The sequence below is a fragment of the Spermophilus citellus genome (genome assembly GCF_964194105.1).
Source record: "Spermophilus citellus genome assembly, chromosome: 8".
Classification (NCBI taxonomy): Eukaryota; Metazoa; Chordata; class Mammalia; order Rodentia; family Sciuridae; genus Spermophilus; species Spermophilus citellus.
This window is the reverse complement of record NC_138189.1, coordinates 4,383,854-4,453,325: the sequence shown is the minus strand read 5'-3', so window position 1 is coordinate 4,453,325 and position 69,472 is coordinate 4,383,854. Positions and strand designations below refer to the sequence as shown.

The 69,472-nt window shown below is 56.9% G+C and overlaps 2 protein-coding genes across 3 annotated transcripts; both read left to right on the top strand.

Moving 5' to 3' along the window:
* Positions 1–29,384: 29,384 nt before the first annotated feature.
* On the top strand, positions 29,385–59,167 carry MAN2B2 (mannosidase alpha class 2B member 2). 2 transcript variants are annotated; one of them, XM_081303855.1, is made up of 19 exons: positions 29,385–29,624; positions 32,111–32,257; positions 33,985–34,090; positions 36,376–36,548; positions 37,943–38,058; positions 38,591–38,768; positions 39,649–39,847; positions 43,071–43,261; positions 44,200–44,359; positions 45,751–45,908; positions 48,431–48,690; positions 52,365–52,556; positions 52,906–53,158; positions 53,576–53,686; positions 53,776–53,989; positions 55,613–55,747; positions 57,085–57,197; positions 57,842–57,959; positions 58,900–59,167. In XM_081303855.1, the coding sequence occupies exons 1-19, from the start codon at positions 29,490–29,492 to the stop codon at positions 58,995–58,997; spliced, it is 3,057 nt and encodes a 1,018-aa protein (XP_081159981.1). In that variant the 5' UTR covers positions 29,385–29,489; the 3' UTR covers positions 58,998–59,167. The 2 variants fall into 2 exon arrangements, with proteins under 2 accessions (XP_081159981.1, XP_081159982.1); XM_081303856.1 differs by lacking the exon at positions 58,900–59,167 and having other exon boundaries at positions 55,613–55,733.
* A 6,409-nt stretch (positions 59,168–65,576) lies between these two features.
* MRFAP1 (Morf4 family associated protein 1) lies at positions 65,577–67,452 on the top strand. Its single transcript, XM_081302929.1, has 2 exons — positions 65,577–66,136; positions 66,453–67,452. Exon 1 carries the CDS (start codon positions 65,748–65,750, stop codon positions 66,129–66,131), a length of 384 nt encoding a protein of 127 aa, XP_081159055.1. The 5' UTR covers positions 65,577–65,747; the 3' UTR covers positions 66,132–66,136; positions 66,453–67,452.
* Positions 67,453–69,472: the final 2,020 nt, after the last annotated feature.

Genomic DNA, 69,472 nt, shown 5'->3' with positions numbered 1-69,472 from the left:
TTGGGTTCAAGGGACTCCAGTGGCTCCCCCTGCTTTCAGAGTAAGGTACAAACTCCCCACTTCCCCCAATTCCTAAGCTCCAGCCTGGGAGTCCTGGTGCCAGGGTGGGATCCCAGTGGCTCAGCACTTTTCCCTAGAAAGTGCTTCCCTCCTTCCCCTGCTCAGGGCAAGCAAGGAGGGTTTGACTGGGAAGAGCTGAAGGACGGTCCCCACTCATGCCCTCATGGCTGTGAAGCTGCATCTCAGTCCATTTGTGCTGCTGTAACAAAATACCTGAGACTCGGCAATTTATAAAGAACAGAAATATATATCTTGAAGTTCTGGGAAAGTCCAAGATCAATATGCTAGCAGGTTCCCTGACTGTTTCCAAGATGGCACCTTGTTGCTGTGTCCTCCAGAGGGAGGGACACTGTCCTCATGTGGGGGAAGGTAGAAGGGTAAAAAGGCCTCTCACGGTATGAGGCCTCACGGAACAGCCTCAATCCCATTCGCAGGCAAGAAGCCCTCAGAGCCCGGTCACCTCCTAAAGCCCACTCTTCCCTCCATCACTGGCACAGACTGGGCCCTGAACACCTGATTCTCCCCAGTCCAGCCCCCCTCTGGTGTTCCCGTCAGCATGGACGAAAGCAGAACCGGAAGTGGAGGAAGCCAGACCAAAAGGCCGTGGATGGTGTGATTTCCTTGACACCCATGTCCAGATCAGCAGATCACGGGGAGCAGATCCGTGGAAGCCAGGCCTCGGGGGAGGGCAGGAGGGTGACTGTAGGGTGCCCAGTTTCTTCTTGGGCGAGGGAAAGTTCGGGAACTAGGCACCCTGCTTACATAACACGCGAAGGCACTAAATGCGCTGAACTGTACCCTCCAATTGTTGATCTGCTGCCTTGTCTGTTTCGTGAATTTTGCTTCAGCCCTCCTCTGGGGCAGAGCAGGACGCCTGGCGCAGAGGGAGCAGGCAGCCCTCCGCAGCAAGGAAGGCAGGAAGCGAACCTAGGGCTGGGCTCCGGGTCCCTATGCCAGAGAGAAGAGGCGGGGGAGCCCAGGCTCTTCCCTGGCTTTGCATAAATGAATATGCATCAGGCCTCCCACTGAGCAGGAAGTGCAGAGTGGCACCCCACTCAGCCTCATCACGCCATCAGGCCCCATGCCCTGGTGACACTCCAGCCCTGCCACCCCACCACCTGCCACCTCTCTCCCTCTCCCATTCCCACACTGCTCACTCACCTCCTGCAGGATGCAAAGCCCCAGGCCCTGGGGGCTTCACCAAAGGGGAGCCCCACTGAGGTCAGAAAACGCAGCTCCCTCACTAACTGCCTGACCCCAGATGGCCTCAGCCATTCCCTCCTTCTGTGCAATTGGAATATTTGTGTTTCTGCCTGGAATTCCATAAAAACTGGGTTAGTACCAGCTGTGGCTACCACAGCCGTGCTTCATCTCACCTGCACACCACCTCTATGAGCCATCCGGACCTGAGTCCCAGATCTACCATGATCCCCATTCATAGATGAGCAAACTGAGTCAGAGAGGGAAGGAACTTGCCCAAGATGGCACAGCTCTGAGCACCACCCCCCAGGCCCCACTCTTAGGAAAGGAAATTGCCCAAATGTGTGCAGTGGGGAGGGATGAGCCAGGGGCCCTGGCCCCAGCCACACGTGACCCACAGGGTCCCCACCACCCCCAGGCACTCGGTGCCACTGAGAAGCAGGCGCTGCCGGAGTGTCCAAGGACTGTCCACTCCAGCGGCAGCAGCTGCAGAGCTGGGCCTGGGATGCAGAGGTGGAGGATGAACGTGGGACTCCGGCCACGGCGTCTACAGCTCCTTATCCCTGTTGGTCCCTCACGTTGTGTTGCTGGGACAGGACAGAGATTCAGAGGTCCAGCTGGGTGCCTGGGTAAGCACCCATGGCAGTGTCCACATGCCAAGTCCTGCACTGCGTGGCCCCCAAGGACCCCAACCAGTGCGCAGCCAGCAGGGTCTGCCCACGCACGGGAGACCAGGAGAGGGGTCAGGTCATCACACAGCTGCCAGAGGTGTGGTTTCCTCTTGGGTCCTCGAGGTCCTTGCAGCCTGAAAGTCCTTGAGAGCCATGTGAGGATGGTCATCCACTCAACAGGACTCCCCGGAGCCCCCGCCACCATGGTCCTGGCTCCGGCCCTGAGAGTGGATAAGCTCTGGGCCAGGGAGGTGGGGGGGAGTCAGCCACTGGGCCCCGCCCCCTCCTCAGTGCACTTCCTGCTGTCAGCAGGATGCAGGGCAGAGCAGAGTTGGCAGGTCCTGACTGCGTGTGCAGATGGCTTGGCCCGGGCCACAGGGACAAAGGAGGGGGCGGCATGAGGGCCAGGACTGCGGGCCCTGAGGCCAGAGTTCCCACCTGCCTAGGCTGGTGTCTGCTGCAAGAACCACACCTAAATGGGCTGGCGAAGGACCCCCGCTGACACAGGAGCCATCCGGACCTGAGTCCCAAGCAGATCCGGGCCAGGTGGGATGCACGTGGGGTCATCAGATGCTGAGGAACCTCAGACAAAGCGCCCCCTGGCATCCCTGCCTCCTCCAGCCCCCAGGCTGCTTCCCACCTGAGCAGCCACTGGAGCAGTTGGCCATGAACCTGAGTCTCCAACCCAAGCAGCCTGGCAGGCTGGGTGTGTGCCCCCTGAGCACCTGCTAGGAGCCAGGCTCTGTGCTGGACGCTACATCCAAGGACCCCGAGAGCTGGGGACTCACACTCCCCGTCCCCAGATGAGAACACTAAGGGGTCTGAAGTTCAGGCCCCAGTGACAGAGCTCCAGGCAACAGGGTGGGGTCCCCTCCAGCTCCCCAGCTAGGAAGCCCTTGCCCTTGCCCCTACCCAGCTCCTCGTCCCTCGCCCTGGCAAATCCTCCCCTGGGGGAAAGTCAGCAGGGGGCTGAGAAGGTCCTTGTCCCTGGCATTGCCTCGCTCCCTGCTGGGTCCTCAGGGCCTGCACAGATACGGTGCTCAAAAAGTACCTGTGGGATGAACAACAGCGTGAGGACAGCTGGTGCCCATGTCCAGGCCCTGCTTGGGAACAGGTCTGTATTGGCAAGGAGTACCCCATGGTGAAACCGCCAGGAGGGCAGGAGGGGACAGCAGGAGGACAGAGGGGTGGGCATGGAGGACCCATGGCTGAGCCCAGTGAAAACCCTGCGTCCCAGGGCTTGGGTGAGCTCCCCTGGCCAGCAGCACCCCTGAGGCAGGAATTTGGGGATAAAAAAATACTGAGTCAAAGGAAGTGCCTGGAGATCACTGAAGCACAGAGCACCCTGGACAGTCTCACCTCCTGGGCCAAGGGCCCTTGGCCCACGCCCTGGACCCTTCCCTGGGTCTGCAAAAGTAGGGGGGGTGCTGGCGGGAGATGGGGCGGCCCCGCCCTGCCTCCACCTGCGCCCGACCCCTGCGCCTGCGAAAAGCAACCCCACGCCAGCAGCAGCTGGGTGTCCACCTGCAGATCCCCGTTCTCCCTCGAATGTGTCTGCGTCTGGAATAAACCTCTGTCTGTGCCTTTGGCACATGCTGAGGTTCTTTTCGGTCATGTGTGCCAAGAACCCCTCTGGTCCTGGGTCCAGTCCCCCTCCCTCTGGGAACTTCTTCAGAGACGTCTCTTCTCCTGAGACACTCCCATGATGTCACATCCGTGTGTCTTGGGCACACACACTGGGAGAAGTAAGTGCTGTCCACACGACTCATGGGAGAGGGGCCAAAGGGTCACTGGCTCCGCGCACTCTGCTCCATGTGCCTTTCGCGGGGCTGACGGGATCACAGCCTTTTGTGTGCCAAACCGTGAGCCAATGTTGAAGCTCAGGCAGGTCGGAGTCCTCCTAGAAGGCACGAAACCACAGCCGCGTCTCGGGGACACCAAGACACAATAAGCCACAACAACGAGGTGCCTGCGTCCCAGAAACCCCAGGAAACCAGGATGCGTCGAGGGTGGCTGCAGCAGACTCGTCCTCAGTAGCTTCTGTGACATCTGACGTGATGGCGGGAGCCAGACTGTGGCTGGAGGCCGATTACCCCCCTCGGCGAGTGTCCTGAGGGACGGGGCTGCTCCAGCCTAGGATTCCTCCTCCACTAAGCGGAGGTGGCACAGGCCCCGTCCTCCAGCCTGTGAGCACTACCTCCACCGAGCACCCAGCGGGAACAGGACCTGCGACCCGCCAGAGCGGACGCCACCGCAGGCCCTCCTTACTGACCAACCAGTGCCATGGTCCTCAAGCTGGGTGAGGGGACTTTACCAGTAGTGCCCCCAAATGGTGACAAGGGGGTCGTGTGGCTGCGGTGTCCCTGGGGTCACCAGACAGGAAAAGCAAGCTGCTCTGGGTGAGAGGAAGCTGTCCCTGAGGAGAGGAGGGGGCCACCAAGCAGGGCTGCCGTCCCACGGCGGAGCAGCACAGGTGCTTCTGCCCAGAGTCAGCGGGCGCAGGGCACCAGGGCTCCAAGTACTGCCCACCAGTTATTGGAGTGAGCATCTCTGGGGTCTCCTGGTCTCTTCAAGGAAGCTGCCACCAAGTCTCATGTGTTAGGATGGGAAAGGGGCCACTGGTGGATGGCAGAGGGAGAGGCTGGGGCAGGCTGTGGGGACCAGCAGGGCCTGTGTAGCCTCACAGAGGAAAAGACATCAGGGCCGAGCACAGGACAGCAAGGCATCTGCCCGAGTGGAGGTTAAATTGCTAGGCTGGCCTCAAGCTGGCCGTCCTCCTGCCCCAGCCTCCTGGTAGCCGGGATAACAGGCATCGCTGTTAAGTGTGACACAGTTACTGCCAGAGTCACAGCTGGTAAAGGCCTCCCGGGGAACTTAAGTCTGTGGTTGACATTACTATCCAAAGGCAGAACTGGAGATTTTTAAGACTCTCTAAAGATGCCATTTGTGCCTTAAGTGAAAGCATAAAAATAAAATTGCTGCATAGTATGAGAAAAAGTGGACAGACTAAATGTCTAACAGTCAGGGGTCAGCTCAACAAGGACCTGTCCACAGCGTGGCATAACCAGGGGGCTGTCAGGAGTTGTGCCACTCAGAGAAGAGCCTGGGACCCCCAATATATTCATGATCACACACCCCAACACTCACACCACAATACACACCAACACACACACAACACGCCACCATCACACACACCCACACACACACCCCGACACACACCATAATCACACACCCCAAAAGACATCTACCAACACACGCACCCCAATATACACTGCAATCACACGCATAAACATGCCAGAACACACCAATCACACACATGTACACACACCCCAGTCACCTACACCAGTACACACGCCTGAAAACATACATGACACCCCCGTCATGAGTGAGCTGTGACTGACATGCCCAAACACGTCTGCGTCTTTCAGGTCACAGTTTATGAACAGCAGCGACTTCGCCAGCTGCCCACCCTCCTCCGTGGCAGCTCGCTGAATACCCGCGGGTCACCTGGTCATCATAGCCCTGCGGCACGGGCTCTGCTTTCCCATCTTAACTTCAATATCTGTAACACTCAAGTCACACGTGACACGTGACATGATTACACATAGAGGTCACAGAAAGGCTAAGAAAGGGTCAAGGCAGCCACAGGTCCTGGAGGCTGAACTGAGAGCCCAGGCAGAGAGCAGATATGGAGGCCCAGAGTTGCCGTCGGTGGTCAGACACCATGAGGAGCCCAGAAGGACTCGCTCAGGGCGGAGCTGTCAGAGTGCAGGACCTGCTCTAGGCCAGGGTCGGGTGGACCTTGACGTGTCCACTTGGAGTGGCACTTCTGTGGTCATCAGGGGCAGGGGAACCACACTCTGCTAAAACCCATTCATTGCTGTGGCAATTTCCTCTACAAGGCTCTTAGCGAGGGACCCGGTGACAGAGTCAGGGTGCTGCATGTCCAGTCTCAGGGTGTCCCTCTTTTTATAAGTCTCAGGTAAGAAGGTCGCATGATCTGGAGGTCTGGTGTGCTCGATAAGCTCGTGGGCCTGGTTTTTTCCATATGAATTGGAATACACCCACGCTCCCTGTGCTTCTCGTTCATTTGAAATCTCATGAGCAGTCGTTCTTATTAGCAGAATTAATTCATTTATCAGTTTGTGCCTTACAGTGGTGCTGGGCAGATGGTGCCTGTTGACTGGAAAAACAAGGTGTAGAGCCATGCCTCAGCACTTCAACTGAAAATGGAGCAGCAAAGGTTTAGGCACAGCCTGAGGACTGCTGTTCCACACACCATGTAGTCACCAGGGCAGGCACAGCCTGAGGACTGCTGTCCTGCACACCATGGAGTCACCAGGGCAGGCACAGCCTGAGGACTGCTGTCCTGCACACCATGGCATCACCAGGGCAGGCACAGCCTGAGGACTGCTGTCCTGCACACCATGGCGTCACCAGGGCAGGCACAGCCTGAGGACTGCTGTCCTGCACACCATGGCGTCACCAGGGCAGGCACAGCCTGAGGACTGCTGTCCTGCACACCATGGAGTCACCAGGGCAGGCACAGCCTGAGGACTGCTGTTCTGCACACCATGGCGTCACCAGGGCAGGCACAGCCTGAGGACTGCTGTCCTGCACACCATGGCGTCACCAGGGCAGGCACAGCCTGAGGACTGCTGTCCTGCACACCATGGAGTCACCAGGGCAGGCACAGCCTGAGGACTGCTGTTCTGCACACCATGGCGTCACCAGGGCAGGCACAGCCTGAGGACTGCTGTCCTGCACACCATGGAGTCACTAGGCCAGGTGCAGCCTGAGGACTGCTGTTCTACACACCATGGAGACACCCAGGGCAGGCGCAGCCTGAGGACTGCTGTTCTGCACACCATGGAGTCACTAGGGCAGGCACAGCCTGAGGACTGCTGTCCTGCACACCATGGAGTCACTAGGCCAGGTGCAGCCTGAGGACTGCTGTTCTACACACCATGGAGACACCCAGGGCAGGCGCAGCCTGAGGACTGCTGTCCTGCACACCATGGAGACACCCAGGGCAGGCGCAGCCTGAGGACTGCTGTTCTACACACCATGGAGACACCCAGGGCAGGCGCAGCCTGAGGACTGCTGTCCTGCACACCATGGAGACACCCAGGGCAGGCACAGCCTGAGGATTGCTGTTCTACACACCATGGAGTCACTCAGGACAGGCACAGCCTGAGGACTGCTGTCCTACACACCATGGAGACACCCAGGGCAGGCGCAGCCTGAGGACTGCTGTCCTGCACACCATGGAGTCACTCAGGGCAGTTATCACTGAGGCTGTGTCCAGATACCTGTGTGGCCAACAGCCCAGGGTCCCCACGGCCACTGGCACCTGGCTCCACATGAGCAGCCTTCGTACTGGAAACCTCCGTGAGCTGAAGCTGCCGTGTGCTGTTCCACACCCCAGGACGAGACGGACACAGGCCCGTCCTGATCAGCTCCTTATACTGCACTGCTATGATCAGGAAAAAAACAAACTATGTAAACAGAACGCAGAAACCTATCTAATATCACACAGAATCACGAGAGTGGACACCCGAGACCCTCCACCTCCCATAGGCCCCATGACCCCACCTAGGCTCACCCCCTCCTAGCCTCCCAGGGGGGAGCCACTGAGATTACCTCTCTGAGCCCCGCTTTCCAAATCTGAGAAGCAAGGATGACACGGACCAGCTATCCCTCGGCATGTGACCAAACATGGTGGCCACTCCTATGTCCACTCTGTCATCACCTCCAAAATTCTACTTGGTGTGCCTCTCAGTTTTCCTCCACCTGCACAGTCCCTCCCCAGGGACTCTCCCTGGCTCCCAGCTTTAAAAACATGGAAAAGGAAGCCCCTGTGCCGGCCATGGCCCTCGAAGATGTGGGGGCAGCGCTTCCTGGCCAACTGCAGAGCCTGGAAATGAGGGAGCAGGGCCACCGATATCTCAGCCAGCCAGGACACCACTCCCTCCAGGAAGCCTGCCCCGCTGCCCTGCTGCAGGGACCCTGCCCGATGCTGCCACCTTGAGCTGACAGGAACCGCGTGGCCATGCGGCGCCTCTATCACAGCCTGGCGCTGCCCCTGGTTCAGACCCCCGTGTGGACACGCCTTTCCCCACCCCACCGTGGGCAGCTGGAGGGAAGAAATGGGTTTTGATATATGATGGTCAGCCTGGAGGGCAGATGGGAACTCGGCTGGACAGAGCCAGGGCAGGAGGCCCCCGTGGATGACTGGAGGAAGCCACCCTGTTCCACATGCAAGTCTAGGGTGACCTCAACGCAGAAGGCCCTGCTCTCTACATAACATTGGGACACGATCTCAGGAGGAACGGACTCAGCAAGGGGTGAAGAACCCCCATGAGGGCATAAGGCAGATGGGAAAATTCAATAGAAAAATGAGACTTGCACAAAAAGAAAGAAGTCGAGGTCAAGTGAAAGAGATTTGTTCTCTCATGACAACTTTTAAAAATAGAATTAACTCAGAAATGTAGCATTTTCCAAATATCTTAGGCACAGGATCCGACGGCCACTTTGCGCACACACCTGCAGGTGCCGTCAGCTGGGAAGGCCTCCCGCATACTGGGAATGGGCCATAAAAGGACACCTGTGTGCAGGGCACTTGGGCAGCATGAGACTTTTAAATGCACACACCTCCTGTCTTCTCTGGTCGCAGGGGCAAATGTTGCATCTGTGTAAAGAAAGATCGTTCCCAGCACTGTTGGTAGCTGCAGGAATTTGTAGATTGCTTAAAGTGCATCGTTATGGACCCAGGAAATAAACTATGGCCTCCATCGATGGGATCCGGAGGTGCAGAGAAGGCTCTGGCAGCGTGCACAGCAGGTTGTTGGGTGGGAGCTGCTGGGGAGAAATCTGGGTGGAAGGGAAGGAACGCACAGCTCCCACGCACGTGCTGTGTGGCCTGGCCGCGTTCGCTGTGTCTGGGTGCTAATTTCCACACACCATGTGACACTTTTGAAAATGACATGGCAACTTAAGGATTAAAAGTTTTTCCACAAATATCATTCAGCCTTAGAAAAGGAAACTGGACCCCTGCCACGACACCGGTGAACCCTGAAGCCAGGGCACTGAGTTGCTTGAGCCAGTCACAGGACAGAGGCTGCAGGATCCCCGGGTGAGAGCCCCAGAGCAGAGGAATTCCTGGAGCCGGGCTGTGGGGAGGAGTGTCCAGTGGGGACAGAGCTCCTGCCTGGAAGGTGCAAAGTTCTGGAGGCGCCTGGGGGGAGGCTGACAGCAGTGTGCATGGACTTGGTGGCACCCAGTGTACCCTTAACACAGGTGCCATGTGTCACCCCCCAAACTCCCTGTCCATATCCATCATCCACTCAATCTTCCTCGGAGCCCAGTAATGTGGGGAGCCTAGACTCCTCCCGACAGACGAGGAGACCGAGGATAAGTAATTTTTCCCAGTCCCTTGGCTGCAACGTCAGATTTGGAAATTCAACCCAGATTTTCATCTTCCCAGCTCTTCATTCGCACACGTCTGCTTCCTGTGAGGTCCCAGGGCTGCCCCTCAGCCAAGCTGCAGCGACAAGGCACACTGTGCCCTTAGCCCCCAGGTAACGTGAGCATCCCAAGCTGATGGGAGCATACAAAGAGAGCTAGGCAGCCCACCTTGTGACGGTGATGGACTATACAGCGGGGTTGGGGGAAGAGGCACCCATGCTATTTCACTTTTTAAAGAACAGTAGGATTAGGCCATGTCATTGCCATCTTTTTTTTCTTTTTTTTTTTTTTTGGAGGGGGTATCAGAAATTGAACCCAGGGGCACTCGACCATGGAGCCACATCCCCAGGCCTATTCTGTGTTTTATTTAGAGACAGGGTCTCACTGAGTTGCTTAGTGCCTTGCTTTTGCTGAGCCTGGCTTTGAACTCTCGATCCTCCTGCCTCAGCTTCCTGAGCTGCTGGGATGACAGGCCTGCGCCACTGTGCCCAGCCCATGTCCTCTTTCAAATGCCAGTAACACCACAAACAAAATTTCAAATTAAAATCCTGAGCCGTCGACTGTGTAAGCAGACGCCTCCTAGGCCAGGCAAGTCCTGCATCCAGTCGGATTGCTGAGCAGTGGCACAAACCCGGCTGAGTGCTCTACTTGGAACAGAGCCAATCTCCAAGGCGGTGTGTCCCTTTTACCCCTTCTGGTCAACAAGGTAACAGGCACAAGAAGCTGGCCACCCTCCCGCTCCTGCCATGAAATGTCCTCCTTGGCCCTGGCGTTTGAGCTACATGAGGGTGGGACATCACCAGCTTGTCATGCTGCCTCCCCAGACACTCGGTAAACGCTGGACACATCCACGGGAAGCCTTGTCCCCCTGAGACCTGTCTCTGGCCTTCTGCCCTCACGGATGAGGTTGAAGTCCCGAGCCCCAGCCCCTCAGAACAGGACCCCACACCCATTTTTAAAGGAAGATGACTGAAGTAGACAGCGTCATTAGTTAAGACAGGTCATCAAGCCTAGTGAGCCAACGTTATTGGTGTTCTGATGAGAAGGAAAGCTCGGACACAGACTGGCACACGTGGGGAATGACACATGCAGATGCAGACAGAGGTCGGGGTGATGATCTGTGAGCCGAGGAGCACCACGGACTGCTGGCAAGTGCCAGGAGCGAGAGGGAGGCCGGGGATGTCCAGGATCGCTCAGTCCCCAAGGAGCTGGTCCTGCCAAGGCCTTGGTTTTGAACTTCCAGCCTCCAGAACTGTGAGATGACAACCTTCTATGGTACTTTGTTATGGAAAACACAGGGAACTCACCTCTGGGGGATACTTTTCAAGACCCCCAGTGGATCCTAAATTCACAGACAGTACTGAAACCTCTATACAGGATGCTTTTCCCTCACATGCATATCTATGATAAAGTCTGATTTGCAATTTAGGCACAGTTAAGAGGTTGATAATAACTAATAATAAAATAAAATGACTATAACAATATACTATAATATAAAATTTTGCTTTGAGGCCGATATTAAGCATAATAAGGGTTTCTTGAACACAAGCACTGCAGTTCATCTGATAACCAAGACGACTACTAAGGATTAACAGGCAGGTAGTGTATAAAGCATGGATACGCTGCACACAGGCATGAGGCCATCCCAGCGGGACGGAGCAGGATAGAACAAGATCTCACTACACCACTTTGAAAAGACTAAAATTTAAAACATGAATTATTCATTTCTGGGATTTTCCATTCAATATTTTTGGACTACAGGTTGATCCTGAGTGGTTGAAACCACAGACAGGGGATACTTCCCTGAGCCCCACACCCTCATTTAAAAATATGAAGTAGATAGACCTCAAGTAATGTTAATTAAGGAAGAATGATTTGGCTAAAACCACAGAGATGTGTTACAGTGGCTTAAAAGAAAATGAGAGAATATTGTGAAAACGTAGAAGAAACAACAAATTTCTTTTAAAAAGAAATACAATTCCCCCAAATTGACACATGAACCAATAAGAAAGCAGATACGCATTGTGCTTGTCATAAAGCAGAAAGCTTCAGACTCAGACACTGCGTCAGGAGCACACAAACAAAAGGTTCACACACAGAAAATATTAAAAGGGAAAATCTGGTGATCAATTTTTAAAAAATAATCCAGTAGAAAAAAGTGTGGAGGGGTTGCATTTCAAACACTACAAACAGGGCTGGGCTGTGGCTCAGTGGTGGAGCACTTGCCTAGCATGTGCGAGGCACAGGGTTCGATCCTCAGCACCACATAAAAAAAAATTATCATGTAAAAAAAAAGACTATAAGCAAGCTCAGCCACACAGTGGGCTCCGAGGAGGGACTTCCAGCTCCAGCAGTTGGCATGCTGTCGCTGGCCATCTCCCAGGCGTGGCCCCCTCCTGTGACTGGGAAAGCATGAAAGCCTGGCCATCTGGCCCAGTGCAGGACAGGTGGGACGGGCCACCTCAGCCCCAGCTCCTCTCACCAGGTCAGCCACAGCTGTCACGGAACTCAGTCCTGCTCTCCCCTGCCCCATCCTGTGCCTGTGGGTCCCTCCTCCGCCTCCTGCAGAGCAACCTGGGAAGCCAGCAAACACAGTGACCAGAAGAAACGGTGACCATTAAAACATGCGGGACACAGAGAAAGGTGTAGAGCTAGCAGCCGCCTGGGACCACAGCGTGAAACTGCCTGGTAAAGGGGACACATGCACACCCACAGGCCAGCGAGTCTCCCACACACACCTACAGAAGTCCTTGGAGTGTGCACCAGGAGAGAGATCCAAAAGCCTCATGCCAAAAATAGAAGTGACCAGAACACCCATCGGTGGCCCAGCCGATAAATCAGCCATGATATACCTGCACCATGAAATGCCACATAGCACTGAGACTTACTGTGGCCTTTGACAACACACAGCATCAGGTAAGAAATCATCAAAAAATGCTGTCAGGTGGTTTCATTTAAATGTAGAAGCAGGCAACACACAGCACACTGTTGAAGGACCCTAACAATGAGCGGAGGTCACTAGTGTAAAATCAAGGAAGTGGCTGGATGAAGGCCAAGGGGGGCACACACAGGCTTCTAATGCACCAGAATGTTCTGTCTCCTAACCTGAGCAGTAAGTCACAGGTGTTTCTTAAGCTGACGTATCGATTGCACGCGTGGGAAATCAGGCCCCAGAGAGTGGATCAAAGCAAGAAACCGAAAGTGCTCCCGCCCATCATCTCCACTTGAGTCTGAGCCTTGGTCCCCGCGCCAGTGGAAGTGAGAGACAACCGACACTGGGACGACCCAGGCCGTGGGCCAGCGGGGACACTGGGCTAAGCTGTGAGAGAAGGGTGGGGGACGTTTACATACCAGAGCACACTGCGAGGGGACACTACCCGCCACTCTGCATCTCGTCCTAAAGCTGTGCTTCTCTGGTCTGTTTGCTGAGACAGGCAGAGGCTCTCCTTCACAGGAGTTCACAGGAGAGCCCAAGGACTGCGGAACGCAGGACCCAGCCTTGCTGCTAAGGAACCTCGTGGTTACTACAACACTTGCAGAAAGTGTTTGCAGATTTAGAGTCACGCTCTCTGGTTGGGTCCAGTGAGACAGGCTTCATCCACGGAGCTGAGAGGGCTCCGCACACAGCCCGGGAGGAAGGAACGCCTCCCAACACCCAACACCCGCAGACCCTAACAGAAGCGCAGAAGGTCTCGGCCACCCACCTGTCTGGGGGTTGCAGAATGGAGAGCCAGGCCACCAAAAGCCCCTCGCCACAAGCAAGTCACATCTGGGACTCAGCGGCCTCCACAGTGGTTTGTGGCTGCCGATGCCGCGTGCCAGGGAGGGGGTGAGGCCAGAGGAGATGACGTCCCCTAAAGGCCTGGCAGCTGCCAAGGGCGACCCAGGCCTGAGGGCTGTCCTCCTCACAGTCTCCCCACTCAACGGACAAGTCTGTTTCCCAAAGGCTGAGTTCCCCCCAAGGACACAGTTTCTTCCCTCCCGAGGAGATGCCCGGAGGGAGCCCCAGGGTTCAGAGCCCCCCCAAGAGGCACGGAAGTGCTGTTTGCCAGAACAGGCCTCAGCAAGCTGTGTCTGGGCTGGTGGGAAGGTGCCCAGGCCCCCTCCTGCGACCTCAGCTGCTAGTGGTGGGAGGCTGGCCAAGAGGCCTCGAGCAACAGTAATGGTGTCACGGGGACCAGGGAGCAGCTCCAGCTGACCGGCTGCTCACGAGGAGCATGGGCAGGAGAAGCTAGAAAAGACATCCCAAGCGAACAGGCCACGCCTGATCCCCCACCACCGCCCCCACCCTGCTACCCACAGCCCCACACAAGGCTCGGAAAGCCAGGGACCACTGCGGGGCCTTGAGTTAGAAAGCCACACCCAGAAAACTCGTCCCCAGTCTTGGGGGATAGGTGGGCACGTTTCTTTTCTCTGTGACTCCTAGGAAGCTCAGGGGACCTCATCCAACCCCTGAGGCTCCCAAGCTGCCTGCCACCAGGGGAAGGATCCGCCTTGAATGTAAAAGTCCCCAGAGTGGACTGCCTCAGGGAGGGGGAGAAAGTGGCCCAGCCTTCCCTCGCTTGACCAGCCTCACCCTGACCCACCAGTCTCCAAGGGCAAAGAGAGGTGCAGGTTCAAGGCCAAGCTCAGCAGAACAGAAGACAGCAGAAGCCTGGTTCCGGTGGTGTCCTGACCCCTGCCTCTAGCTCTGGACTGCAGGCGCCCAGCCCTCTGTGGGCAAGACTTTTCACAACTCTGTGTCTTTAGGCTCCAGCTACCAGAAGTCCACTCCACCAAACTTCCTCTTCCTTGAAGCCAAATGCTTTCCTAAATAATATGTGCTTGTTTGGACACAGAGATGAGGAGGACGCCTGAGCCACTGGGCAGTGGACGTCCTTTCCCTGTGCTCTGCCATCACCCACAGAAACAAACTCCCAGGAACTCCTGAAGCAATGAAGGCCACAAGTGAAAACCTGTGTCCCTGTTACTGCTTGTTTGGGGTGATTCCAGGCTAATTTTGTGATGTTTCTATTATCATATAATTTTGCAGTAAATAAACTTAGACAAAGGTTTTTAACTGGCGGGGGGGGATAATTACTCTAGGATAAATCCCCAAAAGGGTAAGTGTGGTAGGAGGAGAATGGAGATCTTCTTCAGTTTCTGCTGCCCTTGTCACACTGGTCTCCAAAGGAGTGGTACCCGCAGCTCGGGGCTCTCCCAGGCTGACCCTCACCCTGATAGCACCGTGTATCTTAAAATTCCAGGCCAGTTGACCATTGCATGTAAAGAAAGACCATGCATTTTAAGAGAATTTGTTAATGATTCATTTCAGAAAGCTCCATGCAGACACCATGTCAGCAACCACCTCAGTCGCCACAAAACAACTGAAACCCCAATGAGTGCAGCTCCGGGTCAGCAGGTTGGGAAGGGTGGGTTAATATAGAGGAAAATGGAAATCAAGGACAGATAAAAGATAATGTTAACTTTGAAGGAGACTTGTACTTTTAAAAATTCTTATTTTTTAAAGATAAAAATAACATAACAAAATTGGAGGAGGGGCTGGGGTTGTGGCTCTGTGGTAGAGCACTCACCCAGCACATGCAAGGCCCTGGGTTTGAGCCTCAGCACCACATAAAAATAAATAAATAAAATAAAGATGATATTGTGTCCAACTAAAAAATAAATATTTTTTTTTAATTGGGGGCAGAGTTATCAGAGATTGAACCCAGGGGCACTTGACTGCTGAGCCACACCCCCAGCCCTATTTTATATTTTATTTAGAGACAGGGTCTCATTGAGTTGCTTAGCATCTCATTTTTGCTGAGGCTGGCTTTGAACTCACGATCCTCCTGCCTCAACCTCCTGATCCCCTGGGATTTCAGGTGTGCACCACCATGCCTGGCATAACAAAAATTCTTTTAAAAAAAGATCGGTACATTAACTTGCCCCTGCTCACAGGGCTCCAAAGGCCTGAGTGTGCACAGATCCAAGTGCTGGGGGGACACAGTTCTTGAGATGTGCCAGGAAACCAAATGCTGAGAGTTACTGTCCCAAGTCTTGGGGGTGACAAAGCCAGGCACTCTGCTCTTATATGGGTCTGTTTCCACCCCACCCACAAGGCTCTAGGTGGAAAATAGACTCCAGTGAAGAGGCTCTGGGCCAGGGTCGGGCGAGTCCCTGTCCCAGATGGACGTCCACCCCCTCAGCATTGTGAGTCAGTCTCTGCACTGCCCTGGCCCTGCTGTTGCTCATGCAGTCGCTGAGTGGCAGGGGCAGCTGGGCAGGCCATCTCATTCTTTGGGGCCTAAGTTTCCTCAGTGGTAATCTAGACACAGGTTTTCTGCTGCTGGGCTCTGCCACATAGATTCAAGGAAGATACTGGTAGCAAATCCTAATCGCTGGCCAAATGTCCACCCTCGACTGAGTTCTGAAGGGTCGTGGTGACTAAGGCAGAAAGCTACAGGGGACCCGTGCTCCAGCAGCCCAGTCCCAGGGCAGGCATTCCACAGAGGCTTGAAGAGGTGGGGGGCCTGGGCATCACCCACAAGCACAGAATCAATGTGTGGCTAAACTAGAAGGGCCCAGAGTGACGGGAGGGCTGCCACTGACTGGCACCAACCAACTGCACCAGCGGCAATGTCCAGAGCTCCTGAGTCTCCTGACTCCCCCTGGGAGCGGATGCTTTGGAGGACTTTTGATACATAAGATGTGCTTGTATCAAAAGTAGTCGCCTCAGGCAGGGAAATAACAGTATGGTGAGATTACTAAACTCTGCAGCCGCTCATTGACGCTCACAGTGATCTTTAAAAGATGTATGATTGTCAACCAGGTGTGGCGGCACATACCTGTAATCCCAGCAACTTGGGAGGCTGAGGAAGGAGAGTCCCAAATTGGAGACTGATCTGGGCAAATTAGTGAGACTCTGTCTCAAAATAAAATTTTTAGAAAGACTGGGTTGTAGCTCAGTGTGGCACACCCTTGGGTTAATCCCCAGTACCCCCACCCCCCACACACACACAAAGTACAATTGTCATCCTTATTTTACAGGTGGGAAAATCAAGTGCCAGAGAGGTGACAGCCAGCCGGGGTCACACAGCTGGGGAGTGGCAGGCTCTGATCAAGCCTTCCCAGGGTGTACACCATGCAAGGCATCTTAACTGTCTCTTTCTTTCCAACCTCAGAGTGCAAGGGTCGGGCCCACAACTGCTGGAGAAGCCAAGGTAGCATGTTTCCTGGGCTTGAACACGTGTTTTCAAAGGGACAGAAATAGGGCTGAAGCCACCCAGCAGCGCGACTGCACCCGGGTTCCGCCCGCTGTCGAATTTCAGCACCAAGAACAGCGGCTGCTTGGATTACGGCGCCCTCTGGTGGCCATATGAGAAAGAGCAGGACCTGACAGGACGCTGGGCCAGGAGTTCCTCATGCGTCTGCCCAGTCTCCTGGGAAAAGGGTGGGGTTGAAAGTAGAGAAAGGAGAGAGGGGAAAGGAGGGATAAAGAGTGGGGAGGAAGAGGAGTGGCAAATAGTGCCTAACCTCAGCCGCAGCCAGTCTCCCAACAGCCACATTCCCGAGAACCTGGCCAGGCCTGGGGCTGGGGGCTGGGGAGGCTTCTGCGACCCGGGCCTCAACTGTAGAAAGCACTGCTCACCCTCAAAGCAGGCAGCAGCTCAGAGCTGACCGTCACCGAGGTTCCGCCCACCGCCCTGTCTCCCCCTCTCTCCTCTTGCCCACTTCTGGCTGCTGGAGATTTTGAAGCAAAATCACAGCCTCACACTCCAGCAGGCGCCTCTTACATAACCACAGTGCTGCGGCCACAGCGAACAGAGCGGCAGTCCCCCTGGGGGTCGTCACTAGAGTCCCTAACCTGAAACTTTGAGAAGGCCAGACACGGAAGGTGACCCTGGGAAGATCCACGGGAAGGTTAGCGCGTGCTCCAGGGCCAGGTGGGACACCCTGGGAGGCCACGTCATTCCCAACAAGAAATGCGAGGCTGAGCCTCAGTCTACAAAAGTCCCCGTGGACTCCAGAGTACAGAAAGTAGAGGGGACCATGGGAGGTGACCACTGGTCCCACACGGAAGCAGACGCATGCAGAAGGCAGGACTTCCCGCAGGGGTCCCGGCCTGTGTAAAAGGGTCGCCTGCAACCAAGAGAGAGAACTGGACACACCGCAGAGGACAGCTGTTCAGATGGATCACAGGCCCAGACGTAAGCTCAGAAGAAGATGCTCAACACTTTTGACCCTGAGAGAAACACAAACTAAACTCCCAGTGAGACCCTCACACCCACGGGAATGGCTAAAACTAGAGGCCGAGGGACCCGGGCAGCCCCTCCTTGTTACAGGAGGACAAGGGCCCACGCAGCACAGGTACCAGGCCAGGAGCTCTAGGGCTGATCTCCTTTCCTGTGCAGGGTGTGGCATGCAGCAGGTGCTCACTAAGTGCTGATTACTGACCAGTCCTGACCGTCCTCACAGGACAGTGGCTGTGATGTGCCCCTCTCAGATCCCAGGTGCGTGTCTAGGAAGAAACCTGCCCATGTGACATTGCAGAGAAGAGTTTTTTAAAAGTGACAAAGCCAAGTGTCACCCAGTGCCAATAAAAGACTGCCCCCACTGCGGCACCTTATTTTCAAACTGTCACCTTGTCACCACAGCAGGAGGTGTGGCTGAGGTCACAGCAGAGGCTCACCCACAGGCTGGGTCTCACCTCACACTCACTGCCTGCGTGATGCTGGGGAGTCACTCGGCCCCCTGAGTGCCGGTGTCCCCCTCGTCCACTCCCTCCCTCTCCCTTCCCCATGGACGCCTGCTGGCAAGTTCAAAACGGTCAGCTCCCTCGCCATGTACCAGCCCCCGGCAGGCCCCAGCCTCTCCAGGGGGCACCTGAGACCCTCTAGATGCGCAGCACCCCTCAGCCTCTCCTCCTGGTGGCCTTGCTGCGGGCCCAGGCGAGAGTCCTTCCCCACACAAGTCACGGCTCCTAGCAGCCGCCCAAAGCAGCGCTGTTCCCTGGGGAGTTCCGCACCCTCCATCCGGCCTCGTGCCCTCTGCCCTCTACCTGGAAGGGCCTCCAGCCTGGAGGCAGCACTGGCTGCTTCCCCCTGGCCTAGGCCCCGGGGACCGTCCACAGTACTCTTCCAAGTACCCTTCGGGACACTTGGTCTCTCCCAGGAGGCCCTCCTAGAGGACAATCGCTGCCCCCTCCTCACCTCCGAGGCAGACAGGTGGCCCTGCGCTCGGCCTGCCCACGTCAAAGCCCAGCTTTCCAGGTGTCAGCTGAGCAGCCCCAGCAGGCCTGGCCCCTGCCCTGCGGCTCACACCAGCACATCAGGGATGAGCCACACACCCGGCTCCCGGGTGGCAGGGCTTGGCTGACACCCCAAGAGATGTCACCCATCACAAGATGCCCAGAGAGCCCAGCACCTCCTGCCCATCACCCCAGCACACACCCTGGGTCCTGGCACAGACCAAGCTGTGGCAGGTGCCCAGGGGACGTCTGTATAATGACAGTATCAGACACACTGGGGAGCCGCCGCGGCCACCCAACCAGCCCAGCCTCCAGCAAAAACCACCAAGCCACCTTGGTCAGTGCCACACACAGCAGAAGACTCAGGGCCTCAGCCCCATCCCAGAGCCTGAGAGCCAGGGCTGCACCGGCACCCTGCTTGGCCCGTCAGGCAGCCACCTGTGGAGGGACAGGAGTGAACGCGGGTGGCATGGGAGTGCGGGGAAAGGTGTCATGAGTGACAGTGAGGAGCCCGGCAGCAAAGGACCTGGCAGACGGCAGGGCCGAGTCCAGCACCCCAGCAAGGGGCCGGCCCTGCCGCACCTGCCTGGGTCGGGGTCTGCCGCTGCGCGGTCCCTCGTGCCCACTCTGCTTCTTCCCGTGGCTGCCGTGACACACCCCACAGACACAGCAGCCAGACAGAAACTCCCACCTGGGCCAGCGCCTGCTGACCCAGCCACGTCCCCTCCCCTGCAGTCATCTCTTCTCACAGACAAGAGCTGCACCTGCCGCGGTCCCATCTACTGGGCGGCTGTCACACCAACGGTGTCAGCGCTGAGAAGCATCTTGGTGACACAGTGTGGCAGTAGTGGGGCCTGTAAGAGATGGGGCAGTGGAGGTGGCTGGATCACCGGGCGTGTTGCCCTTGGAAGACGTTGATGTCACCCTCAGGGAATCCTAGGGACTTTTCACAGGTGACAAAGAACAGCAAACCTGGCCCCTGGACCCCTCTCTGGCTTCCTGTCTCATCATGTGATCCCTTCTCCCACTCACTGCCACCATGATGCCATCTTCCATGCTGTGACACAGCCAAGGACAACTTCATCAGATGGGGCTACCTGATCTTGGACTTTCAGCCTTCAAAACCATGAGCTTAATAAACCTATTTTCTTTATAAAGTTCTCAGTCTCTGATACTTTGTTATAGCAACAGAAGATAGACTTACACACAACCTGATCCACTCTGCACTTGAGGCAGACTTGGCTGGGGTTTTTTTTGTTTTGTTTTTTGCTGTGGAAAGACTTTTGGGAAGACAGTGACTAAGTCATTGATGGGGACAGCAGTCTCCAACAAGGAGTAGGCAAGAGGATGCACAACAGTCCTCCCAGTGCAGACCACACCCTGCTCAACATGGAGCCCTACATGAGGCCACCTATGGTACAAAGACCTGAGCCACTGTCCACTCCAGACCCAGGAGGAAGCATGCTCACGTCTCCCCCTCACCAGGTACAACCTGGAATCCACCAGCGGCCCTCTGGCTAGGCCTCCCAGCTGAGGCTGCAGGGGTGCAGAGAAAGCTATGTGTGAAGACTGGTACCCGGATGAGCAGGTGCATCCCTCCCTGAACCCTGGCTCCATCCTTGCACCCCCGCAGGTCCCTCAGAAGTCCCCTCATGCTGAGGACTCAATATCTGTGGCCCCCAAAATTCACATTGAAACCCTAACCCAACATGGTCGCGTTAGGAGGGGCTGTGGGCGGTGACTAGGGGCAAATTCAAGGCTTCTAGGTCCCAGGGACTCCTCAGCCCCTCCCCAGGTGAAGCCCTGATGAGAAGGCGCTCTGACCAGTCTGCAGCCCTCTCCAGAGCTGAGTGGCTGTCACCTTGAACTTGGACTTCCTGGCCTCCAGAACTGCGAGCTGGGTGGCTGTGGCCACGGTGGCCGCCTAGCTGACCAATCCTGCCCTCTCGGCATGGGCTTCCATGGGGTGTGCCGACAAGATTTCAGATGATCACACTTGTGGAGCCTGCGGTGTGTGTCCCCAAGGGCCCAGTCAGACACGGAGGACCCTTGGAACTGACCCTTCCCACGGGGCTGGGGAGCCCACCAAGAAGGGCATCTGGGGCCTAGCAGGCTGCCTGGGCATTATCAGGCTCAGCCACCCTTCCCCACACTGGCTATTGGGCCTCAGACAGCTCACTTAACCTCTCTGTGCCTCAGCAGAACAAAGTCAATAAGAACACCTGTTGATACGGTGTTGAAGATCAGGTTTGAGTCCCGCTGGACACTGGACACCCAAGAAACACCAAAGCAAGAGCAAAAAGTTTTATTTAAAGGAGAGAATAGAAAGAGGGGGACAGAGGCTCCTCCCCAGAGGAGGGGGCCCAGCTGGTGCCTGAGGGAGTGGGGGTGTCCTGCCCCTTCTGTAGAGTTTAGACTCCTTTCTTCTCATGCCCCCTCCTCCCCTTATCTTGCCTACGTGGCCAGAAGCTGGGAAAGGAGTGGTCCAGGGGTACAGGAGGCAGGGAGCGCCCTGGCACTCACTGACAACTCCTGGCAGGAGGAGCAACTCCCTGGGGGCAGGGGGCAGGTGGGGGGCAGCTGGTGGAGGAGGGGAAGTCTCTGGGGGTATCAGCATTTCATTTCCTCCTGAGTCAGCGCCACCTTCCTGACCCAGCATTCACCACCTGCGCTGACTGTCCTTCCACCCCCACACCCCCACTGCCTCAGAGTCATGGTCGCGGGAAGGCTGACATGTCGAGAGCATGGCCTCACACTCTTGGGGTCCGCAGCTCTCCTCAGCGCTCACCATGGACGTGGGGTCAGGGACCAGCTTCGTGGGGGTGTGACCTGGGCAGTCACAAGGCTCTTGCTCCGAAGGAGCTCACAGGTGGCGTCCTGGAAACAGGGACACACGGACACCCACACAAAGGCACACAGACTCGTTTGGATCCAGGGTCGCTCTCTGGCCATGACCCTCCCACTGTGCAGGCTCAGGGAGACCAGGGGGCTGTCACGGGCTCCCTCCGTCACACCCTCAAGCACAGTTCCTGACTGAGAAGCCGGGAGGTTGCCAGCAGCCAGGGCCCTGCAGACATGACCAGGCGCAGTTCCTGCCCTCAGGGGAGGCCTGGGACACTCCTGGTGAGGACTCCGGGTCAGGGGCCTGCTTCCACCTCTGCCACAACCTTGCCACTTGGCCAACCTCTTTCCCCATTTGACAGGAGATAAACGGCAGCCCTGAGGGGCAGTGACCCGCGCGGCCTCCCAGTGCAGGCCAGGGCCTGTCCAGCCAAGTGCTGCTGTGGTGGCCAGGCAAGGACTGCGCCCTCCCAGCGCAGGCAGCAGAGGAGACGGGATGAATGGGGAGCAGGGCCCAGACCACCCGAGGCCCTCAGCGTCCAGGTTCACAGAGGACAAGTGGAAGCAGGGCTCCAAGCGCTCGGCCTCCCTCCTGACCCCACAGACCCCCGCAGGGCGGGCCCTGCCCTGTGACAGTGTCAGGGCTGGGGAAGCCTCGGGCTGTCTGGGCTGCCTGGGCAGGTGAACTCAGCAGGGAAGTGAGCCTGGAGGCCTCACCTGCAGCCCAGGTGGGCATTGGGAGAGAGGGAATGGGGTGCCCGGTGAGGGGTATGGGAGCCCAGGGTGCCAGGTGCCATGTGAGGACCACAGGGCACTGGAGAGGGCAGGGTTGTGCACCTAGCCTGTGTGTCCCATGCTGACACTGTGGTCACGGGGGGTGGGTGCCGTGCCTCCCTTTCTGCCCCGCCAGCCCCTCCACTGGGCCTCTGTGGGCCGCACAGCGATGGCACGCTGCCTTCCTGCGGCCCCATTTCATCCAGGATACACTGAGGCAGGAGGGCAGGGGACTCAGCAGAGTGTCACTCTACTTCCCCCAGAACCTTCTACATCCAGCCATCCCCCGAGGGCCCCGCTGGGGCCCTTCACTGCCCTACTCTCCCAGCAGCCTCCAAGAGGGGCCGAAAGTCCTGTGGAGAAAGGGCAGAGCCTGTAGAGAAGGCCCAGGGCTGACCCTGGCTCTCCCGGGCTCCTGCCCCATCCTAAGAGAGAGGGCACACAGGGCCCTACCCACAGGCAGGTGTCCAGAGCATAGGCCACCACTAGGGCCAGGAGGCGCATGGAGGGGCAGCAGCCAGCAAGGTGCCAGCTAGGGGTGTGGAAAAGGCAGGAGGAGGAGCAGGAGGAGGAGCAGAGGGGCAGGAGGAGGGGAGGGGCAAGAAGAGGGGGAGGGGCAGGAAGAGGGGGAGGGGCAGGAGGAGGAAGCAGAGGGACAGGAGGAGGGGGAGGGGCAGGAGGAGAAAGTGGAGGGGCAGGAGGAGGGGGAGGGGCAGGAGGAGGGAGGGGAGGGGCGGGAGGAGGGAGGGGAGGGGCGGGAGGAGGGAGCCGAGGGTCAGCTGCCTCCCTCGCCCCTGCTGTCCTTCCAGACCAGACCCTGGCCCCACACTACACCTGAGCTGCACCCCAGCCCGTCCCAAGTCCCAGTGTTACCGCTGTTGACCGGTGACGAGTCCTTGCTTCCCCGATGTTGAAGAATAACACCAAAGAAGCACGCCGAGGCAAGGTCAGAGTAGAAATTAGAAGTTTATTAAAGGACAGCAGAAAAGACTTCTCCCGGAGGAAGAAGGGGACCCAAGAGGTGGAATCCGTGGAAGTGCAGTTGTCTCTCCTTTTTATAGTTTTGCTGATGAAGGGGGAAGGGTTGGGACACAGGTGGGCCAAACAAGTAATCTGGGCAGGAAGGACTTCATTATCACTTCTTTGGGATGGGCTATCTCCAAATCTGTTGGGGGCTGTTATGGGGTGGACTTTGGCCTAGGGCCTTTCCGGGACTTCATTAACATTCCATGAGTTGTCCTGGGTTTCCCCCGGAATCATTCTCAGCATGGCCTCCATTTTAGATTTCACTCGGTGTTAGACCCGATTTATCTAACTACACTGACTACCTAACTTTAAATCTGGCTTCACCAGCATCACTGTGCTCTGTCTGCCCCCCTTCCTGGCCTCCCCCAGGAAGACCTCCAGGGCTGAGGGGCCTTAAGGCTCCCGAGCAGCTACTCACCCTGTTCCCCAGCGTGGTTTCTAACACAGGCCTGGGCTGTGGGGCCTCTGCTGGTAAATACTTAGCGCAGAGTCCCTTCCCATCCCCAGTTCATGTCTCCAACAGCCTTATGAATGACGCAGATGGCCCCACTGCTTGGGTCAGGCCATGAGGAACCCCAAGATGCGGTTGCAAGCAAGAGTGACTTGCTTGCAGCCGCAGCACAGGAGGTGGGGCTGGGCTGGGCACCTCTGTGGGACTGCACAGAGTAGGGAGGGGGACAGGCAGGGACAGGGGACAATGAACCTCATTGGTTCTTTCAACAAAAACAGGAGCCCCCTTCTTGTACCAGGTACTGAGAACAGTGGTGAGCTGAAGGGAGCCTCCCAGAGCACCGAGCATCAAGCATCAAGCATCATGGGTGAGGAAGAGTGACCAACCCACCAATTAACATGGAATTCTCTGCATGGACATTCCAAGAGCCCCATAAAGGAGAATAGCAAGCCAGAAAAGAGGGGAGGAAGATGCTTCCAGGCAGGAGGGCCTACATGTGCAAAGGGCGAGGGCTGAGCGCATAGGAAGGGTTGGTTAGGCCGCAGTGGTGGTGGGAGGAAGAGAGCTCCCTCCAGGCAGAGGAGCTGTGATAGAAGAAAAGGGCCTGAGGATGGGAACAATGGAGGGGGCTGCAGGTGCTGGAGGGAACCGAGCACAGGAAGGGTCCAGGAGGAGGGCAGGTTGGAGATGGAGCCCAGAGTATAGGCTGAGGATCCGCCTCTGAGGGAGGCCAGGCAGCCAAGGGCGGCTGTGAGGGTTCTGAGGCAGGAGCATGCCAGGGCCAGTCAGCACCAGGCATAACCCAGTGCAGCCCCAGGTGACTTGTCCATCAAGGCCACAGCAAGCCCCAGACCTGTCCTACTGGCTGCAGCAGTGAGAGAACACAGGTGTCACAGGGGTCTGGGCTGCGGGGACACTGCACTGCACTCTTATTGCACTGTCACTCCTGCAGAGAGCAGCCAGGCCTTGATTCCCCTCTCCCCCAGGTGCACCCAGAACAGGCCTGCAAGCATGCTGCTGGCATGCTGTGTCCTCCATGTGCAATGGCCAAGGCACATGGCCGTGCATGCACTGGGGACCGGGGACATCGCAGCAGCCGGCAGTGCTCTGTTTCCCCAGTGTTTCTGGGCAGATGGGAGCGCTCGCGGGACATCTCATCCCAGGGGAAGACAGCGGGCCCCAGGGCTCTCCCTGAGGATTCCTCCTACCAACCAAAGAAACCTGCAACAGCATCCTGGGGCTGGGCAGGCCAGGGCCTGCTCCTGGGGGAATGTTCCCCTGCGGTGCTGAGTGGCCACCAGAGGATGTCACAGACTGCCCAGACCCCCCCCCATCATGAGCCATGGCCACCTGCCCCAGCCCATCCCAGCCACAGCAGGGTGCGTCACCAGCCCTCCCTGCTCCCAGAGCTCAGGAAACATGGAGGAGGGAAAAACCCAACCGGGCCATCTGGCCACTGGCCATCCAGCCATCGGAGGCTGACAGAGAGGAAATGAGATGAGCGCAGTCCAGGGACACACTGCCCCACCCCGCCTCCGCGTGTCCCCAGCTGCCTCAGGACTTGCCATCACCAGGTGCCACATCCACATCTGCGGCTATCTATCTGTTCCTCCCCCCTCCCGTGGGAGCTCTGGGACGGCGAGTCCTTGTATTTTGGTCCCTAGTACCTAGAGTGGTGCTCAGCAACTACTTTGTTATCTGGGAAATCAAGGCAGGCGACAGGGACCTGGAGAACTTACCTGAAGGGAATGGTCTACGCCTAACCCAGCACTGGAGAGCCCAAGGGGACGCAGGCCCAGCCCTCGCTACAGTGTCACCTAGTCAGAGCCGGGTTCTCCTGAGCAGAGGGGAGGGGAGGCAGGTTCTTGCTGGAGCTACCAGTGCTTTGGAGACAGACAGGAAAGAGCTGAGGGCAGTGATCCCCACTGTGTGAAGCCCAAGGAGGCGGGAAAGCCAGCAGCAGCTGGCCTAGGTCTGAGGAGCAGGAGGGGAGGCCCACCATGAAGGAGGCCCTGAGAAGGGTGGGGGATGGCTCATGCGGTCGTGATCCTGGGTCTCCTCACCCCACTGGCCGACCCCTCCCTTAAAGGATGGAGCTTCCTCCTCACCTTCACCTGGGGAGATCCTGGGCTGCCCTCAGAATCCACCCTACAACCCAGATCAACTGCTATGTAAGCCACAAAGGCCCCCAGCGGAGGCCATCCCAAGATAGCCAGGGAGAACCAGGGCTACACCCCAAGGCACTGGGGACCACCCAACAGGAAGCGGCTGCAGGTGGGGTGGGGACAGGACTGCTAGACTGGGGGGGGGAGACCTGTGGTCCAGCAGTCAGTCCAACCCCAGGCCCACATCAGAAACTGCTGTCCCAGAGCCAGTTGTCACAGGGGTGGGCTTCTGACTGGGAAGTTGGAGGGGAGGGCAGGGGGAGAGAGAAGCTGCAGGACTGTCAGGGGAGAGGTCAAGCCTATGGGAGAAGCGCAGGGGCTCAGCTGGCCCCACCAGGAGCTCTGAGACGGCTCTTCTGAGCTGCCCCAGAGGCCAACAAGCCTGACCTGCCTTGCCCTGCAGAGACCAGTCATTGCCTGTGGTCTGTCCAGGGAAACATTTCTGTTTTTATTTTTTTATTTGTTGTTTGCCGTGTTGGGCATGGAACCCAGGGCCTCGAGCTCACTAGGCAAGCGCTCTACCACTGAGGTTCACCCCTCCTGGGAAACATGTTCCCTGAGAGCTGCCGTGGCCTTGGCAAGGTGGCTCAGTAGTGGAGGACAGTCCTGGAGAGGGACTCAGCAGTGCCCCATGAGCCAGCCCCTCCTAGCCCCCGGTGGGGTGAGGGCTTCAGTTCCATGATTCTCAGGTCCGCTCTGTGAGGTCAGAGATCAGGGACACTGGTCCCCCCATGGTTGGTTTGGGCAGGGAACCTCCCTCCCAAAGGGGAGCTGCCTCCTTGATGAGAGAAAAAATGATAATGTCCAGAGCAACGTTAAAATGGAGAACAAAAACAATGATAAACGCACCATACGCACGTCTGACCCATGGTGTGTCCACTCAGGCCCAGGCAGCACTGGGTTAGGGTTAGACCCTTTCTTTCAGGTAAATCATCCAAGACCCCATTGCCTGCCTGGATTTCTCAGACTACAGAGAAAATAGTATTTGCTGAGAACCCCTTTAGATACTGGGGATCCAAACAGAAAGTGCAAAAGCCCTGGTCCCCTGGCCCAGTTTCCAGACCTGAGCTGGTTCTCAAATCCAACACCAAGGACAGAGGAGACTGTGTCCTGGGGAGAAGACCCGCCCCACCTGGCCAAGGCATGTACACAGGCCCCCGTCCAGTGTAGCTTACAGCCACTTACTCAGGCAGCCAAACCCTGGGGAAAGAGCACCCATGTATCTTGAGGGGTGTGACTTGAACACAATGTGTATCATCATCACAGAGTGACTAGGTGACTCGTCAGGAGCACCCTGGTGCTTCTGGTTCCCAGTCTCTCCTGAGGCCCAGTCAAGATGTCAGCTAGGACTGTAGGGCCAAGGCCCAACAGACTGCTTCCAAGTGGCACCCCTGACCCAGTGGGCTAGGGCCTCGGGTCCCCTCTGCTGAGGCCTCTCCACGGCTGCCGCAGGGTCCTCATGACATGGTTGCTGGCTTCCCCCAGAGTGACAGCCCCAAGGAAGGGTGCAACATCACCTGAGCTGAGGTCCCTCAGCAGCCAGGCAAGTGCTGGCAAAGCAGCCAGTGCTCCCCGGACCTGGATGGCAGGCCTTAAATGGGCACCTGCCCCAGGGCAGAGTTGAGCAGAAGCCTAACCCAGGGTTAAGGCCTCAAAGGAGACAGACCCAGCCTAAAGGCCGAGCAGCCAGGCTTTCCCGCCCTGTTCCAGGCAGCCATTGTCATGACCCACATGGCAGCCGGTCAGGCAGAGCCTGAGGGAGACTAAGACACTGCTCAGCTGTGGGACCTCCAGGATTAAAATTTTAAGGTTGACTGAAAGCAAGAGCAACTGGAGGGCGTCTTGTCCTTCCCTTGGTCGCACTGTGAGGATTCTTGGCACGGGGAGGCCCACGCTCTGTCAGTTAGCCCGGTGACGAGCCCAGTGAGACCTGTCCCCCACATCCCACTCTGGTGACCTCCTCGAGGATCCATGTGGTTCTTGGGAGCCTCCATCCAGGCTCTTCCCTCCCCTTCCCTCCCCTGAGGTTCTCGGAGTGCCCACGGGGACAGCCAGGGACGGGGAGCCAGGGTTGGCCGGAAGTGCAGCACCCTGTCCCCACATCCACTGGCTAACACAGACCTGTGGCCACACTTGAATGGAGGAGGCCGGGAAGCGTGGTCCAGCTGAAGTCCTGGAAGGCCGTGTGGCACCATGAGCGCTACACACCAAGGGTCGGAGAGTCTGCCCTGGGCTGGGGATGCAGAGGGCCCAAGGAGCTGGATCAGACAGAGGACGACGCACCGGCTCGCCTGGAGCACATGTTCCTGGGTGCACCTGCTGAATGAAGGGCAGCATGACCACTCCAACAACAGTGCAGAGCCAAGCCCGCGCCCATGAAAATCCCCACCAGGGCCCAGCTGTTTGATTCCTGGTCAGGAACCACCGTAGGCCTCCTGCTCTGGGGAGCAGCGATGGCATGGAGGACACTCTTGCCCACCAGGCTGCACCATGTGACCTCCGCACCTCTGGAAGGTTGGCCGGAAGGAGATGGGAAGGTTTTCTGCTTGTCTGAGGGACAAGTCTTGAGAAGGTCCCCAAACAGGAGGACTCCATCTCAGGCCCAGAGGGTCCTTGACTTCCTTGCAGAAAGGATTTAAGGGTGAGTCACAGTGAGGCACAGGTTGACTGACTTAAGGGAAAGCAAGGAGCTTCCTAGAGGGAGGCCCTGGAGAGGGACGGGTCAGCGTCACCTGGCTAAGGCAAGTTGATCTGCAAAATCTATAGGGCAGGGACAGGACCCAAGAGGGCTGTTTCGTTTCAGTTCTCCTCCGCTGGTGACTCAGCTTGTTAACCATTACATCTCAGGGCTGTTTTCTTCTGGTTTGATGGGAACCCTATTAATTCCCCACAGGGAAGGCAGGGGTTATTCTTGTGAACTTAAGAGTCTTACAACTGCATGGGACCGAACAGCCACCAAGAGTGCAACAGGTGAAGTAATCAGGCCCTAAAAACAGAAAATTCTACTGGTTGAGCAAAAACATTCTGAGAGCTGTTTTTTCTTTGGGTCGGGTCAGGTCTGATGGTGGACTTTACAGTGTTGTCTGTGCTCCAAGTAAGTGGAAGGGACTTGAAGCCTGGACCTCCGCCCTGGCCTCTCTGGTTTGGCCTCTCTGGTTTGGCCTCTCTGGTTTGGCCTCTCTGGTTTGGCCTCTCCTGTTCCACCAACTTGGCGCTCATTTCTGGCCCCTCCGTAGAGGCTGAGAGGTTAAGCCCTGGCCCCAGGTCACCAGTCGGCCCCCAGTTAAGTCACTGGCTTACTGACAGAGCAGGGTCCTGACCCTCCACTAGCCGTGTGACCCGGACAAGTGCAGGGCGGGCCTCAGTGGGTCCCCAGCCCCTGGCAGGCACATCAATCCCCACGTCCGCGGGAGCGCGCGGCGGGCGGGCTGCGCGGCGGCGCGCGCGGCGGGCGCTAACCGGCGGGAGCGCGCGCCCCTACCCGCCCGCGGCCGCCTGCGCACCCCGCCCGGCACGGGGCGCCCGGGTGACGCGGCCCGCGGACCCGGAAGTCGCCGGCCCGCCCAGCCGGCCGGCCGCCAAGAGCACGGTCCCCGCCGCCCGGGATGGGGCCGCGCTGGCTGCCGCTGCTCGGGCAGCTGCTGCTGCTGCAGCCGCCGGGGTCCCGGGCCGCCGGCCCCATCCGCGTCTTCGTGGTGCCCCACAGCCACATGGACGTGGGCTGGGTCTACACGGTCCAGGTAGGTGACGGGGGGGGGGGGGGGGGGCGCTCCACGCGCGCCCCTCGCAGCTGCAGCCTCCCTCCGCCGGGGGCGCCCCAGGTCTCGGGGGCCGGCGCAGGCGGCCCCGCTGAGTCCAAGTCCCTGCTGGGCTCGGGCTGGAGGAGCCCCCGACTTCTCTGGTCACTTCCTGCCTCTGAACCCCAGTTTCCCTTCTGTCGGGTGGTACACTGAATGGGTGGCTCCTGCGTTCCAGGCTGCAGAGGGGAGTGGCCTCCCCAGCCTGGGCATTGACCGAGGTGGCCCATGTGAGCCTGGAGCAGGAGGGGCAGGCAGGCTCCAGGGCAGGTGGACGTCAGGTGACCGCTGGAAAGAGGCTGCTTCCCTGTGAGGCTGGGTATTGGAGGCCAGTTCAGCATGCCCCGCCTTCCCAGCCCATGGCTTGGGTCGGGCCAGGGGTCACCTCCCCGTTCTGCTCCGGACCTTGGGCAGGGGGTTTGCTCTTTAAGCCTCAGTTCTCCTGTCTGTGAAAGCAGTCACTCGCCTGCCCCGCCCCACGTCCAGCTCACTGCACAGCCCTGCAGTTCCCTGCTGCGGCCCAACACTGGTCAGACCCACCCCCTGGAATCCCGAGTGGAAAGCAGGAGAGCCCCAGCATCAGGGTCAGTGTAAGTGCTCAGCCCTCATTAGGCCTGCGCCTGTACTGTGGAGGTGGGTGGTGGTCAGCTGACACCCGGGCTCTGAGGCACATGACTATTGGTTTGCTTCACTCCAGCCACACGGCTGCCCTGGGCCTCCTCCACACCTCAAGACCCCTCCTGCCACAGGACCTTTGCCCTGGCTGTGCTCTCTGCCCAGGAAGCTTTCCTCCTGAGAACCTGCGGACACAGTCCCTTCCTTCTGTCCGCTTGTTATTTGAAAGTCATTCTTGGTGTGGCCTTCCTGATGACCCTCTTCCCCTCTCCCTTCAGGATGGTCCCTGTTGCACTTGTCTCCATCTAAGGGGCCATATGTTTTGCTTGTTGGCTTCTTGACCGTGAACTAGAACCTGACTCCTCAGGGCAGGGGCTTTGTCCACTGTGTCCACTGTGTCCCCACCATGCCCAGAAGAGTGCGGATGGAAACCAGTGGACACCCTGAGCTCCTCAGGTCTCCGTGGGCATTGCATGTTGTCACCTCAGCCTCCCGAGCTCCTTTGTGGGGTGAGGAAGGAGACGCCTAAGTTAATGAGCCAAACCCTCGGTGGCCTGGTGCGGTGGCCACGCCTGTAATCCCAGTGGCTCAGGAGGCTGAGTCAGGAGGATCATGAGTTCAAGCCCAGCCTCAGCAACTTAGGCCCTGAGCAACTTAGCCAGACCCTGTCTCAAAATAAATAAATAAATAGAAAAAGGGCTGGGGATGTGGCTCCGTGTGGTTAAGCGCCCCTGGATTCAATCCCTGGTACCAATAAATAAATGAATAAATAATGGGTGATTAGGGACAGAATAACTTACAAAGGACATTGTACGTAAATGGTGACATTTTAAAGAGAGACAGGAAGCAGACCTGGTGCCAAATGTAAAATCCTGTCCCTGATGCATTTGGCAGCCTGTCAGGGAGGCCACCCACCCACAGGAGACAGTCTGAAGGTGGGGGAAGGGGCACCCACCACTCCCAGTTCCCAGAAGAAGAAACTGAGGACCAGAGAGGGTGGATGCGTTTCCTGAGACTACTCAGGAGTAACCCCAAGCCTCCCAACTTCCTGCCCCGGGCTCTCAGCACTAGTGTGCAGGGCCTGGAGACTCCCTGTTCCTCAGAGTGCCCAGCCTGGGGGCATCGGGCAGCAAGTCCCCCAGGGACAACCCAAAGCACCTCTTCTCAGTTCAGCTCCCACCACCCACATCCCCCTTCACGTCAGCCCAGCAGACCCCTTTGTGGTCTCTGAGCCACGACCCGTCTTTTTTTTTTTTTTTTTAAAGAGAGAGTGAGAGAGGAGAGAGAGAGAATTTTCAATATTTATTTTTAGTTCTCGGCGGACACATCTTTGTTGGTATGTGGTGCTGAGGATCGAACCCGGGCCGCACGCTTGCGAGGCGAGCGCGCTACCGCTTGAGCCACATCCCCAGCCCCCACGACCCGTCTTGCATCTGGGGCTTCACTGGGCTGCTGCCCATGGACCCTCAGGGCCAGCGGACACATGCCTCTCTGCCCAGCTGACTCTGGCTCCCCGGCTGGCTGGCACATCCCTCTTCCCACTAGGTGTCCTTGCCTGTTTCCTGGTGCCCCCTGCCTGGCCCCCAAGAGCCCGTTCCCCCCATGGGTAGGGAGCACGTCACTCTTCCTGTACTGGGCAGAGATGGGCACCCTGGACTGGTGAGGTGCTCAAGGGGGGAGCCGTGAGGGGGAGAGACCACAGACCTGCAAGTGCCAGGGCCCTGGGACACTTGTTCAGCTGGACTTTTCCTGCTTCTTGGGGCCAAGCCCTGCAGAGCTCCTGGGGCCCTGGCCTGACACGCGCCCCTCCCCAGGAGAGCATGCGGGCGTATGCTGCCAACGTCTACACCTCCGTGGTGGCGGAGCTGACCAGCCGGCCCCAGCGCCGGTTCATCGCGGTGGAGCAGGAGTTCTTCCGGCTGTGGTGGACCAGCGTCGCCTCAGAGAAGCAGAAGCACCAGGTGAGGCGGCCAGTGAAGCCTGGAGCAGGAACCTCGTGGGCTGTGGCTGAGGCTGCAGCTGCGTCCGCATGAACCAAACCCCAGGGACTGCTTAGGCCAGGCTTCGTGGTCAGGGCCACAGCAAGAAAGGGTTTTCTTTTTAATCCAGGCTTTCCTGGGGGTTCTTGAAAAAGTCTCCGGCTCTGGCAGGAGGGGCACGTTCCCAGGTGCTGCCTGGCCCCTCCTGAGTCCCTGCACCCCTTCCCTTATTTGCTCTGTCTGTCTGGCCCCCAGGCACAGGGGTGGTGGCCCTTGTGAGGGCGCTGTAGCGTGGGCCAGGGCGTGACGGCTTCACCAAGTGCAAAGAGCCAGAGCACCCCCTCTCCGTGACACAAACACCCAGAACCTAGGCAGGAGCTTGTTCCTCTTTTCAGAACAGTTACTGAGCATGGACTTCAGAGAGGTTAGGCAATTTGCTTGAGGCAGCAAAGCTGAGAGGCAGAGCAAGGACTCCTCCCGGCCTCACTGGGGGGTCTCTTCAGCCTGCAGCCTGTCCAGCCATGATGAGAAACCCTGCATGTGATGGCCGCTTGCCAGGGGCCCGGCCACGGGGATGTTACCCAGCTTTACAGAGAGGGCATGCAGCAGGTCACACAGCCTGTGAGTGATCAGTGTGTCTGACTTGGGAGCATGCTATGGACAGTCCACAGTCCTTTCTGAGAGGGATGAGGGACGTGACAGGCATGTCTTGGTGGAGATCTGGCAGGACACTCCTGGGAAGCTCCCTGGAGGCAGGGACTTGGTTTCCTTTGTCCATTGCAGTGTCCCAGGGCCTGCCCAGTGCGTACCTTGGAGTACCAGCCATAGCTGCAGGCCCACGTCCTTGGGATCATTTACCTTCCCATCCTCCTGTTCACTCATTTATCCAAAAATATTTATCAGCTACTCACGAGACCAACCCAAATCCAGGGACAGTCTGCAAGATAACTAGTCTGTGGTCTCAGAGTGGTCAGTCCCACAAGGAAAAGGGAAGCCAGAGGAGCTGTTTCAAGTTAAAGGGTCCAGAAGAGAAATGACAGTGTCATGCACTACGTGGTCCTGGCTTGAATCTGGCAAAAGGAACAGGAATTTGGCACAAAGTCTGTGGATGAGCTGGTAGTGTTGTCTTGACGTTAAAGGTGCTGATTTTCATCATTATGCTGTGGTTATAATTAATTACCGCTGCTCTTCTGAAGTGCACCGAAAGCCTCGCTGCTCCTGAGCTACTTCCAAAACAGAACCGGCAGGAGGCTGCACCTCAGCTCTTTGTACTATTCTTGCAAGTTTTTGTTTGTTTTGTTGTTCTGGGGATTGAACCCAGGGCCTTGTGGTGGCCAGGCAAGTGCTTTACCCCTGAGCCACATCCCCAGCCCTTTATTTTATTTTGAGACAGTCTCACTAAGTTGCCCAGGCTGGCCTCAAACTCACAGTCCTGCCTCAGCCTCCCAAGTAACCCAGCCTTACAACTTTTTGCTGAGTTTCAAATTATTTGAAAACTACAAGTGCACTTACAGGTAAAAACTCAGACAGCAGCCATGGCCAGGTGCTCTCTGGGTGCAGCTGGCCCAGTCTGGACCAGAACAGTGTCCTGCTTTTGTGGAATAAAGTAGGGTGAGGAGCTTAATGAGGTGCTACAGGCGCGGCCCTCACAGACCCAGTCAAGTTCAGGGCTTGAACCTGGCTGTTTCTCTCCGCCCACCCCTGCCAAGGTCCACCAGCTCCTGAAGAAAGGACAACTGGAGTTTGTCCTTGGAGGCCAGGTCATGCATGATGAGGCTGTGACCCACCTTGATGACCAGATTCTACAGCTCACAGGTATGGCCACCCCGCCCTACACCCAGGGACTCCAGTGGGCTAGGAGTTCCAGCTGTGGCCACCCCGCAGTGTGAAGCCCGCCCCCTGGAAATGGTGACTCCTGGAGCACACCCATGCCTGGCCAAGGGAGCTGAGTGCCAGGGTCGAGCTGGGTGCATCCTGACCCTGCTCAGTCCCGTCCCCGTGGCCCTGAGCATGGGATGTGGCCTCCCTGTGGCCCAGTTTCCTTTGTTGATAAGTGTGATGTTGATGCCCACCTGAGAGAGTCGTCGTGAGGATTCAATTGGGATGATTCAGGTGAAGGACTTTAAGTGGAATGTGTGGTCCTCTGGGGTGCTCAGCTGACTTCACCACCCCCCCACCACCCTCACCTCGGTCACCACCTCAGTCACCACCAGCACCAGCACCCTCTTCCCCTGCACCATCACCATCCTCGTCCTCACCATCTCCATCCCCTCCATGGTCACTATACTCCCTGTCCCCGCCACGGTTGCAGTGGGCATGTCACACTGCAGGCTGTAGCCACGCCCGCCGTGGGCCGTGTTCCTCAGAGGTGTGGGAGTGGTGGAGCTGACCACCCTCACCATCTCTGGTCCCCTGGGCCCTTTTTACCTGGGTTGAGCTGTAGTGGGCCCTGCTGTGAAGTGGGCCCCAGAAGGGAAGAAAGAGGCAGGCAGTGGACGGCCTCCCACCAAGCTGGCCTCCCACATGGAGCTGGGCCCCTTCCCGAGTTGGGGCGTGAGGTGCCTCTGCCCAGACCTGTCCTGCTGTCCGGGCTGTTGGGAGCTCCTGCCCTCCTCTTGGCCCTCATGTCAACTCACACCTGAATGTTGGATGTGACATTTTTATTGAGGTGGCGTTTGTTTCCAGCATCTCTGAGACGAGTCAGAGGTGGGCGCAGCCCCCGTGACTGAAGCTTTCAGCCCCCTCCTCAGGCAGCAGTGCCCTAGCGGATTCTCAGAGGCCTGGGGGAGTGGCAGGTGCCAGCAGTAACCACCCCTGCCCCTGAGCCGGCCTGAGGAGGCCAGGCAACACCAGGCGGAGTGGAGGGAGGGAGGAGTCCAGGCAGGAGTGAAGGAGGCCACTACTGTCCTGTCCCCCCACTGGTGCTCCCTCCCTCTCCTTTGCTGATGGATCCCTCCCTCTATCCCTCCAGTGTTCCCTAGCAGTATTTAAAACACGTTGAACAACACCTTACGCATCTGCAGGTCTGGGCAGCCCAGGGCATAGTGGATATCCAGCCTTCCTGTCCTCCCTTGTCCCTGCCTCCACACATGGCTTGGCCTGTCCACTGGGTCACTGTACTAGTGAGACACTGGTTCGGCTGCTGCAGTAGGGACCAAGAGCCATGAAAGACTGTCTTTATGGTTAAGGTGGGAAGTCTTCCCTGGAGCCCAGCAGGGTCACCACACGTGCGATAGCCATCGTCCATGCTATTAAAGATAAACTGAGGCACGTGAGGGACATGTGGGAGCTCCTCTGTGCAGACGGCAGCCCCTGAATTGGCAGCACCACCCTGCGGATGACCAGGGCGGGAGGCCATGTGGGGAGAACCTTCTTGAGGAGATCCTGGAAGCAAGCCCTGATTAGGATCCACGTACGCAAGTCTGGCCCTGGTGGCTTACCCGTCCTCCCTCGGTCCCTGCCTTGGTCTCTTACATAGAGACCCAGGGCGCCAGTGCCGCCACAGCCCAGTGGCCTGAGTCATTGAGGGCACCCACCTCTGGCTGCTGACAGAAGGGAGTGCGTGTGTGGCTGGCCCAGACCTCTGTAGGTCCTCACGGCTGGAGTCCCCAGAGCAGGGACCCAAGAGAGAAGGCAGAAGTGATGGTGATGGCAGGTGCCCTGCCCCTTAGCACTCAGCCCACTTCCGTGTTTGTTGGGGGTGAGTCCCCAGGTCCCGCAGCTGGCCCGGCACCCCTCAGCACCAGAGCTTGTCCAAGCTCACGGAGAGAGCCTCACCGGCCCCCGGGCTGCCACATGGGCAGGCCTTGAGGGCACGGAGTAAGCCAGTCAGGAAGGGCAAAACGGAGGACCGCACTTACAGGGGGTTCCCGGAGCCCTCAGGTCCACAGGGACAGAAGGCAGAATGGCCGTCACCAGGGACAGGAGTTGGCGTTCAGAGAGCTTATGCAAGATGGAAGGAGATCTGGATGGCGGTGACCCTGCAGGACCCTGGGCACTACCTCTGTGGGACCTGCCTGGCCTGGCGGCTGGTGCCCCAGCCTGCTGGACGGGCAGTGAGCCTGCCGCGGGTCACTAGCAGGGCGACGCTCTCTTTGCAGAAGGACACGGGTTTCTCTATGAGACCTTTGGGATCCGGCCACAGTTCTCCTGGCACGTTGACCCATTTGGTGCCTCGGCCACGACCCCCACCCTGTTTGCCCTGGCGGGCTTCAACGCCCACCTCATCTCCCGGATCGACTACGACCTGAAGGAAGCCATGCAGGAGGCCCAGGTGCGTGCTGTGCCACACCTGCCGTCACCCCTCGTTCAGCACATCTTGGGGGACGCCACCAGGTGCCTGAGCCTGAGCGTGTGGGGTGCCTGGCCTGCCCTCGTCTTGCCACCTCCCCAGGGTGCCCTCTTCCAGCAGGCCCAGCCCTAATGGCCCCCTCCAGTCCAGAGACACCTTCCTCCCCTTCCACAGGGCCTGGGGCCATCCCAGGTCCTCAGGCCCCTCCAGGGACCAAGCAAAGCGCACTGAGGAACCAGAGGAGGAGAGTAGGCCCAGCTGGAGCACAGCAGCGGCCTCTGACGTCCGAGGCAGCAAGACAGTGGACAGGGCAGACCTCCCGGCTGTGTGCCCAGGAGCCGCGGGCTCCACCCTCATCTCCCATTAACCTCCCTCAGCAGCCCAGGAGGCTGGGGCTGCGGGAATAAAGTCCCCCCAACTGGAGCTTGGGCAGCAGACATCTGGGGTTGCAGGCCTGAGCTGCAGGGGCAGCTGCCACAGGCCCCTCTCCTGGCTTGTCAATGTTGTTTTCTCTCTGTGTCTCTGCTGTGTGTCCACATGTCCCTTTTTATAAGGGCCCGAGTCCTACTTGCATTGGACCCACCAATGACCTCATTCTAACATGGTCACCTCCACAAGACCCTGCTTACAGTCAAGGTTCTGGGGGCTGGAACTTCAGCGTAACTTTGTGGAGGGTGATATTCAACCCGTCATAGATGAGCAGAATCATAATCGTACCCATTTCACAGATGGGGAAACTAAGGCCCAAAAGGCCGACTTGTCCTGTCCAGGACGCCCTGGAGAGCAGTGGTAGAGAGTGGTAGAGCTGGCCAGGGGAAGTTATGCAGAAGGACATCAGGCTCCAGGCAGGTCAGCAAAGGAACATTTCACTGAGGGCCTGGCAGAGAGGTGGTGAGGACCCTCTCCAGTCAGTTGCTTTCACCTGCCTGTGACCCCATGAGTGCTGGGAGTGGCTCCCCATTTATCCTGGGGCATAAGGCCTTGTGTGTGGCCCCAAGCCAGAGCCGAGCAGAACTAGGACTTCACACCTGCCTTGCAACCCTGAGCATCAGAACTATTGAGGGGCAGGCTTCGCACTTGTGAGAGGCAGTGAGCCCCGTGCCCGGAGTCTTCAGGTGAACTAGAGCAGGCTTCTCCTGGAGGACCTGGCAGCGAGAAGCCTGCAAGAAGCAGGAGGGTGAAGGAGCAACTGCTGGCGGGCAGACTCCACGGGGGGCTTGAGAGTGGCCTGGAGGGATGTTACAGAGGGGGCAGCAGCAGGAGGTCTTGGCCCACAGAGAGCGGAAGGTGAGGACTGGCCAGGGGGCACAAGCTGGGCTGGGGTGATGCAGCCAGGGCTGCGGCTGTCCTGTCCTCACTGTCCCCGTGGCTTGCAGGGGCTGCAGTTTGTGTGGCGAGGGTCCAAGAGCCTCTCGGCACAGCAGCAGATCTTCACACACGTCATGGACCAGTTCAGCTACTGCACGCCCTCACAGCTGTCCTTCTCCAACAGGTACCAGCCCTCCCCAGCGACCGCCCTCGCACCTCCCCTTCCCCAACAGGTTCCAGCCCTTCCCCAGCAGCTGCCACCTGCTCCTCTGCACCTTCCTGAGACCCCAGACCCACGTGTCTGGCCCCCGCAGGTGGTGAGCAGTTGCTGTGACACCATCTTGAGCATTTCCAGTCCCCAGGCCCCATTCTTGGTGTTGTGCCATGCCCAGCCACCCTGAAGCCCTAGGCAGAGGGGAGACCCTTGGATACCCGTCCTAAATTATTTCCGACTGGTATTTCTTCATCATGGATTTTTGTGTTGATTTTGATTTTTTTCTAAGTATCACATTAATATGTCATTGATCTTGATGACCGAGATTTTGGGCACCTGTGAATGGTGAACAAAGGAACCGGCTGGTCCTGGTGGGGGAGCAGGGGCTGCTGGCCAGGCCGGGGGGCGTGGCACCCCTGTTCCCATGCGGGTGAGTGGAGCGGCGCCTGGAGCCCCGTCTGGGCACACCTCTCCTCCTGCTCTGCACTCTGCCTCCCCACAGGTCCGGGTTTTACTGGAATGGTGTGGCTGTCTTTCCAGAGCCACCTCCGGATGGGGTGTACCCCAACATGAGCGAGCCTGTCACCCCAGCTAACATCGACCTCTACGCCAAGGAGCTGGTGGCCAACGTGAAGCAGAGGGCTGCCTGGTTCCAGACTCCTTACATCCTCTGGCCCTGGGTAAGGCAGGGACCTGGGCCTCATGTCCTGTCACAGCCCAGGGCCTGCTGTGCAGAGTCCAGCCCCTGTGCTCGGGCCCTGTGGCAGCTTGCACCAAGCCAGCCTGCCCAGGCCCCACCCCTCTGCACCCCTTCCCCACAGACCACAGGGCCTCAGCCACTCCTCCAGCCTCCCTCCACCCTGGACTCACCCCGGCCTCTCCCACCTGACAGCAAACCCCCGGGCCAAGCAGCTTCCACTCCTGCCTGATGGACCGCACTTGCCATTGCAGTGTTGGGGGCTGAAGCCCAAGCCAAAACCCCCCACTTGACCTCCGGTTCCCTCTGTAACATGGGAACAATGACAATACCTGCTGCATAGTCTCCATCCAGGGTTGGTGAGGGGCAGTGCCAGGCAGGAGACCATGCCACGGTCTTGGACCTTTACCGATCACCCGCTGTGTGCCAGGCACTGTTCTAAGGGACGGTTCGCCTCATCCATCTGATTTGCACCAATGAGCCTACAAAGCGGACATTACTGCTGACCCGTTTTGCAGTTGAGGGGCCTGAGGCTCAGGAAGGTTATGGAGTTTCCTAAGGCCACTCAGCCTCTTAGCAGGGCAGCTGGGAAGGGCGGGAATTCGTGTCCAGACCGGTCACCGAGGGCTGCCTCTCCTGAAGGTGCATAAAGGCCAAGGGATCAGTGATTATCACCCTAGCCATGTCCGCAGGTAGCAGTGCCATGGGCCTCGGATGCGCAGGGGTGCCAGCTGTGGGAGCCGGTGACCCTTGTTGGCGCCACGGAGCGTGGCAGGGCTGCCATTGGGAGGCAGTGCTGACCCTCCTTCCTGGGCAAGGTCTGTGCTCTGAGGCACAAGCCATTGCTTCTGTGTCCCCTGCAGGGATGTGACAAGCAGTTCTTCAATGCCTCGGTGCAGTTCGCTAACATGGACCCACTGCTGGACCACATCAACAACCGGTCCCAGGAGCTCGGCGTCTCGGTGGAGTACGCCACGCTGGGCGATTACTTCCGCGCCCTGCACGCCCTCAATATCTCCTGGGCCGTCTACAACCACCATGACTTCCTGCCCTATTCCTCAGGTACAAGCCTGGGCGCTGGGGTAGCAGTCTAGTGTCAGGGCCGGCACAGGACTGCACATCCCTCAGTGTCCACAGGGGTGCCCCACAGGCCCGGTGTGGGGCCCTGAGGCAGACAGGCCCCACCTGCCTACTTCCTGGTTCAGCTCCCACCCTGCCCACACAAGCAGTTTGCCGCCCTGCCCTGGCAGTGCCCTGCAGGGGGCACCCTCCTCACCTGCTCCTTCTCCTGTGCCCCTATGCACCTCTTCCAGGGATCCCTTCCCCAGACACTGAGTCTGGGCTGGGTGACTCCACAGTGTCCCAACAGCCCCAGGCTTTCTTTTTTAATTGCTTCACTACTCTTGGGGATCTGGTCTCCTCTGCCTCACGAATGTGTCCTCAGGCCCGCAGCTGGCCGGCCACACATAGCACAACCTATGACCCTCTCCTCCGGGGCTCTGTAAAAGTCATGAGGCCTCCCTGTGGCAAAATGGGGACACCAGTGTGCTTTGTTCTCATGGTCGTAACAATTGCATGAGACCAGAAGAGTGGTTAACCTCCCACCCAGCACACAGGGGGCTCAGCCAAGGGAGCTGGGAGTAACTGCGATGCTCAAACCAGAGTCTGAGATGAAACTAGATCCCCACTTCAGCCAGTGGATGGTCTGGTAAGCTGGCCGAGAAGGCCTCTTGTCACTGTAGCAGCTCATCAAGGCAGGGGCGCCTCCCTGTCAGCTCTGAGTCACAGCCGCCAAAGCCAGTTCTTCACAGCCATTGGGGGAGGTGTTGCCCCTCCTCACAGCAGTCTGTGTCCTCAGTGCTGCAGCGACCCCCGCAGTTCACCCCCAATTTCTTCTTTCTGGGTTCTTGTCTAGTGAATTCAAAGAATGAAATCCACAGACAGCCAGGAGTGAGTGCAAGAAAAGCCAGAGCTCTCTCAGGGCAAGAGGGGACCGACAGGGGTGGCCGCTCAAGTGTGCCAGTCTAAGGGTTTAGGTAGCGCCTGGATCGATGCTATGGGTCCAAATTTTGCTGACGGGGTTTGGAAAAGTACCAGTGCTGTTGGTCGGGCTGCGATCCCATTCAGGTCTGCCCTGCTTTCATTTTCCTGCCGCTCCTGGAGAAGGGGGAGGTTGAGGTCAGAGGATCATGGGTATTCAGGGGTTCAAGGCTGCAGCACTGTGTAGAGTGGGCACCAGCACCAGGCCTTGGCCTGGCCACCCAGAGACACCCTGGCTGGCCTGGGCCCTGGCTGTCTGCTCCTCAGGCCCACACCTGCCCAGCTCCAGCAGCTGCAGCCGAGCTGGCTGCCTACACTCCAGCCACCAGCCCTGCTCCAGGACGAGGGCTTGGCTTCAGCGCTGTCCCCAGTCCTTTGTGCCAGGTTAGGAATGTGGCTTGCCAGCCCCTGCTTGAGAGACTGCTTCATGGCCTGCAGGGTACAGCAAAGCTGATGGTAGCATCAGCACCCTGTCCCTGTGGGCCCTACAACCCACACCCCCGGGCACCCCGCTGGCGACTCCTGCAGGTCTGCTCACCTGCCTAGCTTGGGGGACAGATAGAAATTGCTCTTCTCAGACCACTCCCAGACCCCCTCGGGCCTCCACAGGGGGATGGCTTTGGCCAAATGTTAAAATCTACATTGGTTGCATAAGATGAGCAGCCCAGCCAGGCTGGGTGGGATGGTGGCTGGGCCACCATGAGCCAGGAAAGCGCAGGCTCTCAAATGCAGCCTTTCCTCCCAGCTCTGCCTAGCACTGACTCCCATGCTTGGCTGACTGATTCGAGAGGCTGCTTTGGGAAAGGAGGCATGCCACGGCTGTCCCCAGAGAGCTGAGGAAGCCCAGGGGCATCTGGCCAGGTGGCCACCATGTCATGTGGCCTGGGCACCTGGAGCTAGGCCTATCTGGGGCCTCCCAGCCACAGTGACAGGAAAGAACTGGCCCTGGGCAGTGACTCCCAGCACACCTGGGTTTGGGTCACACCCCTCCCAGCATGGGCTGTTGCTCCAGCAAGCGGAGATACTTCTTGAGCTCTGGGGTGGTCGTGGTAAAATGGGGTTTCTGCAGGACTAGGGGGGACACCCACGTGAAAGCTTCCTGGTGGCCAGCCCCCTTCTCCGTGTTTATTTGTGGCTGCAGGGCTCCGGGGGACCTGGCTGCTGCTCAGACTCATGCCTGTCGGGGGTTAGGCTTACCACTCTGGGCCTCGGTCTCAGGCTGCGTGGAGATGGGGTGGGCTGCACAGCTGCCAGGACCCTCTGGTTTGCACCAATTTGCTGAGGGGTGCGGCTACAATCAAGGTGGGCAGAGATGATGTGGGCGTGGCTACAGTGAAAGTGGGAGGGGATTTGTCCTGGGGACAGGATGCGCCCTCAGTGGGGGCGGGTGGTTAGAGCTAGGCAGGAGAGTTGTGGGCGTGGCTAGCTGTGAGGTGGGCGTGGCCACGTCCAGGCTGGCTGCTCTAATTAGCGTTTGGGCTGTAAAGTTGCCTGATAGGGAATCCGGCCCCCAGCCTTGACCCCAAGCCCTCATCCGTTTCGCCATGCTGCAGGGGACGCTGCCTATCTGACTCCACAGCCTGTGGCCTTTCCTCTGGGCCGTGGGGCCACCCACCAGGGACTGGCCCAGGTCTGTGGGGAAGAGCAGGGAAGAGGCACAGGGCAAACCCGGGGCAGCAAAGAGGCAGACCCTGCAGGGAACTGAGAACCCCCTTGGGAGACAGGCAGACCGAGGTGCTCAGCCACCTCCCTCCCGGGCCCTGGCAGCCAGACAGCAGCTACCTGGGATGGCTCAGCTCCCACACTACCCTGAGCATTCTTCCTAGGCCTCGGGAGGCTGCTGAAGTGCAGGCCTGTCCCAGGACTCACACAAAGCCCTCCTTCTGGGGCTGTGTCCTACCCACCTGGTTCCTGTCTTGCTCTCTTCCCTCCCTGAGGTTTCCCAGATACTACCTTGTCACTGGCGTTGATCCTCCTGCACCTACTCTGTCCCCAACCTGCCCTGACACTCCTGCCCTGCCCCAGGCTCTGTCCAGGGCTCCCTGAGCAGTTCTCTTCTGGCTTGGAGAAGGTCCCTGGACTGAGAGCCACAGCCTGGGGTCACCGCCTGCCCAAGTTGCCCTCCTAGGCCACCCAGGCACACTCCGCCTTTCTGGTCCCCGTTCCTGAGCAGTGCAAGAGTGAGGACGTAGTGGGCTCCACAGGCAAGGGACCCTCAAACTCCCTGTCTGCCCTCATCTCCCAGAACCATTTGCTGCCTGGACGGGCTTCTACACCTCCCGCAGTATGCTCAAGGGGATGGCACGGAGAGCCAGCGCCCTGCTGTACGCAGGGGAGTCCATGTTCACGCGTTACATGTGGCCAGTGCCTCACGGGGCTCTGGACCCCACCTGGGCCCTTCAGCAGCTCCAGCAGCTCCGCTGGGCCGTCTCAGAGGTAAGGCCAGGCTTCTCAGCCACAGGGGTGGGACTGACACCCCTGCTGTGCATCCTTGTCCTAGCAAATCCTCCAGCCCAGGCTCTGGGGCCCCATTTCACAGATGAGAAAAGCGAGACTCCCCGTCACTGGGTCGTGCACCATAAAGCTGGGCCAAGTTCTCTTGGCACCCAGCTGGTGGCTTCAAAGCTTTATATGTAATTCTTCCAAGAGGAATAAGGACCAAGTAGAATGGCAGTGGTGTCAGCCAGTCCTGCCTGGAGCTAAACCATAGCCCCACTGTGACCTCAGTGACAACATCTAGGAGGGTGGTGGGGCAGTCGTGACAATAGGCTTGACCTGGTTGGCACTGCAGCTGCCACGTAGCCAGGGTTCCAGGCTTTCCTTCTCCACGTGCTCCCCAGGTAGGGAAAGTGAGGCCCCAGGAGCCTTGTATGCTGTCCGTGGTCACCCATCCACACGGGACCATGCTGGCTGTGACTTCTTTACCGCTGCCTTGAAGGGGCAGCTGGCAGAACTCGCCTTGTGCTGGGCGTACACTGCTCTAAGTCCATCAGAGCGGCTGGCCACAGCAGCTTCCACTGTGGAGCTCCATGTCCCCTTCTGTGAGGACACAGTCCTGCCCCTGCCTCGGAGCAGAGGAGCGTGAATGTCGTGTGGTGTGAAGGGTGCCCAGAACAAACCAGCTACGCGTGGGGCAAGATGGACCGGGTGGGGCAGGTCCTTCCCAGAGTCTCCTGGCTGCCCAGGATGGCAGACCTGGCCAGGGGTTCCACAAGGTCAGCGAAAGGGGCCGGTTCTGCAGCCTCTCTCACCTCAGCTTCCTCTTCTGGGAAGTGGGAGGGACGCCCACCTTCTCCCCTGGCATGAGACCAGCACCTTGTAGGGTCAGATCCTGATCCCCGCCTCTTCCTCACGTCTGACAACGGGTGCCACAGGTCCAGCACCATGACGCCGTCACTGGAACTGAGTCCCCCAAGGTGAGAGACATGTACATGGAGCATCTGGCCATAGGGATGCAGGGCGTGCGCAAGATAATGTCCTCTATTGTCCTGGACAAGTTCCAGCTCAGGGTGACAGCCCGGGCAGCCGAATCAGGTAAGCCAGACCCCCACAGAGAGGCTGAGACCCCCCTCTGAGAATAGAGCCCAGAAGGGCCAAGGAGGGGGCCTAGTGTCCTGAGTCCACAGCCCCTGCGACCCCTTACTGTTGGCATGACCTTGACCTTGGCAGTGGCTCCAGTGCCCCAGGCCTCCACTTCTTCATCTACGGGATGAGGAAGGGCTGACCTGAGCCTTGGGGATGGTAAGCCTGGCGTCTGTAAGACTGGGCCTGTCATGGTCCTCGTTTCATAGCTGCGATCCTGAGACCATTGATCTACTAGCTCAGGGCCACACGGGTCGGAAGGAACAGAGCAGGGGTCTGACCCCTTAACCCATGCTCCCCTGCCTTGCAGGGAAGATGCCAGCGTCCTTGGCCCTGTCCTGCTCCCAGCACCCTCCTGGGCTCAGCTGGGCTGCAGATCACTTCCTGGTGGCCGTTGGATCCGCCTCCTGATCACAGGGTTTCACAAATTGTCCAGTGTACCAGTTCACCCAGGACGGGGGCTGTCAAACCCCAAAAATCCTGGGCAAATGGGGACAATTGGTCTCCCTACAGAAGCACGAGGTTTTCCTATCCACGGCCCTGATCCCCGCCTCTGCCTTTACTGTGGTCACGCACTTCCCGATGCTCCCCCGGCCTTCCCGCCGCCCCAGCAGTGTCTGGGCGGTGCCATCTTCCAGCCCTGCCCTTGCCCTTCCCTCTTGCAGGTCTGGAAGGCCTTGGGGACCAGGACTGGAATAAACAGGACCCCCACCCTGGGGCATCAGGGCGCTGAGAGAGACAGGCACAGACAGGCCCCTGTGAGATGGGCTTTGATGTCATTGCCAAGTGGCACAGTTGATGGGCAACCACTCCAATGCCATGCTCATGCCATCCCCACAGGCACACAGGGAGTCAGGAGAGAAGACAGAGAAGCCGTCCCAGGCACAGGGGAGGAGCCAGCAGAGCGGGGAGGCTGCAAAGCGGGTGCCGTGTTGGGGATCCTGGGACTTCCAGCACAGGAGATGGCAGGATGGGAGAGACGGGAGGCCAGGCCCATGGTGCAGGGCCCCCAAGCGCCAGTTCAGGGTCCAGAGAATTTTTTTCCTCACAATGCCAAGTACTCAAAGCTTTGGATCCAGGCCTCGGAAGCTGGGTCACTTTAGGCCAATGACTGTACTTCTCGTGTCTCAGTCTCCTCATCAGTAAAGTGGGCCAATGGGGAGAGATGTGTGAGGGACAGCGGACCCTCAGCCACCCGAGGGACACCTCATTTTCCCTTTGTTTCTTCCCCGCTCAGGGATTGCACTGAGTCACATGTGACCAAGCTGTGCACCTGCTCCTCTCTGGCTCCCCTGGGGGCTCCAGAGGGCTGGGTCTCACCTGCCTTTTTCCCATGTACCCAGAGGTGTGGAGTGAGCCAGGCAGCAACCCGAAGCCTGATGGGTACTCTGCCTCAGTCTACAACCCATTGGCCTGGACCGTCACCACCATCGTCACCCTGACTATTCAATTCCCCAGAGTCAGTGTCACAGACGAAATGGGCCACCCCGTGCCCGCACAGGTATGGACATGTGGTCCTGCAGGAAGGACGTTTGCCATTTGCCACTTGCTGATCTAATCTGTGTCCCACTTGCACATGCAGAAAGGCCTGGGGGTCTTAAAGGGCTGAACAGAGCTGCAGATGTTGGCGAGGCGCAGGCTGCCCCTTCCACCCCCCTGACATCCGTATGAGTTGCCATCTCTTCTCCCCTTCCGCTGCCTGGAGCTGCCCTGGTTCCAGAAGGCACTCTGTCATCCAGCCCACGCCCCCTTGGGGAGGAGGGAGAGGGACTGACATGGCTCAGCCACTCAGCACACACCCTCCAGGGGGGGTGCTGGGCCCCTGGACAGGAGTGAGGCCCAGCCCACCAGGGGACCCAGTCACAGATGGTTATGGTGTGGAGGGTGACTCAGGAGCCAGTGGAGGGTCCCCAAGCCGAGACTGAGGAGGAGGGGAGGCCTGGAATAGACCCAGCACGTGCCACCCCTGTGTCCTGAGAGGAGTCCCTTCCGCAGGGATTTCTGGAGCTCCGCCGTGTGTCAGACCCTTCCTAGGTGCAGGGACACTGTAGTAACCGCAGGACAGAATCCCTGCTGTCTGTCAGGGATAAAATTCTAGTGGTGAGACAGGTGAGAAGCAAAATAAGACGGGGCCAGTGACAGCCGTGGGGAACAGTTCACAAGCACTAGGGCTGGGGCTCACCTGACAAGGGTGGCCCAGGTCGCAGCCCGCACGGTGTCTGTGTTTGGGGTAAAGGTCAGGTTGGGGGCAGGAGTGGCAAACGTGGGTTTAACACTAGGCCCCCAGGAGCCTCCCCAGGGGACACGGAAACTGCATGCCTCAGCTGCAGAGCCGCCGGGAGGTCCCCAGCCCAAGCCTCTTACTTGTGGCTCTCGAAAAAGGGGTCAGTGAATCAGACAAGTTGAAGGGGCGGGAAAAAGATCTATTCATGATGCCCAGAGAAGAGAAGATGGCAGGCTGTGGTGCTCACAAACCCAGCTCCCCCCAGTGAGAGTCAGGCAAGGGAAGGGAGGGGGCTGAGGACAGGCGAGGGCTTCTGACTGAGGCGCGTAGGTGCCCTGGGTGGGTCTGCTCATGGTAAGAGCTTGGCGGCCTTGGAAATGGCTCATTACCGTTATCTTGGTGTCTTCTGCCTTAAAGTGGGGGAGACGTCAGGTAACTTTCAGGCAAATCAGCCTGTGCTCCCAGACCTGGACGGCAGGCCTTAAATGGGCACCCTGGCTGGGCGCAGAGTTGAGCAGAAACCTGATGCAGGGTTCAGTGGGAAGGGGGGCGGATCCAGCCTGAAGGCAGAGCTTTCCCGCCCTGTTATGGCACCCGCAGGACAAAAGCAGGCTTGGCCCCAGGCACAGTGGCACAGGCCTATAATCCCAGAGGCTCAGGAGGCTGAGGCAGGAAGATCGTGAGTTCAAAGCCAACCTCAGCAACAGGGAGGCACTAAGCAACTCAGTGAGACCCTGTGTCTAAATAAAATACAAAACAGGGCTGGGGATGTGGCTCAGTGGTCGAGTGCCCCTGAGTTCAATCCCTGATACCAAAAAAAAGCAGGCACCCGAGCTGTTCCCATCATGGGTGACTAATATGAATAGTTCCCCTGTGTGACGTCCAGAGTGAGTGATTTGTAAAGTAGCCAAAAGCAACCTAAGCCAGGGACTTTTCTAAGACCCCTTCCAACACCCCCATCCCAAGCCAGATACCTTGTAGCTGGGGAGAAGCCAGGAGGGTTGACCTGAAAGGGTCCTTCTCTGTGGAGACAAGGGATGGGGTTGCCCCTTCTGAGGAAGTGAGGGGAGCTGCATCTTGCTGGAACTGAGGACCCCCTTACCGAGGGGGGAGGAGGAGGAGGGTCTTAAAAACTTCTCTGGTGCTGTGGTAGATGGTTGGGACAAGAGAGGGTTTGGGGACACCTGGGCTACTGCCAGGGAGGGTCCACGTCAGCTATCACCAGCCGGAGGCCACAAAGACGAGACAGCAAGAGGCCGAGTCCTGGGAATGAGCACGGTGGGGCATGGTGGCCTGAACAGTAGCTGTGGGTGGTGAGCTGGAAGGGCCACAGCAGGGTTCCGGCTGGGGAAGGCTGGGGGAGCAGGTGGGGTGGAGGAGTGGCCCTGAGCTCAGCTGTGGATGACCAGGGGAGGCATCTAGCAGGAAGCGGTCCTTGTGGGTCTCAGGTTCCAGGACAGGTCAGAGGATAAGATCAGGGCATCAGTCACTTGGCAGATGAAGGAGGATTGAAGGAGCTGGGGTGACCCTGAGTACGAGAAGCCCTGGGCACCCTGAGAGCCAGCCATCTTCAGGCCACTAAAATATGCTCCAGGGGCCATTATGTTTTGTGGTGGTCCTAGGGGGTGCAGCCAAAACAAGGGAGGACAAGGAGAGCTCAATCCAGGAGACAAGGACACTGCTGGCTCAGTGGACAGTGAGCACCCCCTGTCCAGGAGGGATGCAAGCCAGGGGTCACCAGTGGACCGAGTGTCCTCCCTGCGCTGAAATCCACCTCCACTCCATCCTGCTGGTTGCAGATCCAGAACTCAACGAAGGACCCCTCTGCCTACGACCTGCTCATCCTGAGCGTCATCCCGGGACTCAGTTACCGGCACTACAGGGTCATGCCCACTACAGAGGCCCAGGAGGCTACCACCATGGCCACCACGCTCCGGTTTAAGAGCAAGCTGAGGAGACATAGCAGCTCACAGAAAAAGCGCCTGGTGACTATGGCAAACGACTGCTACACCGTGCAGTTCGACCAGGACACCAACCTGATGCACAGCATCTGGGAGAGGTAAGGCTCAGTCACTGCTGGTCTGCCGCAGAGGCGCACCCAGGGCCTGGACCAGTAGGGCCCCCAGTTCCCATTGGTGTCTCCATTGGCTCACCTGCCTGAGAGAAGGACCAAATGTGGTGAGGCCTCTTCCTGCTCTTGTGATCTTTAATTCAAGGCGTATGAGTCTACGCCAAGGCAAAAAAAAAAAAAAAAAAAAAAGGCAAAAAAAAAAAAAAAGCTTTCTTATGCCTTCTAATTCCAAAGATTCCAAAGCTGTTATCCAGAGAAAAGAGGGCATTGAGGAAATCACCCTGAGAAAACATATGTTCACATTATCCACTTTAACCGAGAATCTCTATTCAGGAAATGGTCACACTGTCTCTAGAACATGAAGTGCATTGGTCAGCTTTTCATTGCTATGACAAAATACTGGAGAAAACCACTTAGAGGAGGAAAGGCTGCTTTGGCTCCCAGGTGCAGAGGTTTTGGTCCATAGTTAGCCAGCTCCGTTGCTTTGGGCCTGAGGCAAACATCCTAGTGGAAGGGCATGGCAGAGGACAGCCACTCAGTTCACGACAGCCTCAGCAGAGAGCAGGGGAGAAGGGGAGGGGCCAGGTACAAGATAAAGTCCCCCAAAGCATGGCCCTAAGGACCCACTCTGCTCAGCCACACCCCTCCTCCTGCTGGTTTTCACCACTTCCCAGCAGTCCATTGCTGTCGGTGGGTTGATCCACATGGGGTTACAGCCCTCGTGAGCCAGTCACCCCCAGACTCCTGCCTCTGAACATTGCTCTATTGGAGACCAAGCCTTCCATACATGAGCCTTTGGGGGACCTTCAGTTCAAACTACCTTTCCATCCATCCATTCATACCTGGACCCCCACCCGCCCACCCCGCTCTCAGCCTTCCTTCTCTGTCCGGTACTCAGCCCTGCGCTCATCCCGCCGGCTGGCCGTGCTGTGGGAGAGGCGGTTGTGCTGGTGGTGTGGACAGGGCTGGGGCAGGGTCTCTCAGCAGCCCTCCACTTTCCAGAGCGTGGGACTTCCCTGGGAGTTGGGCCACGGATTCCTCCCTAGATGTGGGCAGCTGGAGCAGCTGGCAGTAGGCAGCAGGCGGAAACGGAGCAGGTCGCCAGCCGCGTGAGCTTCCCGGCCAGGCTGGGAGAGGCCGAGTGCCTTCCCTCCGTCAGTCCCCAGCACCACCTTGCCACCTCCTTCCTCCAGTCCGCAGATGGGTGCACCTAGGCCCTGCCCACCTGGCACTCTCCAGTCCCAGAGCCCACGCCATGCTGTCCGGTGCCTGGCCCTGTCTCTCTCTCACTCTGGAACTCTGGGGTGAGGACAGGGATGTTCTTATTAGGTTCCTAAAGCCCACCTGTCACCTGCACAGAGGAGGGGCTGCGGGAGCTGGCGGGCTCAGAGGAGGCGCAGAAGAGGTGGCTGAAACCCAGGATCCAGGCACAGAGCGGGGGAGCCCATTGCCCTTCAAGGGAACCGGCCCACGCAGAGCCTCAGGAGGAGCGTGCAAGTTGAGAGGCCTTTGGCCCTGATGTGACAGCTTCCTGAGGTGGCCACCTTCCACACTTTTCTCCTCTAAATGTGCCAGTCCGCAGTGTTAGCGTCCTCGCAGTGGTGCAGCTGTCCCCCAGTCCATTTTGAGCCCTTTTGTCACCCAATAACCCTCCTGCAGTGTGGCAGCCACTTCCCCAGGAGCCTCCCCCGGGGCCCTGGCCACCCCAGCCAGCTTTCTGTGTCCATGGATTTGTCCAATCTGGACATTTCATATATGTAGCGACCTACCTGTTGTGGCCTATTTGTGTCACCGAGGACCTGTCCTCCAGGTTTACATGTGGTAGCAAAGGCCAGCGCCTCATTCCTTTTTAAGGCCAAATGGTGTCCATTGCACGGACCGGCCATATTCTGTTCACCTTTCTTTAGTCAAGGGACACTTGGGTTGTTTGGCTACTGTCAATGATGCTGCTGTGAACAGTCACGAGTGCTTGACATTTCCCTTGGGTATGACCAGGAGTGGACTTGCTAGGTTGTGGGGAAACTGGGTTTCAGCTTTTTTTTTTTGGTGGGGACTTACCAGGGATCTAACCAGAGGCACTTAGCCACTGAGCCACATCCTCAGCCCTTTTTTTTTTTTAATTTTTTTAAGTTGTTGATGGACCTTTATTTTATTTATTTGTATGTGGTACTCAGAATTGAACCCAGTGCCTCATGCATGCCAGGCAAGTGCTCTACTACTGAGCCACCTCAGCCCTTTTTTATATTTTATTTAGAGGCAGGGTCTTGCTGAGTTGCTTAGGCCCTCACTAAGTTGCTGAGGCTAACTTTGAATTCATGATCCTCCTGCCTCAGCCTCCCCAGCCACTGGGATTATAGGCATGTGCCACTGTGCCCACCTGCTCCGCTTTGCCTTCCCACCAGCACTGTGTGGAGGCCCCGGTGTGTCACATCCCCCGTCACTTGTCTCTGCCATTTCAGTCATGGCCGTTCTGTGGGTGTGAAGTGCCACTGCCCTGTGTTTTTGATTTGCATGTCCTTGATGACTAGTGATGGTGAGTATCTCTATGTGCTTATTGGCAGTGGCCTGTCACCATAGTGAAATGTGTACCCAGGTCTTTGGCCACTTTTAAATTGGGTTGTCTTTGCACTGTTGGATTGTAGGAGCTCTTTATGTAATGTAGGTCGGTGGTCCTTGAGCAGATATAGGATTCGCACATTGTTCCCCCCAGTCTTGGACTTTATCCTGTCTCCGTGGCCTTTGAAAAGAAGCTAGGGCCGTGGGCCTGGGCCAGGAGATCAGAGGCCTTTTGTGTCAGACAATTGGACATCACTGCTTTTTCTCCTCTGCATCAGGGTCTCAGCAGGACCCTTCTTAACACGTCTCCTTTCTTCCCCTCCTGGCTCCTTCCCCAGACCACGGAAGTCCTCAAAGTGGGCTGTGCGGTCCTTCCCACTTTGCCCACAACAAGTCCAAGCCCGTTAAAAATAACATACCAACACGTTCCTTGATGAGGCTGCATATATATTTGCAATTAAAATATACATCTCTAGGGCCTTGGGACCCCTCCCCATCTGCCCATATCCTCCATCTTAACCAGAACAACCTAAGGGGGGTGAGCACGGGTTTTGGAGTCTGAGCTGAACTTGAACTGGCTGGCCTCCTTCCCAGATGCACCGCGTTCATTGGTGGAGCCACGGCACTTGGCCCAGCCGCTGTGCTTCCACGTGCCTCAGAGTGAAGCTGGTTAACAGGTCGTGTCCCTGGGGCCTGAGGGTCAGGAGAATTTAACCAGGTGAAGGAAGGCCCTGGCATGTGATGTGACATGGGGTCATAAATATGGTGTCCTGCTGGACAGCTCAGGGTCAGCAGGACAGAAATCCCTTCCAGTAGTGGTGTGGCTCACAGACCCAGCTGGCCACCTGGATGGCCCAACCCCTGTGATGGTGCCCTCTGCTGGGCCTGGAATGCAGCCCACAGAGATAGGGGTGGGATCCGAGGTCTGGCTGGCTCTGGCTGGGGTCTTTACGTGGACCCCGCTGGGTCCTGGTGACCGTTGTGCAGGCTCCTCCGGGTGATTCTCCTCATTCTGGGCTCTTGGCTGCATCTGGACGGGGGATGGTCTGCTGGCTCCAGACCCCGTGCAGGAAAACGGTGGTGTGTTCTCTTGCTCGCCACTGCAGAGAAAGCAACCGCACAGTGCCCCTGACGCAGGAGTTCCTGGAGTACCAGGCCAATGGCGACGTGCACCAGGGCCCCGTTTCTGACAATTACATGTTCACTGCCAACAAGACTGCAGTGCCCGCCTGGAAGACTGTGGTGATGGAGCTCGTGAGGGGCAAGCTGGTGACTGAGGTCCGGCAATACTTCTACAGGTGCCTGGGAATGCCCTGGACTAGCCAATGAGTGAGTGCGGCCACCCCGGGGGCCGCCCTGGCATTCAGTTGAGGCTGCTATCTCTGGGCATGCTTTCTCATGTGCATGGGCCTAGTCATTTGGCCGGAGCCTGGGTTCAGAGAGGGGCTCTTGTTAGGTCCAGGCCCACACAGCAGCTCCATGGTGTCAGGGACCCAGGCTCCTCCCGCAGCATTTCTGAGTGTGCCATTGTGCACGTGGCCCTGGGAGGCCCCCTTTGTACCCACCCTGCCAGCAGGAAGGACGGGGAGAGGAAAGGAGCACAGGGAGGCTCTGCAGCCTTACCTCCCACACCTCCTCCTCCTCCAGGAACACCACTGCCCAGAATTACACCTTTGCAATCCACTCCCGGCTTGCCCACGTGTCTTCGGACCCCGACCAAGAGCTGCTCTGTCACCGGATAGAGCAGAAGTACCGGGTGGGCCCCTTGGAGCTGAACCGAGAGGCCATCCTGAGGACCAGCAGTGATATAAATAACGAGAAGCTCATCTATTCAGACAACAATGGCTACCAGATGCAGCGGAGGCCCTACCAGGCCTTTGTGAACAACGTCATCGCCCGGGTAACCCACCTTGCCACCACTGCACCCTGCCACACACTGCCTGGTTCCTTTAATGCCCCCGTACCCCAGATCTGCCTACGCAGGATTGAGCGCACAGGCTCCCAGTCAGACTGTGACTGGATTCTGGGGCTACCACATATGTATGAGAGAGCTCTGTTTGTACCTCTTTCCTCTTCTGAAGAATCAGTGCTTTGTCAGTGGGTCCTTTTGAGGGTTGGTGTGCTGCTGTGTGTTGAAGGCCTAGAGCCATCAGCTGGGCCACATGGCTAGGGAGCAACAGAGTAGAGAGCTGAACCCCCGTGCACTGGCCTCCAAGGTCAGGGCACCTCCTCTATGTGCCACCGAGCCTTTGGGGTCTGGCCGGGCAGCCTGCACCACCCTTCACCCAGAATGCCTGCCGTGGTGCTTATTTTGCAGAATTATTTCCCCATGGTGCAGTCGGCCTTCATCGAGGACAACAAAAGCAGGCTGGTGCTGCTGTCGGAACGCGCCCACGGCATCTCCAGCCAGGACAACGGACAGGTGGAGGTAGGAGGCGTGGTCTGACCTTCTGCAGCCCCTCAGAGCCACCCGTGAGCGCTCTACACAGGGAGGCCCTCAGACAGCCCCTCCTGCAGGTCATGCTCCATCGGCGGCTGTGGAACAACCTGACCTGGAACCTGAACTACAACCTCACGCTGAATGACACCTCGATCGTTTCCCCGATGCTCTGGTTTCTGCTGGGGCCCCACTCAGTCACCACTGCCCTGCGCCCAAGGATGGGGCTGGCACTGCAGCACAGGCCCATCGTGCTGGTCAGAGAGCTGGCCAGCAAAGGGGTGCCCATGGCACGTAAGTATCGCCCTGTCCCAGAACGAGCCTTTGAGCCATGGTGGCCTCAGGAGGGACTCATGCCCTCAGGGATCTGGGCAGCTTTGGGGCAAGGAGGAGCCTCAGAGATTGAGGGCAAACAATGAGTCGCTCAAGGGCACGCTGCTGGCAAGCACAGAGCAGGGGCTCGAAGCTGTGCCACTCTGCACCTCTCCCGGATGTGTCTTAATGTGACACTGTCACCATGCCACTTGAGGCCTGGGGTCCCAGCATTTGAAAGCTAGGTTTTGTTTGAGTCTGGGCATGCTCACCAGGCGGCCCAGCCTGCAAGGCTGCTCTTTGTCTCCATAGAGGCATCTGTAGATTAGCAACCATGCAGTTCTGTATCATTAAAATAGTGGAACCAGAGTAACATTAAACCGGGATTCCACCAGAAGACGGTCCTTGGAGCAGGCTTTGAAAAAGTAAAGACCTAGCTACATTCTGGCCCCATCCTCAGGATCCTGGAACTCAGTTCGTTGCCTACCCACTTGCAGAGGTGTTGATTAGGGTGTGCTTGCAACGTATTTCCTCCTTCAGTTTCAGACCAGAACCTTCCCAGGGCCTCCACACTCTTGTAGCATGCATTTCCCCAACTGCAGAGCGAGGGTGCCTCAGATGCAGCCCTGCCCTGCAGGAGTTTTCACAGCCTGAAGGGGGGACATGATGGTGCCTTGCCTTAGGAGGAGCACAGCTGGAAGGTCACACACCACTCCAGGTGTCCTCCCAGCTGGGACATGCTGCGCTCAGACGGCACCTGTTCCCCACTCCCCAGATTAGTCTGCTTCCCATCACAGTGATGAGATCTCTGGGAAAACCAACTTTAAGGAGAAGGGTTATTTTGGCACATTGTTTCAGAGGTTCCAGTCCTGGATTGCAAGCAATCCGTGATGTTTGGAGCCTTGGTGGAGGATGTCAGCTCACCTTGCAGAGGCTGGGAAACAGAAGGGATTGAGAATCAGTGTCCCCATCAAAGACCTGCCTCCAGTGAGCTAACTCTCTCTCAAGAGCACAGGCTGGTGACCAAGTCTTCAACACATGGCCTCTGGGGACAGACAAGTTCCAAACCATAGCACCACTCAAAACTGAGACTCTGACTTCCCATCTCGAAGTGCAGTAGGCCCAGGGAAGGCTTCTGATGGTCCTGCTGGCGTGAGGTGTCTGTGTGGCTGGGGTGCCGTGCGCAGCTGCAGCTTGAGAGTGCCTCCGAGCAGGGCAGATGGATGTCAGGACAGGAGCAACTGGCTTCCCAGACCTCAAGTAGAAGGCAGAGCTGCGGGATCCCGGACGAGCTCTCTGGGCCTTAGTATCATCTGTCGTTTGAATGTCTAGACTGGGGAGGCTCCAGATCCTTCCAGCCCCTCAGCTCTGTGATCCCAGCCGTTGGATGTGAAGGGAACAGCCTTCCGGGGGAAGGGCCTGCAAGGGCAAGGGCATGGACGCCTGGGACACCAGGACCACAGGTCTCAGGCTGACTGGCATAGGCTGCACACAGGATGGGAGAGAGATGGCCGGAGGCCAGGGAGATGCCACATGGAGAGAGCTGAGTGCCAGAAGGAGGAGTTGGTCCTGAACCCCTCCTCACCCTGTCTGTCTGCCTTGCAGGATCTGCTCCAAAGCTCCCAGTACCCCAGGAGCAAGAAGCCGTGATACTGCCCCCAAATCTGCACCTGCAGATCCTGAGTATCCCTGGCTGGAACTACAGCAGAGTCCACACCAAGCACAGGTACCTTCGGAAAGGTGAGGCAGGCGTCCAGCGGTCCAGACCCACTCTTCCAGGAGACCACCAGACCCCTCAGCCCAGCACCAGACAGAGGAATTACCTCAGAGTCATTGCAGTTCTGTGGGGCCCTTGTCTGGTCCCTTATCTGCGGCACAGCCCACAGAGATGGCTGTCCTTATTCTGCCCAACCCTCAGGGCTGCTCAGGGTCCATCTCCCAGAAAACGGGCAGGTACCACTCCAAGAATGGGTGGCTGGTCCTGGGCTGGAGCCCACTTGCCCAGCTTGCTGGCTGACTCTGGCCACTCCCCGCCTGTGTGCAGGCTGTGGTCCATCCCCATTTGCTAGATGAGGGGCCCGGATACCTGCAACTGCCTGTAAAGTGGGCTCCCATAGCACCCCACTGCTCAGGGCAGGAGGTGGGGTCGTTCTCTGACTCTGGGTTTCAGATCCGTAACCGTTCCACCAAGAGCATACAGAAACGCCTTTTATAAACCTCTTAGCTTGTGTGGGCCCCGGCAGCCATTCCTGTGTGCCATCTGAGAGCCAGCAAGCTCCAGCCTCAGGGCGAGCTTTGTAGGACTTCAGCACCTCAGCGCCAGCCCAGAGTCTGTCGGCAGCCGGGGTGGCTGCAGGGCTGGGCTCCTGAGCCAGGGCTTCACAGTCAGCGGGCCCTTTTCCCAGAACCTTGGACCCAGGGCTTCCCCTGAGCCTTCTCTCCTCTGTAAGACAGGAGCGTCAGCACCGAGCCTCCCGTGAGGGGCGGCCAAGGTAGGACATGAGATCCCAGGACACTAGGGCGAACAAGACCAGCGTGTCAGGCCGGGTGACCGGTCGTGCCGTGGTCGCAGGGACCCCTGACTTGGTGCAGCATGAATTCATTCCTCCCCCGTGTGTTTCCCTGAGGGTCAGTGGGAAAGCCGCTCTCACTGAGGCCCCAGGACGCCATGTGCAGGTTGTGCTGCAGCACCTGCCTCCTCTTTTCTGTGGAAAGTGACAGCTGGCTCCCACCACTCTGGGTGGTGTGGCTGCACCTCGCCTGGGAGGCAGGGCAGGAGAGAACTGGAGCTGTGAGGACAGCCCACTGATGACCTCACAGGGAAAGAGGACCCGGCCTCCGACCCCGAATGGCAGGCTGGGAGGCCTGGAGTCCTCCCTCCTCGGTACTCCAACTTCCTGACCACAGGCAGGGACTTCCCCCGAACCTTGGCTTCCTCTGCTGTCAAGTGGGGACCGAGCAGCTACCTCTCAGAGAGGCTGAGGATGTGGAATGAGTCAAATGTAAAGCACCTGGGACACACCAGGGCCTTGAGGCTGGCTGGTAAGGGTCCTCACTGCCATCTTTGGTCCTTAAAGGCCACCAACCAAAGGCCCAAGCCGACCTGCACCGCGTCCTGCTGCGGCTGCACCACCTGTATGAGGCGAAGGAGGACCCGTTCCTGTCTCAGCCGGTGACTGTGGATCTGGAGGTAACTGCCCCTGGCCCATCCCCGCAGACCACTGTGGCCGGCCTCCCCAGGAGAGTCTGAGGCCCTGAGTGAGCACCCCCGTGGGCCCACCTCCCTGGTCCTCCTTCAAGGTCTCCTGGCTTTGTCAGTTACAGCAAGTCTGCTTCTTCCCCTCTGATCACTGACAACACAGACAGCGTTTGCATAATTAGGAACAAAGCAGATTGTGGCGGCCTTCCTCTGAAGATAACTTAGAGGTCCAGGGGCCACCCAGCCCCACCACTGGGCTGTCTCCACCCCACCAGCCTCTGGGCCAACTTCCTCTCCTGGTCAGCTGGGGAGACAGGGAGTACTCGGCTGAAAGGCTGTGGAGATGCAGCGAGAGCCTGCCCACAAGTGCAGGCACCTGAGGGTCGCAGCATCCCCCCAGGGTGGTGCCTGTCCCCCAGGCCCTCATCCGGCCAGGCAACGGGGAAGCACACAGCCTGGCCTCAGTCTCCTCCTCTGTAAATGGGCTGGCAGACCCTTCCTTTCAGAGTGGAGAGCTGGACAGACACGTCCAGCAAGGCAGGGCCTGCCCTGGACAATGGACGCCACCCCCACTGCTGCTCTGCTCGGATCTAGGGCATCTGGGGCCACCCCTCACTCTGCTTCTGTCCCTGCAGACCATCCTCCGGGGGCTGGGGCCCGTGGTGGCGGTCAAGGAGCGCTCGCTCACTGGGACCTGGGACATACGTTCGCTGCAGCGCTGGAACTGGAGGACGAAGACTGGCCACCAGAAAGGTGGGAACCCCTGCCATAGTCCCAGCCAGGTCCCAGCCAGGCTCCAGAGCTGGACAGACCTGGTGCAGATGCAGCCATCCACCTTCCTGGCCACGGGGTCTCAAGGGGCCCTTTCCCCCATGACCCTGCAGCCTCCTGATTTCCAGAGTAGGTCAAGAAAGGCTTGGATCAGTCTCCGCCTGCCAACGCCACACGCAGGCATGTACATGAGCGTGCATGTGTGTGAGAAATGCACACATACACACGGACCGCACACCCTGCCCATGCCCTGGGCAAGAGCCCCAAGCTCCTGAGTGTGGCCCAGGGGTTCTGCCAGAGTTGGCCCTGCAGAGTGGCCATCCTGTGCCCACTCTGCACCCACCATTAGCTCCCACAGGCTGGGCAGCCTCATGCCTCCAGCTTTGCCATCCCCTCCCTCCTCCTCAGAAGGTCCCTGTCCTTGTTCTCTGGCAGCTCCTGCTCTGGCCTCCCCCCAGTCCCCACTAGGCAGGTGGCTCTGCTGCTCTCCTGCCCCAGTGCTTCCTCTATCCTGGGCATCTCCTCTTGTCCACTGCACACAGCATAGTGCCGAGTGCAGAGTGGACACTTAGTGGCAGGGAGAAGAGGAGGGACCCAGGTGAGGAAGGAGGCAGGACATGTGTGCCTCCTCAGTGGCCATGTTTTACCAGGTGGCCCAGTTAGAAAGCCCACAGGTGTTGAGTACAGACTCCAGGGGGAAACCCGTCCACTGGGGCCAGGACCAGCCTGTATGACATGCTCCGCCTGGGCCATGCCTCAGGAGAGGGAGACGTGGAGAGACCCATTTGTGTAAGGACCCCGGTGGGCACAGGCCTCAAGGGCCATGGTCACCATGGGAACCACAGCAGGCTGTATGCAGCTGCAGGTTCTGGGGGGGAGTCTGGAAGAAGCACCCTGCTGGACACACTCTGTGCTCCCCCAGGCCATCCCACCTCTCCCTCAAGACTGAAGAGAGGCCCCATCGTCACTGTCTACCCCAAGGAAATCCGCACGTTCTTCATTGACTTCCAACAGCCATGAGTGGGTTGCCACGGCTTCAGGACTGCCCCAGCCGTCAGTGCCGAAGCAGAGGAAGAGCCATCAAGAGGGTCTGGGGTCGGGAAGGAGCTGCTGATCCCACAGGCTGGCAGCAGAAAATGGTCCTATTTGGGATTTTCTCTTATTTTTTTAAATAAAATTTATATTACAAAATCTGGGTTCTCTCTCCAGTGCTCAAGCCCGCCCCCACTCTCCTCACACATGAAGGGTGTTTTCCTTCTTTCTTTTAATTTCTTTTGGTTTTAAAATAACCTTTATTTAAAAAAAAAAGTTATGTGCATTATAGGAAACAGAAAAACACAATGAACAAAGTCATCAACACACGGGCAGCTTACAGCTGCGTGTCCTTCTAGGTCCCCAATGCACATGACGTCCAGTTTCATGTGGTCAGGCTGTTGGTGCATATCATGCCTCCCACACATCATGAATATTTACCAACTCAAAATCCCAGGGCTACATGGTTTGATAACCAAGAATACACTGCAAATTCAGTCTGGGCAAAAAAGAAATGTAATCTCGCCTTTTTCACAAAACACAAAAATGGCATGACTTTGAGGTAAAGGACCGGCAGAGCCATGGTGAAACACTGCTCTGTGTCGCGCCCCACTGAAGACGAGACGACGGGGCGCACGAGGCACGGTTTCAGGAGTGCTTGTTTCCACATCCACACTGTTCACATGTCAGCAAGAAGCTCTGTGCCACTGACTGCTTGACATCCCACGTGCAGCCAGAGAGGTGCCCACAGGCCAGGGTGGATCTCAGGGGCGAGAGCACTCACCTGGCTCACCCACGCCCTGGGTGCCATCCCCAGCACCATGAAGAGAAAGAAAAGTAAACCTGAATGCATGTGCACACACCTCTCCCTGTCCCTCTACCCTCTGCTGCCGCCCACGGTCAAGTCCTGACACACACTGCCTAGAGGTGGCTGTGGGAGGCCATCGCGCTATGTGACCAGCATTTTCCTTCCCTGATCAGTTGAGGCCCTGTCGGTCACTTCCAAGTGATCTGGCCACATCAAAGTGGCTCTAGATGGCTACACCGATCTTGGAAGTCACAAAATGTCACAAAATGTGTCCTCATGCATAGGCGCGCCTTCCTGTAGCCCCACAGGTCCAGCTATGCTCACCTGTTTCCTTTGTGATATTACCCCCTTGCCCTGTTTAGGTTAGTGTCTCCATGGAAACACCCTTTGTGTGTCCCCTTCTCTTGCTCTGCCTTTGGGTCCGTCATTCCTAGCTGACAGCATACATCATGAAGCTAGACTCAGCCCCTTGAAACCTGACCTCTTGCCTCATTTGAATGGCTGCTCCTCAATAAAAGGGGTCAGCACGTGCTTGTACTCTCTTGCTCTCTCATTCTGCGGACCCTTAAGGTCAGAGGAGCCGTCACAGGACCCAAAGAAAAAGGCATCTCTGTCTCTTGTGTGGTTATTTCGCGCAGCCCAGTTCCCCTGGAGTGACTCTTGAGTGTTTTAGTTTCGAGGAACACGACAGGTGGCGAAACAACTCCACATCGAGATGGGTCTTTTCTCTCAACGATGTCAGAGATATTTAAATCAGCTCATTCACTAGCTCACTTTTCCCCACAGGTGTCAGTGCAGGACATCTACAAAGCCTAGGTGCCTCAAAATAAAGACCCACCTCACTCCACATTAAACACATGTACCTGATGTTAAAGCACCAGACCTACGGGTACAATCTAAACCAGCTGTGAGCTGCAGAAGTCCTAGCAAGGAGCCCCACACACACACACCTTGCTCTGCTCCCCCTTGACCTTTCCAGCCACGGAGCATGGCACTAGTCTAGCTCCCAGAGGCGGTTGACAAAGCTACTCCCAGGAGACAGTACTTCCTAACAACTAACAAAAGGACGGTTACACAGGGATTATTTCACCACCTCCACCTTAAGTATACTAGGGGCAATGTGGCCTGCTTATCCTTAATACATTGACTAAAATGGCTGGACAGCTAAACTAACAGCTGGGGCAGAGCCTCTGCATCCTGCCTCCTGCTCCACCCACCACTATCCAGGCCCCACACAGTCTCCAACGCATCAAAGTTCAAAATTCCCAGTGCAACACTTCCATGAAACTGCAGAAAGCCTGCCAGGGAGCTTGCTGCAGCCCACTCCCACCACGTGGTGCCCTTCTCAACATCTAGAAAGACTGCAAGCTTCCAGTCAGGGCTGAGGCGTCCTGCTGTGCACAGACCAAGAAGGCGGTAATTAGAAAGTGGCTTCTGTGTAGGAGCATTCCCACCTAGAGCCCTCCCCTTCCCTCTCCTGTCAGCCAGTGGCCAGGTGCTTGCTTCTGTGATGCATAGGGGGTTGTAACAACTTCCCCTTGGTGCACAATTGGTTTTAGGAGCAGCCCCTGGCTCTGAACACACTTGGAGTGTGCACACTAGCTCCGGTTCTGTCATGCACCAGTAATTTCCTTAACATTTAGAGACCAGATGCTGTAAACTGACACTCTCTCCTTTTTTACACAGTGCACACAGCAAAGGCAAACAGCACAGGACCCAAGGACATGGCTACTCTTCCTCACGCGAGCCCTCTGACATTGGGCTCTTTGCACCCCTTCTCCCCAGACCCACACACAAACAAAGGAGCTAGTCTATTCCCAAAACAACATTTCTAGTGAATTTTAACAAGATATTTACAAAAAGTGTTGTTACTACCTCTACTTTTAAGAGGTTCCAGGCAATTCAGAACAGCTAGAAAAACTGGATGATTCAAAGAAGTACCTAGCACTGTCGATCATGTGTACAGCAGTGAAGAGTAGCACACGCACACAGTGGTCGCAACAGGAAAATGTCCTCTGCCTATGACTGGCACAGAACCTTCTCTTTATTTTCGGATCTTCTAATCCATGTGGCTCCTGGTGTGGCCTCTAAGGGAGGTCTAATGGATCCATTTCATTTCCATGGGGCTAGAGGGGTAAACTAGTGGTAGAGGCCAGCATGCACAAGACCCAGGGTTTTATCCTCAGCACCAGAAAAAAAAAAAAGTTGGAGAATGCTCAATCTTCTCAGGCACATATGCAAAGTGCGTGCTAAAATTGTCCAGGTCATTAGACAAATATTAACAAATTTTAAACAGCATAAAACAAAACTCCATTTCTAAACAGAATGCAATTAAGTTAGAAATCAGAAGAGCATAAATGGCTCTCGGATGTTTGAAAAACATTTTTTTTTGGCAGGGGGTGGGGGGGGTGGGGGGGGTTACCGGACATTGAACTCAGGGCACATCCCCAGCCCTATTTTGTGTTTTATTTAGAGACAGGGTCTCTCTGAGTTGCTTAGCAACGCACTTGCTGAGGCTGGCTTTGAATTTGGAATCCTCCTGCCACAGCCTCTCAAGCCACTGGGATTACAGGTGTGCACTACCACACCTGGCTTGAATAACATTTTTTCAAAATCTAATAATTTGTCAAGCAAAAATTACAGTGGGAATAAGTGTACTTATAAATAAAGAATAATGAGGGGCTGGGGTTGTAGCTCAAGGCAGAGTACTTGCCTTGCATGCCTGAGGCACTGGGTTCGATCCTCAGCACCACATAAAAATAAATAAATAAAAATAAAGATATTGTGTCCATCTACTGAGAAACTGATGACTCCATTTTTGAAAACCCAGCTTCTATCTCAAGGCCTGTCCAAAGGGACGGGGCGTGACCCTTGTCCTTGGAAAAACCCACAAAGTGCTCCTAGGCACACAGCCACCCTGCTGAGTTGTTTGTCTGTAAATAACAGTAGAGATCTGGGCGCTAGGTGTCCTAACTCAGTTAACAGAGAAAATAAAGAAATGCTGGAGACCTGGCCCCTACTGAACACTGGACACCTGGCATCTTATGCGTGGCATGAAAGTACGTGGTGGAGGGGACCCACCTCACCTCATCCTGGAGAAGAGGCAGTGTTTTCCAGCTCTTTGGCAGGGTGTGAGTCATCTGCCCCTCACTCCCTCTAAATCAACCTTCTATTTTAGAATAGTTTTAGGTTTGCAGCAAAACTGGGCAGCAAGCGCAGTTCCCAACCACCACTGCTCCCGGAAGCAGAGCACAGCATGTGTGCAATCAGTGAAACCATGTTGGCACACCATCGTCACCCGGTCCTGCCTTTACTTTAGGGTCCATTCTGGGTGGCATACATTCTGAGGGTTCAGACGCGTATCCACCAGGATAGTCTCACACAGAGCCGTTTCACTGCCCTGAACGTCGGGTCTGCCAAGCTCTGCCTGCCTACCCCTTATTCCTCAAGCAGCCACTGAGCTTTTTGCTATCTCCATAGTAGCTGGAATTGAAGCCAGAATTGGGCAGGCAGTCAGTATAGACAGGTAAATCGAGTCAGGTCGGGTCAAGGAGGCCAATTTTGAGTGAGTCTGGGAAGTTGGAGACTGTCCCCTGAAGGATCTTAACAAGAACCTGCCCTTGTTCCAACCTGTTGCCAAGGTCACCTGTCCCAGGAATTTCCCCTCCCTCCAGGAAGTTATCAGATTGTTAAAGGGTCCCTCTCTACTCCACCCTGCCCTTCCCCCTTGGCCCACCGGTTTTCCACTTTCTGGCCCTCCCACCGAGCATTTCCTAGGCCTTGTCACATAAGCAGGAAAAAGAAAGATAAGTGGGAGAAAGGCAGGAGAACAAAGGAAGCCTAGGACTCATAAAAAGGGCAGAACACCTTCTTGGGATACCAGCTATGGCCCCCTTCTCCCTCACGGTTTAGGTCTATGTTAGCCCCCCCCCCCTTTTTTAAACATTTATTTTTTAAGAGTAGTTGGACACAATACCTTTATTTATTTTTATGTGGTGCTGAGGATCAAACCCAGGGCCTCACCGTGCTAAACCAGTGCTCTACCGCTGAGCCCCAGCCCCAACCCTATGTTCCCCGTTTTAAATAAACCCTGCTTCATATGTTTGCCTCAGCGCGCTTCTCTAATGTTCAAACTTCAACATGTGGGGAAGCAGGACTCATCACAGAAAACCGGAAGTATCAGAATCATGTAGTATCTGTAGAGATTGGCTTTTACTTAGTAAGATGCACTCAAGGTTTCCTCAATGTCATTCACGGCTTGATAGCCTGTTTTCTTTTAGGACTGAATTATATTCCATTTATCTGGGATATAGTTTATCCATTCACCTGTTGAAGGCCACTTGCTACTGAGTTTGGGCAGTTAGGAATAAAGCTGACATAAACATCTATGCACAAGTTTTTGTGAGAACAAACAGGTTGAACCCAGTTGAATAAATATCAGAGTGTGATTGCAGAAACACATAGTTAAGAGTTTCTTTAGTTTTAAAAATTAACTACCAGGACTGGGGATGTAGCTCAATGAGCACATTGCCAAGAGCACTTTGCAAACTTGCATCAGTCTCTGGGTTCAATTCCCAGCACCACAAAATGATAATAATAAACTACCACACTGTCTTTCAGGGTGGTTGTGCCATTTTGCACTCCTACCAACAAGGAACAAGAGTTTCTGTTGAGCCACATCCTCACCAGCATTGGGTATTGTTAATATTCTGCATCTAACTATGCTAATAAGTGTGTAATGGAATCTCATTGTCATCTGGGCCATTAATTCTTACTTAAGAAAAATTTGAGATAGGTGCTTCTGATATATCAAGAAAGCCCCCAAACCTGGAATTTTACAAGAGAAGCAACCAAAATATAAAGGCCAGGCACGGTGGCAACCACCTGTAATCCCAGTGACTCGGAGGCTGAGGCAGGAGGATAGCTAGTTCCCCACCAGCCTCAGCAACTCAAGCCCTCAGCAAGACCCTGTCTCGAACTGCAAAAGTAAATAAAAATAAAAAGCTGGGATGTAGCTCAGTGATAAAGCATCTTTGCACTCTTGGATTCAAAGCCCAGGACTCCACCCCCGCTCAAAACAAAAACAAAAACAAATCTGACAAAGGCCTAAATAAAAGAGATGCACTTTACACATGTGTATGCTTGGTGTCTACAAAGTACTTTCATGATTTTTATCTTAGTCCCCAACTGTGACTTTTTATCTGTCAACTGGAGATCGCTGGGGGGGGGGAGGGGGAACTTGGGTCAAAATACGAGTTAAGTCACAGTTTGCTCGTCATTCTGTGTTGAGCGAAGGCCGCGGCGCCCTGCGCTGGAGACTGGCGCCGCTGGCCAGCTGGCGCGGGGGTGCGCGGGCCCCGGGGTGCGGGGTCTGCGTGGAGAAAAGACCCCCGACGCGCGGAGACGGAGGCGCGCTTCAATGGTCGAGTCCAAGAGGAAGGGCTCCGAGCGTCGCTCGAGATGCTAGTCTTCGTCGGCATTGGGCCCCCGCCTTCTCCGCGTCCAGCGCGGGAAAACCTCCTTGTCAACGTAAACTTCCGTGCCAGGGAAGCGCCACGGGAGGCGGTCGCGACAGAAGCCCACGCCCACCAACCTGGGCAAAACGGGGCGGAGCTCGGGGTGACGCACACGGGACCAGGGTCTCGTGCGCGCGCGCGTCGACTAGCGCGCGGCCGCGCTTTACAGCGTGACCGTAAAGCGAGGCGTGGCCGAGTCGTGAAAGGGGCCGCAACGCGCAGAGCGCTGGTTGACGGCCAGGACTCCATTTTGTTCGTCGCCTCTGGCTCTCCAGTCGCCGTTTCCGTGGCTGCTCTGAGGGGAAAAGTTTTAAAAGGGCGAAAGTTACACAGACCGCCCTGTGGCTGCGTGGCTGAGCGCCGCGAGCGTCCACCTTGCCCCCGCAGACGTCGGCAGCGCGGCCCGAGCGCGAGATGCGGCCCCTGGACGTGGTGGAGCTGGCCGAGCCCGAGGAGGTGGAGGTGCTGGAGCCCGAGGAGGACTTCGAGCAGTTCCTGCTGCCGGTCATCAACGAGATGCGCGAGGACATCGCGGCGCTGACCCGCGAGCGCGGCCGGGCGCACGCGCGCAACCGCGGCAAGCTGTGGGAGATGGACAATATGCTCATCCAGATCAAGACGCAGGTGGAGGCCTCGGAGGAGAGCGCGCTGAACCACCTGCAGGGCGCGGACGGCGGCGCGGCGCCCCGGGCGGCCCCGCGCTGCGAGAAGGCGGAGGAGAAGGCCAAGGAGCTGGCCAAGATGGCAGAGATGCTGGTGGCGCTGGTGCGGCGGATAGAGAAGGGCGAGTCGGCGTGACGGCGGTGAGCGGGCGCGGCCACGTGGGCGCGGGGGCCGCGCGGCCGGGGACGGCGGGGCGCTGCTGCGCGGGAGGCCGGTTCGGTGTCCGCCCCGGTCGCACCCGCGGGAGCGACTGCGAAATAAACGACCTGCGGCACCCGAAGGCGTGCAGCCGCGGGGCGTGGAAACGGTGGCTCTCGGCAGCCGCTGGAGGGTCCCAGATTTTGCTGGAAGGCCGGGACGAGTCAGGCGGCTTCCGGAGAGGGGCGTCCTGCGTGGTGGGCTTTGCGTCCCCCCCGCGTTGACCTCTCTGATGCGTGTCTCCCGTTTGTTCCCTAGGTTTCCGCAGCGGGTCCTGGTCCAGTGATGGAGATTGGTGACACCCTGGAGAAGCTGAAACCAGAGAGCCTCTTGTTTTCCCTTTTTCTCTGTCTACACTCTGTCCTCACCTACACTACGTTTCTGCTGTGGTCGGGGGTTGATGACCTCAATATGAGTTTTGATTGTTAAATGTTTTTGTTTGGGGAAGTAACTTTTGTTTGGAAAAAGCTCTCACATACAGGAATTAGGGCCTAGATTGTGAACTCTTGCGGCAGTCACATTTGTTCCTGGGTTTGGTTGTTATTTCTGAATTTTGAGGTGCTTTGCTCTTTCTAGTGTGACCTGATAGCTCCCTGGAACTTTGGGTCTGTGTGCAACACATGAGACTCAGTGTTCTCCAGCTCTGGAGGTGCCCAAGGAGCTGCGTGGACTCCGAAGACCACTCCATGCAGCAGCTGCTGAGGAAGGGGCCAGACTTGGACTGGGAATGCGGATGGGCCTGACCTGGCTAGGACTGATGAGTCTGGAGAACGGGTGGAGGATGGTATTGTTTGTATTGGGGGACGTTAATTTCTGTGTGAGACCAAAGGCGGAGAGATGTATTTTGTTCAAAATTTAAATTTTATGTGGTACACTATCGGATGTAACCTGTCTCGTGGGTTTGTTTGGACAACCTAACTCAGCTCTATTTGCCATGGAACCTAGAGTAGGAGGTGAGATCTTGGTGTTCTATATGGGTTGATGTGACGCCCGTATGTATTTTAGGGGATACTGGACATAAAATGAAAGATATTTGCAAAGACCCTTCAGGGGCTGGGAAGGGAAGCCTGGAACTGTCTGCATTGAACTCTTAAACTGGACAGGGAAGAGGCATCTTCAAGGTTCATATGTTGTCCAGCTATAAGTTTATTTGAATAGCAGGCCTGCTAAGTATTTGAGGTCAAAACCCTACCATGTTTAAAAAAGTAAACAAACTTACCATGTTAATAAAAGTATTCATTTGCTTGAAAAGACAGAATATCTAGAAAGTTATTAAGAAATTTTCAATCTTTAAAATTTAAGTTTTTTTCCTTGGCTGTCCTTGTTCCTGAGTGGGGGTGACATCCTGTGGTCTTAAGCTGTTGTGAAAGGGAGCTTCAACTCTGAGTGCTCTTTAAGGAGTAGGATAAAGAAAAAAACATAGGTAGCTCTTGGTGTAGGAAGGAACCTCATGTAATCCTGTGGTCCAGGCCCTGCCTTCTAAGAAACCAAATGACTTTAGTCTTTCAAATCATAACATATTCGTTTCTAGTCTTTGCACTGGGAATATAATGATAAAATAAAATTACAGTGGGGTGGATCAATGTACAATGTGATGATGAGCCACACCCCCTGGGAAGTGAAGGACTTACTCCCCTAGCTGCTTTAGCTAGCCACACCCCTGCTCCTGGGTGGTCCACATCCAGATAGGGCCTTCTTCTCCCAGTTTGTGGCAATATAAGTCATCTCTGCTTCGGAACTCCTGTTGGATCTACTGAAGCTTTGGTTAGGACTATATCACAGCCCAGTGTTACATTCCTTACCTTCCTCAGGTATTGGTTCCTAAAGAACTTACCTGTACGAATTTTCATCTAGTAAACTAGCAGCAGGAAGTCTACTTCCTGGTGGGGACCTAGTTGGTAGGCAAATCTAAAGAAAGTCATGTATCAACAGCTCTAATACCATATCTAAGGAGAGCATTGAGGGAGTGCCTAGGAAACCTGTCCAGAGGAAGTAATTGGTGAACTTGGCTTCCAAGGTCAGGAAGGATGGGGAACATCAGTCACAGGGAAGAGTGTAAGAAAATGCCAGAGATCCAGAGGGTTTTTTTTTCCCCCTGTGTGTTTCTCTAGCGGGGAAAACTGGGCCTTGTGGAATTATGAATCAGGAGACAACTACCTAAGCTGTATTTGGTCATAACTAAGAAATTAGACATTGATCTAATGCTACTAGACTTTATTCTTATTTTACCAGTTTTCTACTAATGCCCTTTTTCACTCAGGGCACTACATTGCACTGGGTAATTGATTTTTTTAAACAGATAATACTTAATGAGACAATATTCAGGATAAAAGAGCGATCCTTCCTCTCTCCCCCGCATCTCAGTTCACCTAAGAAACAACCTTATACCAGTAACCTGATGAATAGTCCACATTTGTGATGTGTGTGTGTGTGTGTGTTTCTGTAGACACTCTCCCATACTTTTTAAAATTTTTCTGGCGTATACTATGTGATCTGTGAGTCTTTTTTCCCCTCTCAAGAGAAGTCATGAGGGCTGTGGGAGCGCAGGGTGTCTCCTAACCTAACATGGGAGAGTGGGAAAGGCATCTGGAAGACAGGTGTGGAACAAGCCCTGAGGAGAAACGGGCAAGTATGGAGAATGATTGAAGCCTGCAGCTTCAACACTTGGTCAGCATCAAGCCAAGGAGGCCTTGAAGAACTGCCAAGGCCCTTTGGAACAAAGCAGATTTAATTCTGCCAGGCATCATGCCAGAACCGGCAACAGCCGTGGCACAACTCTTGGGGACAAAACACTGACAGATGTCTAACCCAGAGGAAGGGAGAACACTGAAGAGCTGCAGATCCGCTGAAGATAAAGGCTCAGGGCAGTGCCAGAGAGCATGGGGAGACCTGGCCTCCCTTCATCCTCCACCTGCCCTCAGTGATCTTAGGCTGATGTGGCTTGTCCCACGTTCTTTGCAGCCCTGGCATTCTGAGTGACTTCTAGCACTGAAGCTATTTTGGGATGAAGTGCTGTAGGGATCATTAGTGCTGTTCAAATAAGTTCCAGTTGTCTACATTTTGGGCACACAGTTTGATTGCACATCTTGACCACCTTGTGTTTGCGTGGGCCCATGTGACTAATTGGCAGGTGACACCTGTCATATCCAAGCCAGAACCTCCAACATGATGGCCTCCAGAGCCCTCTGTCTCCTACGCCATGGGGACTAGCAACACTTGAGATGGTGGTTGGCTGTCAGCCTGTGTGCCTTTGATGAGCATAGCTTCCTGACAATCTA

What these genes read in the sequence shown, in the direction of transcription:
- MAN2B2 (XM_081303855.1), top strand. Translation starts at nt 29,490, where the DNA reads ATGGGGCCGCGCTGGCTGCCGCTGCTCGGGCAGCTGCTGCTGCTGCAG. An exon ending in GTCCGGCAATACTTCTACAG is followed by an intron (nt 52,557 to 52,905) that starts GTGCCTGGGAAT and finishes CTCCTCCTCCAG; the next exon opens with GAACACCACTGCCCAGAATT. An exon ending in TGAACAACGTCATCGCCCGG is followed by an intron (nt 53,159 to 53,575) that starts GTAACCCACCTT and finishes CTTATTTTGCAG; the next exon opens with AATTATTTCCCCATGGTGCA.
- MRFAP1 (XM_081302929.1), top strand. Translation starts at nt 65,748, where the DNA reads ATGCGGCCCCTGGACGTGGTGGAGCTGGCCGAGCCCGAGGAGGTGGAG.